Genomic DNA, 67,445 nt, shown 5'->3' on the forward strand with positions numbered 1-67,445 from the left:
GTGAATGAGTGGCTGTGTGAGTGCTGTGTGAATGAGTGGCTGTGTGAGTGAGTGGCTGTGTGAGTGCGGTGTGAGTGTGGTGCTGAGTGAGTGGCTGTGTGAGTGCGGTGTGAGTGTGGTGCTGAGTGAGTGAGTGGCTGAGTAAGTGCGGTGTGAGTGTGGTGCTGAGTGAGTGAGTGGCTGAGTGAGTGCGGTGTGAGTGTGATGCTGAGTGAGTGAGTGGCTGAGTGAGTGGCTGTGTGAGTGGCTGAGTGCCGTGTGAGTGTGGTGCTGAGTGAGTGGCTGTGTGAGTGAGTGGCTGAGTGAGTGGCTGTGTGAGTGAGTGGCTGAGTGAGTGGCTGTGTGAGTGGCTGAGTGAGTGGCTATGTGAGTGAGTGGCTGTGTGAGTGTGGTGTGAGTGTGGTGCTGAGTGAGTGGCTGTGTGAGTGCGGTGTGAGTGTGGTGCTGAGTGAGTGGCTGTGTGAGTGAGTGGCTGAGTGAGTGGCTGTGTGAGTGAGTGGCTGAGTGAGTGGCTGTGTGAGTGGCTGTGTGAGTGAGTGGCTGTGTGAGTGAGTGGCTGTGTGAGTGTGGTGTGAGTGTGGTGCTGAGTGAGTGGCTGTGTGAGTGCGGTGTGAGTGTGGTGCTGAGTGAGCGAGTGGCTGTGTGAGTGCGGTGTGAGTGTGGTGCTGAGTGAGTGAGTGGCTGAGTAAGTGCGGTGTGAGTGTGATGCTGAGTGAGTGAGTGGCTGAGTGAGTGGCTGAGTGAGTGCGGTGTGAGTGTGGTGCTGAGTGAGTGGCTGTGTGAGTGAGTGGCTGAGTGAGTGCGGTGTGAGTGTGGTGCTGAGTGAGTGAGTGGCTGAGTGAGTGAGTAGCTGTGTGAGTGAGTGGCTGAGTGAGTGGCTGTGTGAGTGGCTGAGTGAGTGCGGTGTGAGTGAGTGCGGTGCTCTGAGTGCGGTGTGAGTGTGGTGCTGAGTGAGTGAGTGGCTGAGTGAGTGCGGTGTGAGTGAGTATGGTGCTCTCTGAGTGCGGTGCTCTCCGTGTCTCCTGTGCGAGCCGCAGGGCGCTCGGCTGAAGGCCGCTGCCGTGGAGCTCGGCCTGAACCTCACGGCCATGAGGGCCCCCAGCGGCTTCCCGGCCCTGCTGCCCACTCCAGGTGAGGCGACGGCACTCGGTCACCACTCTGGTGGACAAACCATGTCGTGGTGGTGGTGGTAGTGGTGGTCGTGGTGGTGGTAGTGGACCGCTAGATGCACGTGGTAACGTGGTAATGTGGCCACGTGGTAACGGTCTGCATCTGTGAGTAACGCAATCCCCCCCCCCAGAGCCGACTCCTCCTCTGCTGCTGCTGCCGGCGGAAATGGCGGAGTTGGAGGCGCAGCTGGAGATGGGCGCCGTGGGGCTGGGCCTGGGTGCAGGGGGGCCGCTCCATGGCCTGGACGGCCAGGCCATGGAGCTGGGGCCCTCCCTGGGCCTGGACTCCGCGCTGGAGCTGGCGGGGGGAGACGCGGAGCATGAGGAGGTGCGGGGGTTCGACTCCACGCCGTGGGGCGGAGACGAGAAGGATGAGGAGGTGCGGGGGTTCGACTCCACGCCGTGGGGCGGAGACGAGAAGGAGGAGGATGAGGAGGTGCGGGGGTTCGACTCCACGCCGTGGGGCGGAGACGAGAAGGAGGAGGCGGCGGCGCTGCAAGAGGCGCTTGGGGAGAACCGGCAGGTAGGGCCGTGGGCTGACGCGCTGCGCCGTGATCCTGGCGGAGACCCGAGTTTGTGGCCACGACCGCCACCAACACAGCGGCGATTTGTCTGAACAATCGGTCCTGGGCCTCCCCAAGTTCGACTCAGCCTAAAATGCGTCATAAACATCGCCACCGGGGAGACAAAGGCGGCCGGGCGCGGTGGTGACCACCCACCCTCACGTGTGCTGTGCCAGCCTTCGTAGGTGTCACTCACTATTGGCACTTGCCCCAACAGTCTGTGAAGGCTACACGAGGGATCTTTGTCTTTGTGTGCACGACCATCGAGCATCGCTCCTAAAGTGACGTCATCCAATGCCACGTGGCACCGTTTTTGGCAGGAGAAGCGCCTTTCTGACATCATAATAGCACCACTACTTTGTGTTTTCTGAATTTAATCTCGATTAAAACGGAACTTTTCAGATTAATAAGGTTGTTTGCATTAATCTGAAAATTTTGTTTAATTAATCAAACATTTTAAACATAACCTGACTATTGTACAATACACACACACAATTCACCAACATCACAACAACAGCCGCCATTCGCTACTAAGTAGCAGTGACATCACCAAGGCGCTTGTGCCAGGCTAGGTACACTTTAAGTCCACGTGAAATGTGGAAGGCTCACTGCTGGAAAGAGGCCACGGGACAGACTCAGGTGTTATGGGTTGACTGACTAACATGATTGGCAAATGCACCACCTGTGCCCCCTACTGTGCCACCAAGCTGTATTTTATCCACCCCACGCTCCGCTCGTTGTTGTGAGTGTTGCTCCCCTGTCCTCCGTTGTTGCTGGAGAGCGACTGCATCCAACTGCCCAGTTGCAGCGTCCTTCAGAGCCTCCTCCAAAGAGGCCAATCTTGACACCGCTGGTACCAGTTATTGGCAAGTCCAAATCTTTTTGTACGGCATCTGTCCATCTCTTCTCTGTCCCGTTCCACTCACTCACCCAGTCACCCATTCACTCACCCACTCGAACATCAAACCATCTCTACTCTAGCATGTGCCGTGCTCGTTTAGGCTGGGCATGCGGGCCGCATGACCCGTCCAACACCACCCGCGCCTGCGGAGGAGCTCACCGATAATAGGGACTGTTTCAAGATCTTTAAAGTATCAAAAACACCCACACGGTATATCAAAGACCCCAGTGTAGGCAGTAACAAGTGGTGTAAGTGAGTAATAACGCCGATGTAGACCGGCATGGCACGCGAGGGGGTGGGTGGCCAGCACCACACCCGACTGCCTTTATCTCCCCCAGTGGTGAGATTTACACATCATAACAGGTACTCATATGAGGCTGGGTTGACCGTACATCAAACGCAAAATGTGACCCATGCACAAATACACGCTGCACAATACAATATAATTACAATTTAGAAATCTTAAATTGTTTTCTCCACGTAGACCAAAGTCGTGCTGGGAACCATCACAGCCTCTGCTTGGCTCAGAGCAGCTGGTCGCGTCTAAGTACGTGTGTCTGCATTGTCGCACATATTTAGCACGACTGGCTGTTCTGTACAGGCGCTTGCTGGCGGACTTGCGTCAGGCGGATGGAGGTTTATAATCCCAGGTGAGTGGAGTTTGTCCCTGGCCTGCAATAACGTTGAGTCCATTCACCAATCAAGTCCTCCTGCATCAATGAGTTCTAGGGTTGCTGGTGCTATGGTATGGTGTCACAGGCGACATTATCCACGGCGCGACCTCCCCACCACCACTGCCCATACATTGTGCTCTGAGGACTCCAGGGTGGTAACGCTGTCCTTGGCTGTGACTCCGTGGTGTGGCTCTCTGGTGTGGCTCAGCGTGGCTCTAACTCTGCGCTGTGGATCTGCGTGGCTCCCGTGCAGCTGAGCGCTGCGCTGGAGCGGAGGGACGCTGAGGCACGGAGGCTGCGTGCCAGGAACTCGCGACTCCGCCAGCTGGCAGAGAGCGCACGGACACTGAGCGCCACGCTGGAGGTGAGGTGCCACGGAGAGGTGCATTCACTTACTCACACTCGCTCACACTCACTCACACTCAACAACAACCGCCATTCACCACTAAGTAGCGGTGGTGTCACCACGGCACTTTTGCCAGGCTATGTGCACATTGAGGCCACGTGAAGTGTCGAATGCCCGCCGGCAGGAGGTCACGGAGCAGACCTAGGTGCCACGGGTCGACTGACTGAGACGACTGGTTGATACACCACCTGTGCCCCCTACTGTGCCAACTTGTCCTTTAGCCACCCGGCGCTCCGCTCGTTGTTGTGAGCGCCGCTCCTCCACCCTCCGTTGTTGTTGGAGGGCGACTATCTCCGACTGCCCAGTAGCGTCCTTCACAAGCCTCCTCCACAGAGGCCGATCTTGACACCGTTGGTACCGGTCATCGGCAAGTCCACTCAGCTCCACATCCTCTTGTACCACATCACGCCATCTCATCTCTAGCCCATGCCGCGCCTGTTTAGCCCCCTCTCTCCAGCCGAACAAATGCTCTTTAGGCATATAGGCATTCGGTGGCTATATGCCTAAAGAGCAATGAGACTTTGTTCAGATCGTTCAAGGATTTGTGAGCTCCTAACACAATCCAGCCCGGTTAAATCCAGGATGGATCGTTGGCAGGCCAGCTTAAATGTTTATAACCAGCGAAGATGTTCCATTAGGGGGATCCACGTTTCGCAAGCATAGAGAAGGAAGGGCATGACTGGCCGAGAAGATCTTAAGCGTCGTGTGGAGTAGCTTCCACACTGCGTTACGCAACCGATGAAAAGGCAATGCTGGTCGGCTGATTGGGAGTGAGACCTCTCCTGTCAAACCGGAGCCGTTCATGAGCACACTGCCCAGGTATGGAAAACTCTCTACTTTCTCCACAACTGCCCTATCACCAATTGGAAGTTGTGGGAGTGGAGTGTCCGATAGTACAAAATACCAAGGCAGGTGCTTGGTTTTGGTGGGGCTGATGGTAAGGCCCCACCTCTTAGTGGCATGCTCTAGGTTCAGCAGCAGCGCCTCCAACCCCTCCTCTGAGTGAGCAGTAATTGCCAGATCATTGGCATATGTAACATGGTTGACCAAAAGGGAGCCATCCCTTGACCACACCCGGGCATTGATCAGCCTCCCATTGTATCTGTACCAGATGGAAATTCCTCAGGTACAGACATCAACGGCTTCACGAACTACGTGGTCGAAATATATGTTAAATAATGTGGGAGCCAGAGGATATCCATGTCGCACACCAAGGTGAACAGGGAATGGCTCCGGCTCCCGGCCACGTAGTTTTACCCGGGCCCGCTCACCATCATGAAGGTCCTTAATAATCGTGAGCAGAGAATCAGGGACTCCGAAAGCACGAAGAGTAACTCAGAGCCTAGGCCTACTGATGGTATCATAGGCCTTGACCAGGTCAATAAAGCAGAGATGTATGTCTTGTTGGAATTCCCTACACCTCTGCGGTAGCAGACATACAGAAAATATGGCATATGTGCAGGACCGCCCTTTCCTGAAACCACATTGGGGCTCTGCAAGCCTCTCAGTGTGCCTGGCAAGGCAATGTTCAATAATCCTTGCCAGGACCTTTCCTGGCACACTGAGGAGTGAGATGCTCCTGTAGTTATTACCGTCTGTACTGTTGTTATGATGTCATGTAGTGCATTCTATGTACAAAAGCCACCTTTCCTCAGCAATTCGCTTGCAGATCATCTCTGCCCGGTGCCTTTTCTGGTCTCAGACTCTGGATCACCTTCAATAATTATTCAACATATGGCACCTCAGCTAGCCACTCACAGGGAGTGACTTCTTCCAGCCTCCTCTGTGGCTCTCCATCACCGATGTGACCCAGCAAAGAACACCAACAGACGAACAGTACAAGGACAATGCAAACTCCAACGCATTAATATTTCAGGATAAGCAGTTTATCTCTTGTCCGTCGGTGAAGAGGCGGCACTACCAACAATGGTTTTGCAGTTCTTTATAGATTGAGATGTTTCCAGCCAACTCGTGATGAGCGGTTACCATTCATGTGGACCGGAGTGCCCAGTTAAACCCCAGGGAGCAACACTGTGTGTCACACTCTGATCCACCGCACTCCGCAGTGCACTGCCCGCGCCTCTGATTAACGTGGTTTGTTATGTACTGTGAAAAAGAAGTTCAACAAAAATACATTGCCTCCCTATTGACCTCCCTCCCTCCCCACACAGAATCTGTCCCAGGAGTGGGCAGGGCTGGCTGAGTGTCCCCGGCAGCCGGAGCAAGGCCTGAGTGGCCAGGCCGTGAGTCGTGCCGAGGGCCGCATGAGGGACCTGCTGGAGGAGGCATCGCGCTGCGTCCTGCAGCTCGACCCCTCCTCCACCTCCCTCTTCCCTCCTTCCCCCTTCACCCTCTACCCCCCTCCTCCTCCTCCGCACTCCTCCTGCCTCACTCCTCCCAGGGAGCCCAAACGCCGCCGCCTCGAACGGGGGGGCGGCCCCGAGGTGGCGAGCGACCGCTCGTGCCGGCGGCTTCGCGGCAGCGACGCCCGCGCCACCGACCGCGACGCCGCCGACGTCGCCGTCGACGCCGCGGCGAGGCGCGCGGTTGGGGGTGGCCCCCCCCCCTCCCCTCTCTGCCCCCGCGCTGCACGGCCGCTTCGCGGGCTTTGTGACGACGTCGCCACCGCGAGCGATGCTCCGGGAGCCCGGGGAAGACGACGAGGGAGGGGGAGCGGGGGGGGCCGGGTTCCGCGCGAGCGTCCGCGAGCACGGCACGGCCAGGACGCTCGTCTTCCGGCGCGCCATCGCGCTCGTGGCCTGGGCCGCCGCTGAGGGCCGCTACCGCTTCCGCTGGCAGCCCACGTGAGCCACGCACTTGTGGTCATCACCGGTGTGGACATCGTGGACATCATCGTTGGTGTCAATACCCAGGAACTCACGAACCCGGACTAGGAACACATGAACCCGGAATAGGAGCTCATGAACCCAGACTAGGACCTCACGAACCTGGACTTGAACCTGGAGCAGGGTGCTTGGCCGTGGGGCTGCCCCTTAAGAGCATGGGTCCAGACCGCTTTAGAAGCTGCACTTTGGTCGCAGGCGTGTGGAGTGGTGACCAGGCTGGCTCCCGTAATGGGAATGTGGAAATCCTACCGCTGGCACGTCGCCCGCGCAGGATCAACCGCCCCTCCTCAAGCGGGGGTCCCTGACAAACGCTTGGCAAGAGACCTCGTCAATGACTGCCACATGACATCAGTAAACCTATTACCCCGATGCTACATATTAACTTATTGCCTAATTTATTTTCGTATTTATTTTCCGCCCCCCAAAGATCAAGTAACGTTTTGCCAAGGCAAATAGCATTTACACGTCTGTGTTGTGTGATGTCAGCCTTCGCACTCTCCCTAGTCATCTAGCCTCGCCTTAACACCACCCTGACCGTGTTGCACCGATGGTGCCGACAGGGACAGCCAGCAACTGTCCAGGGGTGCAATATCTCGTGGAGATGGCAGCGATAAAGGCGTCGAAGACGAAGACGACGAGACGAGTCCACTTCCCAGAACCGGCAGCCACGAGCTCGTGCTCTCAGCCGCTTTCATGCTACCCGGCGCGGCCTGGCTCTGCCCTGGCCGCGCCTCCCTTCTCGAACGCACGAGTGGGTTCCAGGGGCTTCCAGATGACCCTTACCCCAGTTCCTCTGCCCTGCCAACACACCCGCGTATATGCTCATCGGCGTGTGTACTGCTCTTCCACCGCAGTTGCCGTTGCTGAACAACAGTCGACGCTATTACAATACACTTGTATAAGCTATTGTAGAGCTAGAATCTTCATAGTCGTGATCATAATAACAATATATCTATGTACACCTGGCGTGTGAGTAAATGTGTGCACTTTAATTTATCGGTGCTTTTGTGCAAATTTTAATAAATTATTTGGTAATTTTTCGTTGGTTAACGCTGTGTTCATACTGCTGCTGTCATATATTGGGTGTCAGAGTCCAAGTGAGTGCAACAATTCCTCGAAATGACAAAATTATGGATTTCAAAAATTTCATTTGTAGGTGAACGGAATTTTAGATGGCAAGTACCATGAGAACAAAATGGAGCACGCGGTAGGCTGCATCGTCCATCCACTGCTGGACGTCTGTGAAAAATAACTTTGTAGTTGATCAGATTCCCTCTCCACTCTATCCCCACAGTGCAACAGTAACGCCTCCACATCACCTCTCGAGCCACTCGAGCGTGTTTTGGTGAGTTCCCTGGAAAGGTTAATTAGTTTAGTTTTAAATTAATGATGCAATCGTCTTAAGATGTATGTTGTTAATTGTCTCGATTTAAAGCTTTCGTGACTGCAGGGATTCATCTTCTTGGTTCTTTCGGTAAAGTCACGTAGAAGGGAAGTAATAAAATAATAAAAATAAAACATAATAGAATGAAATAATTCTCACGACGTTTCGGCTACAACGCAAGCAGCCGTCCTCACCTTTCCAGGGAACGTCGTGAGAATTATTTCATTCTATTATGTTTTATTTTTATGATTTTATTACTTCCCTTCTACGTGACTTTACCGAAAGAACCAAGAAGTTGTTAATTGTCCTTATTTTTGTATTGTTAAAAGTGATATATGTGTGCGTGTGGATGTTTAGGTGAGGAGTATAAGTCGGAATGACTGTCCGGGAGGAAAGCCATTTCCGATTTACGACATTCCCGTTTACGTCTGAAAAACGGAATGTGGAGTGAGTGGCGTAGAATGCGCGTGATGGTGGTGGTTGATGTTCGTGATGCCCTTTTATGCAAAATGTTCCTTGAGGAAAATGGTCAGAGGAGCGGCAAAGAGGACCGGATTGTCGCAGGATCGCTGCCTGGGATGCAGCAGCTGTGGAGGCAGCGGCGATGGTTCATGACGATTGATGATTGTTGATGACGGTTGATGACGATTGATGAGGATTGATGATGGTAGATGATGGTTGATGATGGTTTATGATGATTGATGATGATCGATGATGGTTGTTAATTATTGATGATGGTTGATGATGGTTGATGATGATGGTTGATGATGGTTGGTGATGGTTGATAATGGTTGATGATTCATGATGATGATGGTTGATAATTGATGATGGTTGATGATGGTATATGATGGTTTATGATGATTGATGATGATCGATGATGGTTGATAATTGATGATGGTTGATGATTGATGATGGTTGATGATGGTTGATGATGATGGTTGATGATGGTGTATGATGATTGATGATGATTGATGATCGATGATGGTTGATAATTGATGATGGTTGATGATGGTTGATGATGATTGATGATGATTGTTGATGATGGTTGATGATGGTTGGTGATGGTTGATGAACTCTCATTCGTAATGGACTCCCCCAACCCACCCCATTTATAATTGACTCATTCACTCGCTCACTCACTCATTCACTCGTTCACTCATTCACTCACTCATTCACTCATTCACTCACTCATTCACTCATCTCTCCCCCCCTCCCCCTGCCCCCCCCCCTCCACTCTCCCATCTCTCTCCTTAATGAACTAAGAGAACCTGCTGTCGATGTCGCGCTTTGTTTAGGTAAAGGTTGCGTGGTGCTACATTATTTGTGGCAGTGCCGATTGCACTCACTGTTGGTTCGTGGGTCTTTGGCAAGCCGTAAACTGTTGGCAGTTTCGAGGCATTGGTTGGGTCTCGTTCAATTTTAAGGTCGGTACCTCCAACTAGTAAATCTCTGATTTTGTGATCATATTCCCCACCTGACATCACGACTGTTGATCGACCTTTGTGAGCAGCAAGAATAATAATAATAATGAGAGTATATTTGTTTGAATTCCCTTGAGGCTTTTGCCTCACTGACAAAACGCACAACCGCAGCTGCCACTGCTCCTGTCGGGAGTCCTAATTCCAACTTCGGGAGTTTGAATTTTACATCGTGGAGGCCGAATTTCGACGCCATGGAATTGAGACTCCTGTAACCATAATTAGGGGTCCGGGTCGCGGCTCTCAGGTTAGGGCTATATAGTCAGGGCTGTCGGGTTGAGATGGCTATAGGTGCACTGTAGGTTTTACACAAGTCGCGTGATGCACTATTGTGGACACAAACGCACAACTCCAGCTGCTGCATCGGACAAAATAACTGAGCAGAGGAACAGCCTCCACATAGCCACCTCTCCACACAAAGATGCGAGTGGTTCTACGCATCCACGTCAGCCGCCCGACTTTCTGAGAGTGCAGCTCATCAGCGGCAGCACTGATACAACATAAGCAACAGGTTTACGGTTTAGGTTAGGGGTTAGGGTGAGGTGTTAATGTTAGGGTTAGGGGTGAAGGTTAGGGTTAGTTGTTAAGGTTAGGGTTAGGGTTAAGGGATAGTGTTAGGGATATGGATTAGAGTTTAGGGTGTAGGGTTGGGTTTAAAGATAGGTTCAGGGTTAAAGGTTAGTGTTAGGGTTTCGGGTTAGGGTTTAGGGTTTGGTTCGGGTGAGGTTAGGGATTGGGTTGTGTTGTGTTAGAATTAGGGTTTAGGGTTTGGTTAGGGTTTAGGGTTAGGTTGGGGTTAGGGTTGGGTTAGGGTTCGGGGTTAGGGTTGGGGGTTAGGGTTGGGTTAGGGGTTAGTGTTAGGGGTTAGGGTTAGCATTAAGGTTAGGGTAGTTAGGGGTTATGGTTTGGGTTGAGTTAGGGTTAATGTTTAGGGTTAGGGTTCGGTTAGGGTTAGGGGTTAGGGTTATGGTCAGGGTCTGGGTCAGGGGGTTAGGGTTAGGGGTTATGGTTAAGGGTTAGGGTTAAGGGTTAGAGTTAGGGGTTAAGCTTATGGTAAGGTGTTAGGGTTAGTGGTTAGGGCTTAGGGATAGGGTTAGGGCTCTATTATTCCGACTCACTACTCTCCGGCACATCTGACAAAAACATTACCAAGCTGCAGCGTGTACAAAATTATTTGGCAGGCATCATGACGGGTACTGGAAAATCCGACCAATGTCTGTCCAGTGCTCACCGAACTGCATTGGCTTCCTGTTGCCGAAGTCATACATACAAGGTTGCACTCATTACATTCAAAGCGCTTACCACAAATAAACCACAATACCTTGCTGACATCATCAAAGAGCTTAAACCATCACGCAAACTCCGGTCATCTTAGCAGCAGCTTTTGGGTAGTCATCGAATAAAGACAGTCTCAGCATTGCATGCTTTCAGATGCACTTCTGCAGCCGTCTGGAATGTTTTTTCTTCCGATATTAGGAAGTCACTGGAGCTACGGATTTTTTTAATCTAGATTGAAAATAAATTTTGTTTAGAACTGCTGTTTATGCTTCGTTTGTTGTCCTCCCCGCACCTCCTATGAGCATGATTGGCTATGTACGGTGTGAAAGAAGTTCAACACACACACCAACATGGACACTCATTATATAACCTAACCATCATGGACACTCGCCAATTAAACTAACCAACATTGACACTCGCTAATAACCAAACCAACATTGACACTCGCTAAATAACCTAAACATCAAAGACACTCGCTAAATAACCTAGCCATCTTGGACACTTGCTAAATAACCAAGCCAACATGGACACTCGCTAAATAACCTAACCAACATGAACACTCGCTAAATAACCAAGCCAACATGGACACTCGCTAAATAACCTAACCATCATGGACACTCGCTAAATAACCAAGCCAACATGGACATTCGCTAAATAACCTGACCATCATGGACACTCGCTCAATAACCTCACCATCATGGACACTCGCTAAATAACCTCACCATCATGGACACTCGCTAAATAACCTAACCAACATGGACACTCGCTAAATGACCTAACCAACATGGACACTCGCTAAATGACGTAACCAACATGGACACTCGCTAAATGACCTAACCAACATGGACACTCGCTAAATAACCAAGCCAACATGGACACTTGCTAAATAACCTAACCAACATGAACACTCGCTAAATAACCAAGCCAACATGGACACTCGCTAAATAACCTAACCATCATGGACACTCGCTAATTAATCAAGCCAACATGGACATTCGCTAAATAACCTGACCATCATGGACACTCACTCAATAACCTCACCATCATGGACACTCGCTAAATAACCTCACCATCATGGACACTCGCTAAATGACCTAACCAACATGGACACTCGCTAAATGACCTAACCAACATGGACACTCACTAAATAACCAAACCAATATGGACACTGGCTAAATAACTTAACCAACGTGGACACTCGCTAAATAACCTAACCAACATGGACACTTGCTAAATAACCTAACCAACATGAACACTCGCTAAATAACCAAGCCAACATGGACACTCGCTAAATAACCTGACCATCATGGACACTCGCTAAATAACCTCACCATCATGGACACTCGCTGAATAACCTAACCAACATGGACACTCGCTAAATGACCTAACCAACATGGACACTCACTGAATGACCTAACCAACATGGACACTCGCTAAATGACCTAACCATCATGGACACTCGCTAAATGACCTAACCAACATGGACACTCACTAAATAACCAAACCAATATGGACACTCGCTAAATAACTTAACCAACGTGGACACTCGCTAAATAACCTAACCAACATGGACACTCGCCAAATGACCTAACCAACATGGACACCCGCTAAATAACCTAACCAACATGGACACTCGCTAAATAACCTAACCAACATGGACACTCGTTAAATGGCCGAACCATCATGGACACTTGCAAAATAACTTAACCAAAATGGTGCTGTATCGCCACCGTGTGGTCACTTGGTACAACTGCAGTACCTTGGCGCGGTAACAGCAGCAGTGGCACTGTGCGGTGTCTTCACGACTTCATTGCAGCCAACCGCGCTTCGGACAAACGCCAGGACGCCGCAGCAGCAGCGACTCACAACTACGGGGGATGCGCGGGTAACGCCTGACAGCAGCAACTGCTGGCGTACTGTGTTGGCCTGTACTGCACATGTCCACCACATAGCAGACGTAACCACGAATTGAACGCTTGTGGTACTGCACTTATCCACAAGAGGGCACACGTAACACGTCAAACGCCGGTAAAAAACTAAACTATACGGCCGATTTGCACTGAAATTCTTTATTTCTTCACGGATTTTCAAGTTACAAACTACTGCATTGACATCCCAAGCTGTCCCATACGCTTACACCGTTGAATATTTGATGAACATCGGTGCTGAAATAGTGAAACGCACTGCATTCCAAAACAGTGTGCTTCAAACCAGTGGCGGCTCCTGCAAAATCTCTCAGGGGGGGCAAATGTCTGGATGATTGATAAGGATAAGGTCCACCCATGCAAAGGATAAATTAACAGCTTAAGCATGTAAAGGCAACTTCACTTCTTTAATATTAATGAAAAATAAAGTGACTCTTACAATACATCTTGTTTGTTTCTATACTCACTATTAATATAATCCACTCATGTTTCTTTTATTAAAGATTCCACTAGGTGGCAACAAATAATTTTGTTGGATGAAACGTGCTTACGTATGATGACATAAGCACGTTAGTGCGAGCCCTCCCGGAAGCCATAGAAAATGCATTGCAGCGCCCCCCGTTCGAAAAAAAACATCTTTGAATGTAAGTCTATGGGACCACTCGGGGCGATTCTCAGCCGGAGGGAAATCGCCCAAAAAGAGGCGGTACTCCACAGAACGTAGCATGACGCTGATTGGACTATATCCAGAGGCACAGTGACGGCTAGCGTGACTCTGTGGTTGCATGACATTGGTGGTGCGTCGCCCAATCGAACTAATGAAGAAACCGCCCCTGCTTCAAACAATCACACCTATCTTTGACTTCAATGCAAAATGCCGCCCCGGTTCCACAAGTCACACAAGCAAGTGGCATATGCCACTTCGACTCTACTCGACAGAGTCAAGCTATAAACGATTCAACTCATCTCGCTGAGATGCGTTTAAAGGCATATGGATTAGGGTTAGGGGTTAGGGTTTGGGTATGGGTGAGGGTTAGAGTTAGGGGCTGGGATTAGGGTTAGAGGTGAGGGTTAGGGGTTAGGGTGAGGAGTTAGGGTTATCGCTAGGATTAGGGTAGTTATGGTTAGGTTTGAGTTAGGGGCTAGGGTTAGTATTTTATTTATTTTTATATATAAAAGTCTCCGCGCGTGCTTGCGAGGGATTTGGCTCTCGAACGGTGGGGTTTATGTATACAAAAAATTGACAGGCAGCATGCCCTAAGCCCCACGGTGGGAATAGGCTATTCCGTTTTCCCATCCGTAAACTTTAAAATAGTTTAATTAACAAATTTGTGACATTTCTTATTCTAATTATTTACTTATTGCGCGACATCGACCGCACCAACTGACTACAATTGCCTCGGGGGGGCAGACCCTGCCAAGTGATGCGCGTTCGGTCGAGCTCATGGGGGACATTTTCTTTTACACCTTTAACATGCAATACATATACACATAACGCTGCGGATATTTCTTCACAGTGTCATGTCCTCTTCGCCCCCCCCCCCCCCCAACACGATGCATCCAGTTTATACTACAGAGTCCATACATAATAATATTATAGTGCTTAGATTGCATTATTGTTGCACGGGCGGGGGGATGGTGGGAGGGTAGCGTCCCAGCCCCCAGCCTGCCAACGTGCTGCCTCCCCTGGCTCGGCAATGTAGGCCAAGACGGGGGCTCTGCATGGGACTAGGCCTCACCACGGCTATGGTAAGTACACATTTCCTTGCTTCTTGCGCTAAGAGCTCAGGTTCATTGTTTATTATTAGTAAACAAATACGTTGCCAAATATTACAATAATTATGTTTGTGTGCAGATAACAACTCTGGTCCATTGTTTACTATTATGAAACTAATAAGTTGGCAAATATTACTATTGTAATGTTTGTGTGCAGAAAACTAATTTTTAATTATTAGCTTGCTAAATATTTCCTTTTAGTCTTTTTTATGACGCTGTGATGCTGTACTGTCAGTCTGTGCTGTGGACTGCTGCCTTCTGATTAATTAACGTCAGTGCACTGCCACTCTATTATCTACACTGTTAATTTGGCTTTTGCCCATTATGAGTGTATGGCAGTCTATAATCTCTTGCCTGCTTCTTTACCTCACTCAGTGTACTACCAGCCTTTCATGTCGACTGTATCCTGCTTTTTCAGCTGCTGCCTGTATTGGCTGCTTTTTATGTGCACTGTAGCAATGCTTCTGTCATTGAGTCGGCGTACTGCCAGTCTATAATCTATACTGTAGCCTGCTTCTCAACGTACCTGTGTGTACTGCTGCTATTTAATGTAAACTTATTTCAGCTTATTTCTTCTATGCATTTCTATTGTTTCCATTGCTCACGTCCCGCTATTTACTCATACGTAGTACTGCGATGCTGATAGCTGTGCCATCATCGGGGATTGCTGTGCACGTCGATGTGTGTGTTTGAGTCCATATGTGTGTGCGTGTACGTCCATGCATCTGTGTGTAAGTCTATGTGTGTCTATCTTTTTCGAACGGACAACGCCCGATGTGTGTGTGTACATCGATGTGTTTGTGTGTGTCAGTGCAAGTGTGCGTGTCAGCCCATGTGTGTGTATCAGTCGCTGTGTGTGTGTGTTAGTCGATGTGTGTGTGTTAGTCGATGTGTGTGCATCGCTCCATGTCAGTGTGTAAGTCAATGTGCGTTTGTGTGTCTATGTGTCAGTCAATGTGTGTGTCAGTCCATATATGTTGCGTGTTAGTCCACATGTGTGTAAGTCCATACGTGTGTGCATGTCACTCGATGTGTGTGTGTGTAAGTCAACATCTTCGCCGGTTAAAAACATTTAGGCTGGCCTGCCTACAATCCATCCTGGGTTTAACCAGGCTGGATTGTGTGAGCTCACAAATCCTCGAAATATTTGGACAAAGTCTCATCGGTGAGCTCCTCCGCCAGCCAAGGCTGCGCTGACTGGGTCATGTAGCCCGCATGCCCAGTCACTGCATGCCCAACAGCTTTTGTTCGGCCGAATCGTGGGGGCTAAATGGGCGCGGCACGGGCTGGAGAAGAGATGCAGTGACGTGTTTACAGGAGGATGTGGAGCTGAGTGGACTTGCTGATGACTGGTAGCAGCGGTGTCAAGATCGGCCTCTGAGAAGGAGGCTTGCGAAAGACGCTACTGGGCAGTTGGAGGCAGTCTCCCTCCAACAACAATGGAGGGCAAATTTTTAAAGCTACATTTTCCAAGAAAAAGTGAATTCCTCCCTTTGGTTTAGCATTAGTATGCTATATATTACGTTAAAAGTGGTAAATGTCACCATGAAAATTTCAAGTAAAAAAAAACAAATCGGCAGACTAACCTATGCCGTTTTTTGGAAAAATTAGCCCAATTTTCCTAGCTTTACTTTTTCATCAAAAACAGCATAATTAGGTTGTGTTTAGCCTTAGTATCCTATATATTACGTAAAAAGGTGGGAAATTTCACGGTGAAATTTTTAAGTATAAAAAAGAAAATCGGCCCGATTACCTATGCCAGTTTTAGCTAAAATAAGCCAAATTTTCACAGGTTTATTTTTCAAAAAAAAGTTAATTCCTCCATTGTATTTACCCTTAGTATGCTATGTCTTAGATTAAAAGTAGAACATTTTACGATTAAATGTTCACATCCCAAACAGAAGATCGGTATATGAACCTATGCCGTTTTGGGCCAAAATTTGCTACATTTTCACAGCTTCATTTTTTAACAAAAGTTCATTCCTCCATTGTATTTAGCTTTAATATGCTATGTATTAGATTAAAAGTGAAAAATTCCACGAAAGAAATGTTCACGCCCTAAACAGAAAATCGTCATACTAATCTATGCCATGTTTTGCAAAAAATTGACAACTTTTTACAGCTGTATTTTTAAACAGAAAGTACATTTCTGGGTTGTGTTTAGCCTGAGTAGCCTATATATTACGTTAAAAAGTGGGGAATTTCATGCATTACATTTTCGAGTATAAAAAAGTAAATCTGCATACCGTGCCGTTTTAGCCTAAATAATCCCAACTTTCAGTTTTATTTCTGGACGAAAGTTAATTCCTCTTGTATTTAGCCTTATTATATGTATTAGATTAAAAGTGGAAAATTTCATGCACGATGTGGGGTGGGGGGGGGAATTACTGAGGCAGCGTATATTATGCTTTATGCGAGCCCTGTGAACTTGTCCTTCCTGTCTATTGTGTTTATTAAAATAGCCCTACCAACGGTAATCCCTAATGAAGTATGCTGCTCTTTGTAGGCATGCATTTAAATAATATATTACGTGATTATTCGCTTCCACACAGCAATAAAACGGTAGCTATCCGAACGATTAAAGATATTTTGATTTCTTTCAATTTCGATAGATTCTCTAATTAGTCTTGGCCAATCGCAGCTTGTTTTGCACAAAACTTCAACATTATCAAAATCAATTGAGTGTCCTTGTTGGCACGCGTGTTCTGCTACTGCTGATAGTTGTATTTGGGAGAATTTAATATTTCTCTTTTAGTCTCGTGCTGATCATTCGTCCTGTTTGCCCAGCATCACATTTACCACACGTGCAGTTACTCCTGTACACACACTCTGTTGATAGCTTCGATAATACATGTTTTGTACCAGATATTAAATTCTGTATTTTATGCACCATGTGAAATCTGACTCGGATGTTTTGTTTTACCAAACATCTGGCGAGATTATCAGTTACTCCCACAATGTACGGTATTTTGATCGTTTTAATTACTTGCGCAGTTTCAATGCTCTTGTTATATGATTTGGTTTAGGTATTCAATGCCCTGTTGATGTGTACATCATTGTAACCGTTTATTTGCAGCGCTTCTTTATTCGGTCTTGAAAATGTATTTTAAAAATGCTAATGTATGTCATTATGCAAATAATGCATTTATACTAATTATGAAGGTGTAATTGCTTTAGGTTATGCGAGCGTATGTAGTTCTTATAATGTATGCAATTATGATCATTAGGCTTCGTTGTCTAGGGTTGTATTATCAATCGGGATAATACAATGATTCTCATAACAGATTTTTTACCCTTTTTTCTGGCAATAAAACTGACACCTTTATACGAGGAATCATGTTTACATTAACCACAATACCTGCAGTCAAAATGCAAACAAAAAACGCACTCTGATAATGTATGCACTGTCCTTGAAATTGATTGGTTCACACCAGATACAGCTTTTGTTAGAGCCCAGTCTCATATGGTGTTCGACCAGATGACCTCAAAAGGCGCACAACTCAAAGACAATGCATCATCAGAGTATTGAGGACACGGGGTAAGCATTTACATCATGAGACCTCCTTTGCCAGTAGCAAAATAATAGGTTTTTTGCCCTTTTTTCTGGCAACAAAACTGACTTTTTATAAGGTGTGGACCAATCAATTTCAAGGACAGTGCATACATTATCAGAGTGCGTTTTTTGTTTGCATTTTGACTGCAGGAATTGTGGTTAATGTAAACATGATTCCTTGTAAAAAGGTGTCAATTTTGTTGCCAGAAAAAAGGGTAAAAAAGCTATTATTATATTTTGCTACCGGCAAAGGAGGTCTCATAATGTACAATGATTCTCACTTTCACTTTTACTGATTATGTCTTAGTGTGTTTATGTCAGGTCTCAAAATTCAGATCTCTCCGCAGGATACAGTTCTTAGGAAGGCACCACTGAGACTCTTCTGTATTAAGCAACTTTAATATTAAAAAACTCTAATATGCGAACTGCAGGAGATGTCCTCATTGATCCATACATTTAACCTTCAATGATTACGTTTGTTAAACTGGGCAACACAACAATCGGCTAATTCCTCAGAGTAAAGCGAGCATACACAGCGATGGGAAAACGTCCTTAAAAATGAATGTGACAATATTCATACGAACAGCAATAAAGAAACATGTGCCTAAGGCAAAAGTAGACCTCAATGAATTCATTGGTAATGTCTTGGAACAATGGTGCGCGGCAGCTGTGCCTGCTTGTCTAACAAATGCTTATCAATTAAAGGCTTCTGTGATCAAAATAAATATTTTAACACAATAGTATCCCTGTGAGTCTAGATTCGTAAGATACATGTTTATAAATGTTTAGTTTCATCAATGAATTCATTGGTACAGTTATACAATTACAAAAATTATTACTGAAACACTTCTAAATGACCGTATCCACGTAACTCAATGGGCAGCAATGCTTGTCACGATCAGCTAATAGTTAACGCACCATCTTAGGATGGCCCTGACCGAAACACAAGAACTTTGGAGTAATCTTATGAGTCCCGATATGTGCATTATGTGTGTGTGGGTGTATTGTCTCCTTGCTGAACTCTTTGCGTTAAGCAGACGCCGAGGTGGGGCGTTCCTTGTACTGAAAATGCCTTGGTTGGCTGCTGGGCGATGAGTCGTGTGTGTGTTGGCGTGTCATACACACAATGCTCTCTCTATTGGCGGCAGCTGCAGGCCTCTCTGCTGCTTTATGAGCCGAGTCTGCACGACGCTCGTCCCTGACGGTGCCCGATTGCGATTGCAGCTCGTCCGCTAGTCGCTAGCGCCGACACTCTTTCTAGGTTGCACCGGTCACGCTCTCTCCCTTGCACCAGGCGCGGTTGGTCCTTGTAGACTTAACCTTTGCAGGAGTGTGCTCGGCTTCCGAGTCCCCACGCTCGTGGGTAGTCATTAGCCGCTACTGCTGCTGGTCCTACGCGATGCTTGCTTGGTCGATGCTTTCCTTTCTCCAGATTGATTGCTTCTCATTGCTCGTCACTCTTTCGCACTCTTTCTCTCTTGCTGCAGCTGCTGGTGGGAGCTGGCACTCAATGTAGAATACAACTTTTAGCGATACTTTGTCTTTCAGTGCCGAACTCACACTCGGTGACACATCGCTACTCTGCAAGCCTCGCCATCCACGGTCGATTGCGGGGCCCACTCCCGGAGCTTGCCGCAGCAAGACTCAATTACGTGTGCTGTATTCTTGCTTATCTCTGAAATTCTTCCATCTCGGCTCGCCTTCTCACAAAGGACCGGAATTTCTTTGATTTCGCTCTCAACCTGTGGGAGCAACTGTTTGTCCGGTGTACGTGTGTGTCTGTTGTAATTTATTGAAGTAATCTGTTAAGTCATATCAAGGCCTAGTTCCTGTCTCCTTCCTCAAGCCATCTGTGGAAACATACCTTTCAATTGCCCCTAAGTGTTTTCTAGTTTTTCAACTTTCTACAAAAAATAATCTGGGAAGGGGGGGGGGTTCTATTTGTCCGGTTGCGTCCCCCCCTCTTCCCTCATGGTTGGAGGTGTTACATTTTCTTGTCTCTCACAAAGAGGGGCGCCGTCTCTTGAAGTGTGACCTCCTGTTACCATGTTTTCCATTCACTCTTATGGGTTGTAAATATAGGCCTTTAACCAAAAATTAATATTAAGAATAATTCTGCCAATATATTTTTTTTTATATAATAATCGATTGGGGTGAGCATAGGGCATGAAAGGGTGAGGCACACCCCACCTCTCTCACCCAGCTGCCTTGCCACATTAAAGGAACTGGAGGGAGGTCATAAAGAGCCATTAAATAATAAACTCCAGGGCAAAGGGAGGTTAATGACGATCTGGTATATCTCCAGATTGTCAAAGGACCATATGACACGACCTCCGTGGACGTTTTGGACAGTTCACAAAATATCTCCAGACTCACTGGTACGGACGCAGAGCACAGGGCAAACGGACATTACAACTGGCGTTTTCTTTAACGGTAAAAGTTCGAAACTTAGCGACAAGAATACATCGACATTATAAACTGCCAATACACTCTCAGTCTACATTAGTGGCTTTTATTATTACTTATATTACTCCTAGTGACACGGACGGAGAACAAAGCTTAATAAAACCCTCAGAATACCTGTGTTAACAACTATGATACATCACGAATCTTGGTAAATATAAACCAATAATCATGAAGTATTATACCTAGGGTAAGTCCAAATAGATACAAGGCAAAATAGGTCAAACACACACGATCGAGATAATATGTATTCCATAGGACGAGAGACTCCTAACCGCCTTTGTCTCCCAACAATTTGACACAACACATGGTAGCAATAAATACGTATGAAGGGAGGGTGCCTCCCCTTGAGATAGCAAACACCACGAAGGCAGAGAGGGTGGAACCGGGGGCAACCGGGGGCAACCAGGCGGCTGCGGCCACGGGAGGAGAACGAAACAGAGGGCATCGGTTTTTTTCTCTCACAAGCGACGCGCAGAGAGGGGAGAATTTCACATATAAGCAAGGACACAGATCATGCAACAGGGTCTTGCTGCGGCAAGCTCCGGGAGTGGGCCCCACAATCGACCAAGGATGGCGAGGCTTGCAGAGTAGCGATGTGGCACTGAGTACGAGTTTGGCGCTGACAGACAAAGCATCGCTAAAAGTTGTATTCTACATTGAGTGCCAGCTCCCACCAGCAGCTGCAGCAAGAGAGAGAAAGAGTGACGAGCAACGACAAGCAATCAACCTGGAGAAAAGGTGGAAAAGCGTCAAGCATCGACCAAGCGAGCATCGCACAGGACCAGCAGCAGCAGCTCACGACTACCCACGAGCGTGCGGACTCGGAAGTCGAGCACACTCCTCCAAAGGTCAAGTCTACATAAATTAGCATCATTTTAGAAAATTACATTTTTTTTCATTTTTTCTATTTTCATTAATTTTTCAAGACCAAATATATACAAGAGTTGAGAGAAAGAGAAACACGTAGGCTTTCCCGACCAATGTTATTCATAATCAACGTTTTTGGGTTTAGATCGCGTTATTTATAAATGTGTCGAAACATTATTTTCCACCCCTTATCTTAATATTTATCCCTTTTTGCGGTGTTGATTCTGTGACTCAAGGTATGTTTTGAAGTGTTTACAGTACTTCTGTCGTGGTTTGGAATTTCTTCATGGTGCTTGATATCTCAAGGGGAGGCGCCCTCCCTGCATGTGTAATTTATTGCTACCACGTGCTTCTGGAAGACAAAGGTGGTTGGGCGGCTCTGATTCTATGGAATGCATATTATCTTGGTCGTGTGTGATTGACCTGTTTTGCATTGTATTTCTTCTGGATGACCCTCGGTCTAATACTTCATAATTATTATTTGGTTTATGTTTAACCAAGATATGTGATCTACCTAGTTGTTACCACAGGTATTCCAAGGGTTTATCAAATTTTGTTCTCTGTGTCGCCAGAAATCCGTGCTTCTTATTCTAGATTTATATTTTGATATCCCGAGGTTGGAGACATAGCTAAGTTTTGACTTAAGCTTTCGTGATTTGCGGAACTCATGTACTTTTGTTCTTTCGGTAAAGTCACGTAGATAGAAACAATATGTGAATAAGGATAAAATAAAATAAGTAATAATAAAAGCCACTAATCTAGACTGCAGTCTATAATGTCGATTTGTTCTTGTTAAAAAACGCCACTTGTAATGTCCGATTGTCCCTGCCCTGCGTCCGTGTTGTATGGCGGTCTTTGAAGCCCAGTAGAGATTTCCCCAGAATCTCATTAGCAGCCCCCTCACCTTGCAACGGGGTTTATTTTTTTACATTTTACAGCTTATCTCGAGCTGCCTTCTTGTGTGGCTTGTGAGAGGCGAGGTGGGAGGTGAGGGTGTGCCTCAGCCTTTTTCGTGCCCCATGCTACACCCCAATTGACTATTATAAAAAAAATGGCCGAATTATTAAAATCAATTTAGGGAAAGTACGCGTCACGCGCAGAGGTCGGTGTGCGCGCACGCAGCGTACAGCGGGAGCAAATAAGGACACGGGGCGCCGATTGGCTGGGCGTCGTTGTTGTTGTTGTCGAGATGTGGGGCCGCGCTGTCTGAGGATGGTAGCAGGTGGCAGGGAGTAATTAAGGACGCAGGGCGCCGATTGGCCGAGAGGGTGTTGTTGTCGCGGAGTGGCGCCGCATTGTCGGGAAAAACATGCCAGGTGCCAGCGTGGGCTGGAGGCGAGTGGCGTCGCGGGGGATGCCCCAGATTCATTGGGGATTAATTGGCTCGAGGATAAAAAGAGGGGGTTTTGGAGGAGACAGGAGTTCGAGCCTGGGAGGAGACAGAGGATGGAAGAGTTGGAGCAGCAGAGCTAATAGCAGTGTAGGGTAGCAGTGGAGAAGTGTAGGGTAGCAGTGGAGCAGTGTAGGGTAGCAGTGGAGCAGTGTAGAGTAGCAGTGGAGAAGTGTAGGGTAGCAGTGGAGCAGTGTAGGGTAGCAGTGGAGAAGTGTAGGGTAGCAGTGGAGAAGTGTAGGGTAGCAGTGTAGGGTAGCGGTGGAGAAGTGTAGAGTAGCAGTGTAGAGTAGCAGTGGAGAAGTGTAGAGTAGCAGTGTAGGGTAGCAGTGGAGAAGTGTAGGGTAGCAGTGGAGAGGTGTAGGGTAGCAGTGGAGAAGTGTAGGGTAGCAGTGGAGAAGTGTAGGGTAGCAGTGAAGTGTAGGGTAGCAGTGGAACAGTGTAGAATAGCATAGCAGTGGAGCAGTGTAGGGTAGCAGTGGAGCAGTGTAGGGTAGCAGTGGAGCAGTGTAGAGTAGCAGTGGAGAAGTTTAGGGTAGCAGTGGAGAAGTGTAGAGTAGCAGTGGAGAAGTGTAGGGTAGCAGTGGAGCAGTGTAGGGTAGCAGTGGAGAAGTGTAGGGTAGCAGTGGAGAAGTGTAGGGTAGCAGTGTAGGGTAGCGGTGGAGAAGTGTAGAGTAGCAGTGTAGAGTAGCAGTGGAGAAGTGTAGAGTAGCAGTGTAGGGTAGCAGTGGAGAAGTGTAGGGTAGCAGTGGAGAGGTGTAGGGTAGCAGTGGAGAAGTGTAGGGTAGCAGTGGAGAAGTGTAGGGTAGCAGTGAAGTGTAGGGTAGCAGTGGAACAGTGTAGAATAGCATAGCAGTGGAGCAGTGTAGGGTAGCAGTGGAGCAGTGTAGGGTAGCAGTGGAGAAGTGTAGAGTAGCAGTGGTGAAGTGTAGGGTAGCAGTGGAGAAGTGTAGGGTAGCAGTGAGACGAGGAAGCCAGTAGGAAGCGGCTGGAGTGTGGGAAGAGAAGCTGATGTAGTTACGACAGAGTGGGACGGTGGAGCTGATAAAGGAGCAGCCGAACTGTGGCGGAGAGAGTGGAGAGGAGAGGAGAGTCGACGGAGAAGTGATGGGGAGCGAGTGAGGCCCGCGGAACGCGGCGAGCGAGCGGAGAGCGCAGAGGAGAACCGTGGATCGGTGTTAGCTGGAGGAACGTTGATCGAAATATGCAAAATTAAGTGAAGAGGAAAGACAAGAAGCTGTCGTGTCGAGCACTACATATACACAACACTAGGGACACAAAGGCGGCCGGGCGTGGTGCCGTCCCACCCTTAATAGGTGCTCACTAACAGCACTTGCCCCCAGTCTGTTAAGGCTATACGGGGGATCTTTATATTTGTGTTAGCTGCTCACTAACAGCACTTGCCCCAACATTATTTCCAGGCCATATGGGGGATCTTTGTCTTTGTGTGTTCGGAGCAAGTTTGAGTGGCGTGTAGTCGTGGGAGTTGAACGGGCGCCTGCTGCTACTGACAGTCGTTGACTGCGGTGGGACAGACGCTGATAGACACACAGACAAGACAGGCGGACAGACACAGATGAGAGGAACACAGAGACAGATACAGAGACGACAGACAGGCAAAGAGAGACACACGGAGGCGAACAGAGACACAGATGTTGAATCGAACACACTTAACTCGCTCTATTTAAAGAGATTCCTCGATCTTTGCCCATCCCCAGAAGTCCTAATTTCTATTCATTTCTTTGTGGTGTGTACTGGTAAGCAATGTGGGATATCGATGTACACAGATATGAAACAGATCAGTAGCCAAGACATCTTTCATACTCATTGGTTCTTTCGGTAAAGTCACGTAGGTACAAATAAATAAATCACGTTTCGATCGCAACACAAGCGTTCTTCCTCAGGCGAAAAAATCCAGACATTGTCGCGGCAGAAGAAACAGTCACGTGAGCTATGGCACGTGACATAGATAAGGTGCCCCCCCCCCCCCACCGTTTGCCAGGGGGTGGCGGTGGCATCCACATTGTAAATGGGCGCCAGGGTGCTGGACGTGCCCGTGCCAGCCCGTGCCACCATCGCCCTGCGCGTCCTCACTCTCCACAGAAGTGCCACCCTCCCCGCCCCCCCTCCCCCCCCCCCCGTGGGTCGCCCCGCTCAGCCGAGCATTGTTTTAATGCGGTGGGCTCACGTGAAATTGATTTCTGTAAGACGAAGGTACTGTGAAAACCCACTCGCTATACTCTTACAACACGTTCCTTCGGAGTGGGCAGGTAGAAACTTGGTTGGACGGCGCATTCGTGCGATCCGTGTCACACGGCGCAAGCTGCGTGGGGCGGCGCGTCACATGGTGCTGAGCCCTCCCGAAGCGCTCTATGAAATACAAATCGAGGGCGTGGCTATGCACGACAGACAAATAATCCCTGGTGGGCAGTGTGGAACTGTTGTTCCTACCTGTATAAGTGCACAATTTCATATATCTGCTGCACTTGCCGTCGTTTTCATGCAGGGGGCGCTGCACAAACGACGGAGGCACAGGGACAGACGTTCGATTACGTTGGAATCGATCACAGACGGCGGTCTTCTCGCACGGCCAGCTGTGTTGCCTTATCTCGATCCCGCAATCCCAAACGGGTGAAAGTCTGCATGGAACCGAACCCCCAGCAAGGCCATCTACTTAATGACGAGAGAAAATTCACACTAAATGTTTTTTTTTATGAAGTCTTTCAGATGTAAAATGATATAAGCTTTTAATTAAGAAATAAAATTATCTAATTCGAAACATAATACTATTCAAACTTCAAAACGGAGCATCGGGTGCTTGCGTGAATGCGTCGTTTGTGTGCAATTATTTTCGTGACTTTCCTGGCCCAAGGCGGTAAATGGTTGTTCGGAGGCGCCAAAGGCGGTCCGGCTTGCTTCAACCCATGGTTGTGAACATCCAGACGTTAATCGGCAAGGAGCATTTCTAGTCCTCGTTCGACAAAATCTACGTCAACAAATGATCATTCGTGTTGTAGAGAATGTACCTCCTACACGTAACTTTTGAGTGGTATGCCTTGTAACTGATGAATGATCCGAGTGTGCTCCCCATTTCAAAGACAATGAGTTGCTCCAGAGGCAGACGCTTCCTGGAAACACAAAAATACAACAGGTCTCACCCGAGTTATCTGTACAGGTTACTTCCAAAACACACACTTTGTCCTAACATCACTTATTAAATATTTGACCCTTATAGACAAAAAAGTATTAATTCTAAATTGACAGGCATATGAACAAAATTGAATTACTGCACTGAAATATACTGCATCAGAATTTTCGATTTAAAGCTTTCATGACTGCAGGGATTCATCTTCTTGGTTCTTTCGGTAAAGTCACGTAGAAGGGAAGTAATAAAATAATAAAAATAAAACATAATAAAATGAAATAATTCTCACGACGTTTCGGCCACAACGCAAGCACCCGTCCTCAGGTGAAGAATGAGACACTACCAAGCTAGGAGCTTACATATAAGCTGGGTTGGGGGTGGAAGAAGAGCGCCTTAACAAAAAGAATGTGCATATCAAGAGGAATTTAGCATATTCATGGGAAATGCGCAGGGGGCGGGGGGGCTTCAAAGTCATACCATGCCCACGCACTATGGTGAGAATTATTTCATTTTATTATGTTTTATTTTTATTATTTTATTACTTCCCTTCTACGTGACTTTACCGAAAGAACCAAGAAGATATACTGCATCAGGTTACATCGTATTAACAAGCTATACTTTTTGGTTCTTTCGGTGAAGTCACGTAGATAGAAATCAAATAAATCCAGTTTCGAACACGACACAAGCGTCCATCATCAGACAATCGTGTTGTCTACAAGGTTCCAATCAGATGTGGACGCTTCATCTGTTAATGTCAAGAGTGAGTAAAAGCGATCGGTATTACCTTGTTGTCGCGGCATCTCTTTAGAAAGGTGAGAGACTCGATCATGTGAGCCTTCTTGTCTCAGTCTGTTAAAAGCTCTAACAGATGTGTGGAAACGCTCCCCGTAGAGGCAGTTCAATCTTGATTTGAAGCTTTCGTTACTGCAGGAATCCACTCCTAATTTACGAAGCTATTTAAAAAACCATACGCACCGTCTGCTTAACAGTGTATGTACAACATATTATTGCGTCATTCAAAACGAGTAGGCCATTGCATGCTGGCGTCTGGGTCAAAATGTAGCAAATTCTAAACAATACCTACAAACTCCACAACTGACATGACACATCAACCATCGCCCCCTACTGACAGGCTCTTGTCCACATGCAGGCCGATGCAGGGCCACCACCTTGTGCCACACAGGGGCAGCTGCTACTTGGGGATTCTCTTCGAGTGTTCGAGATGAGATACAAAACTCCGAATTGCCGAGGCGATTAAGCAAGCACCATATAAATGCAATTATGATAACATAGTGAATGCTTGGGAGCTTTTTGGCTCTCGCTTCTGGTTAGAGATCTAACCAACCCACAGGTCCACAAAGACTGGCTGCTCTTACTCTGCAGGTTGAACCTATGAATTGAGTGTTCAACTTCACATTCTTGTCATTAAAGGCCTGTGACAAAGGTGCATCTATTGGAGCGACATCGTCTCAAGCTTACGCATCTACCGGGTCTCCATTTGACTTTGTCTTGTCTCGGAGGAAGTCCACCCACACCTCCACTTCCACAAACTGCTGGGAGTTGCCTTGCTCTGCCTCACAGTCAGAATTCTCCTCCTGCTTCACGTTGCCTTCATTGATGTGAAGGTCCCATTTTGGAGTTGAATCCTCATCTTCACATTTTACCATCACTTCTTCGCGCTTCACCATCACTTCTTCACATTTCACCGTCACCTCTTCATATTCCACCTCGATACCTTTACAAGTGTCCAAGCTGGGATATTCTTCCGGTTCTTGTTTGATGAGGGATGGGCTCATTGCGGCACTTTGAGTTTCACAAGCTGTTTTCAGACTCCACTCCTTATGGATCTTCTGATGCTTGTGTGTTTTCTGGTGGACATGAAAATTTGATGAAAGTGTAAACGCCTTCCCGCACGGAGTGCATTTGAAGGGTTTCTCTCCCGTGTGTGTTCTATGGTGTGCTACAAGAGGAGATGAATGTGCAAACGCCTTCCCACACACACTGCACTTGAAGGGTTTCTCTCCCGTGTGTGTTCTCTGGTGTGCTGCAAAAGGAGATGCATGTGCAAACGCCTTCCCACACACACTGCACATGAAGGGTTTCTCTCCCGTGTGCGTTCTCTGATGTGCTATAAGAGAAGATGAATGTGCAAACGCCTTCCCACATACACTGCACATAAAGGGTTTCTCTCCCGTGTGTGTTCTCTGGTGGGCTACAAGATGAGATGAATGTGCAAACGCCTTCACACACACACTGCACTTGAAGGGTTTCTCTCCCGTGTGTGTTCTCTGGTGTATTACAAGAGTAGATGAATGTGCAAATGGCTTCCCACACACACTGCACTCGAAGGGTTTCTCTCCTGTGTGAGTTCTCTGGTGTATTAAAAGATTGTATGAATCTGAAAACGCCTTATCGCACAGAGTGCATTTGAAGGGTTTCTCTCCCGTGTGTGTTCTCTGGTGTTTTTTAAGAACAGTTGACTTTGAAAATGCCTTCCCACACACACTGCACTCGAAGGGTTTCTCTCCCATGTGTGTTCTCTGGTGGGCCTGAAGGACTGATGGCCATGCAAATGCCTTGTCACACACAGTGCACTTGAAAGGTTTCTCTCCTGTGTGTGTTCTCTGGTGGGCCTGAAGAGCGGATGGCAATGCAAATGCCTTGTCACACACAGTGCACTTGAAAGGTTTCTCTCCTGTGTGTTTTCTCTGGTGGGCCTGAAGAGCTGATGGCCATGCAAATGCCTTGTCACACACAGTGCACTTGAAAGGTTTCTCTCCTGTGTGAGTTTTCTGGTGCTGTGTCAAGTTCCCAGGATGATCCGTGCTGTTTGCACGCTGGTCCCAATGTTGCCCTTTTGCACCGAGCTGCGCCAAGTGCATTTGCTCCATCAGATCAATTCTGCAGAGGAAGCAACAGCTGCAGACAGAAACAAATGATATCCACACCATCGACACGTCAGTATCGAGGCACAGAGGAATGCATATATAGTCACACGTAACTTACATGTCTATACTTGTTAACATATTTATGATGTAATGAAAAAGTTTCCTAAATTCATCACACGGGCTATGATTGCACACAATGAGAGGGCAAATGGTCATCAACATGCCTGGAAGCCCTAGTATCTTCAAAATGAATGTTAACCCAAAACTCCGAGCACACAATTTCAGCTGTCCGGCTTCAAAAGGAATATTTATGAAAGCTAAATTCAGCTGAAATAGCAAAGGGCATTGAACATAATACTATTTGTGTTATGCAGAAATGCATAAATTAATGTTCAATCGCAACTTCGAGGTGTGAAGCCAGGCTCAGATGTCCTTGACTGCTGGGATGAACAGTTCCGACTTCAGCTGCGTGTGTGCTGTGGTAAACTTCCTGACTCCATTCTTACAAAGAGTTCCAGAGGAAAACAAAAATAAACTACTGGTTAGATTTCTAGATTTGACGCTTTCGTGACTGCAAGGAATCATCTTCTTAGGTTTTTTCGGTAAAGTCTTTACCGAAAAAACCTAAGAAGATGGTTAGATTTCACCTCCGTGCTCAATAGAGTTGATAGACTTTACTGCAAATACAAACTTTACACTGTCACAAACTCAAGAGGTGGAGCCAGGATTTTCAGGTAGGGGGGGGCAACCCCTCCAGCAAAGAAAAATGAAAGGAGTTGTTAATAAGTAGGGAGTTGTTAGTAAGGTGTTGTTAGCAAGGACTTGTCCCTTGCTTTTATTCCACGCGTGTGATTGGCATCGCGCTCGCTGACGGTGTTTGCCTTCAGGGAAGTCGTGTACTGTATACGCAACTGCGCACAATTCTGTGAGTCGCTTGTAACGGCCGTTACTTATTGTCAATTATGGACTCGGACTGTTGTCCTATCATCTCAGAGTCCCTGGCACGTAATAATATGCCACACGGTGGCAGTGGGGGTCGCGACTATTTTCAGCTCGCCACGCCATTCCCTTCCCGAGTTGCCAAAATCGACATTACATAAAAGTGGGTTAAGGTTAAATTTCCTTCAATGAAAAACATCCGATTTAGTTAAATTCATTTGTTTCGGCTTTTTTTCTTTCGATTTAAAGCTTTCGTGACTGCAGGGATTCATCTTCTTGGTTCTTTCGGTAAAGTCACGTAGAAGGGAAGTAATAAAATAATAAAAATAAAACATAATAAAACAATTCTCACGACGTTTCGGCCACAACGCAAGCAGCCGTCCTCAGGCGAAGAATGAAGCACCTCCAAGCTTGGAGCGTATATTTAAGCTGGGTTAGAGGGGGGGAGGTGGGAAGAAGAGCGCCTAAACAAAATAATTTGCATATCAAGAGGAATTCAGCATATGGAAAATGTGTAGGAGGTGGGCGGGGGGGGGGGTTCCAAATCAATACTATGCCCGTGCATTATGCAGGATTAGCAGCATCAAAGGGGGGGGGGAGGGGGGGTAGCATTAACAAAGGAAAGGAATGTTAATAGTATGTAGCTGCAGTTACTAAACAACCTAGTAAAAAAAAAAACTAAAGTAAAAACTGCATAACAAACTAAAGTATAAACTACATAGCATCATCAGTATACTTACTATACTCTACAATCAGCTGAGTTACTAACAGTAAGTAATACATAAAAAATTCTACGTTGTAAAAAATTATATAATATGCTTCCATCTAAACTTTATTCTCTTACATCACACGCGTCTATACCGTACTATATACTGCCATAGGCAAATCCAACATTAAATTACATACTGTATTGCTATAAACCACCCTATACCTTATACATTTTAATATAACACTATGTATTTTTCTACCCACCCTAATGTGTATCGAAATGGTTTATTACGTCCTTCCAGTGATTGCTAAGCCAGAATCCATCTTCTCGGTTAAAATTGTCTCTGTGTTTGTATATGTGGATCGCCTCATGAACGAATCTCTCATGATAGCCAGATGGCTTGCTGTTGTTGTATTCTATTTTGTCTATGATGACAGTGGCATTAGACAAAATAGAATACAACAACAAAATTCAAGAACTACTCAACGATGGCAGCTATACAAAAATAAAAAGAGACCCCACCAACAGCCTCGTCTCCAAAACCAACAACATCATTTCTGCTTCAACCGCATTAATTGACAAGACCAAACAGTTCTCGTTGAAACCTTCTGCAGCCAGGCCACCAAGATTGTATGGCTTGCCAAAGATACATAAAGAAGATACACCTCTTCGTCCCATTGTCTCTACTATCAACTCCCCCACTTACAAACTGGCTCGTTTTTTGTCCGAAATCCTACGGCCTTTCACTGGAAAAACCACCTGCAGTACTAAACTCTACTGACCTGGTATCGACAATCAAGGGGATTGCCCTGTCCCCAGACGACCTGCTTGTCAGTTTTGATGTGGTTTCCTTGTTCACCAAGGTGCCTGTGCCTGACACCATCGCAATCATTGAAGACTTGGTTCATCAAGGACTGAATGCTGGGGTACCCCCCCTGGTGAGACACTGCTTAACCAATACATACTTCACCTGGAATGGAACCTTCTACAAGCAAATTGAGGGCACCCCAATGGGCTCCCCCCTATCTCCGGTTGTAGCCAACATCTTCATGGAGAAATTTGAGACGGACGCCATCCAGACTGCCACTCTACGCCCGACCTTATGGAAGAGGTACGTAGACGACACTTTTGTCATCTGGCCACATGGCCGGCCTGCTCTAGACCAATTTCTCGACCACATCAATTCCATACACCCAGCCATCAGATTCACCATGGAAGTCGAAAATGATGGCAAGCTACCCTTTTTGGATGTCCTAATCAAAAGGAGACCTGATGGTTCAATGAGCCACTCTGTCTACAGGAAAGCCACCCACACGGATGCTTATCTAAAACCGGATTCCCACCACCATCCATCCCAGAAGAATTCCCTCATCAAGACTCTATATCATAGAGCCCAATGCATCTCCGACCATGAACACATTTCCAGTGAACTCAAACACGTACGCCAAGCTCTTAAGGCTAATGGTTACTCGGACTACACAATCCGCAAAGCCATCACTCCAACCATCAAGAAGGATCCTGTTGAGGAGCCTTTCAAGACCATCACCTTACCCTACATTGCTGGGGTCACAAAAAAGATCTCCAAAATCCTGATTAAACACAAGATCCAGGTCCGATTCAACACAGTACATAAAATCCGTGATCTGGTACCGTCTGTAAAAGATGTGGTTCCAGACATACAGTACCCTGGTGTCTACAAACTAAGTTGCCTCTGTGGTAGCAGTTACATTGGGGAAACCAAACGACATGTCTCAGACCGCATCCGTGAACATAAAGCTGACCTGAAACACGGTAGGACAAACACCTCAGCCGTGGCAGATCACTGTTACAACTCAGTGGGCTCACATGACATTGACTTCTCCAAGACAGAGGTTCTCTGCAAGCCATCTGGCTATCATGAGAGATTCGTTCATGAGGCGATCCACATATACAAACACAGAGACAATTTTAACCGAGAAGATGGATTCTGGCTTAGCAATCACTGGAAGGACGTAATAAACCATTTCGATACACATTAGGGTGGGTAGAAAAATACATAGTGTTATATTAAAATGTATAAGGTATAGGGTGGTTTATAGCAATACAGTATGTAATTTAATGTTGGATTTGCCTATGGCAGTATATAGTACGGTATAGACGCGTGTGATGTAAGAGAATAAAGTTTAGATGGAAGCATATTATATAATTTTTTACAACGTAGAATTTTTTATGTATTACTTACTGTTAGTAACTCAGCTGATTGTAGAGTATAGTAAGTATACTGATGATGCTATGTAGTTTATACTTTAGTTTGTTATGCAGTTTTTACTTTAGTTTTTTTTTTTACTAGGTTGTTTAGTAACTGCAGCTACATACTATTAACATTCCTTTCCTTTGTTAATGCTACCCCCCTCCCCCCCCCCTTTGATGCTGCTAATCCTGCATAATGCACGGGCATAGTATTGATTTGGAACCCCCCCCCCCGCCCACCTCCTACACATTTTCCATATGCTGAATTCCTCTTGATATGCAAATTATTTTGTTTAGGCGCTCTTCTTCCCACCTCCCCCCCTCTAACCCAGCTTAAATATACGCTCCAAGCTTGGAGGTGCTTCATTCTTCGCCTGAGGAAGGCTGCTTGCGTTGTGGCCGAAACGTCGTGAGAATTGTTTTATTATGTTTTATTTTTATTATTTTATTACTTCCCTTCTACGTGACTTTACCGAAAGAACCAATAAGATTTTTTTTCTTTCTTGCATCAAATTTATCAGGGTTTTTCAGTGAAATAAGGGAATATGAAATGCATCCAAGACAAGAATACGAGTCCCGGGCGAAATGAGGGATTTCGATAGGATCGTTGGGGGGACACGTGCCACCCCACCCCCACTGTCACGCACTGGCATGGTTCACAGGTGGTGGTGTGTCCAGACCCACGCCTGGCCACCTTCACCTGCTCACTATTAATGCTTCCTCACTCCATCACGGAATTCATTGAGGATCAATCAACACAGCCCTGGCAATGTTGATTTGGAGTTTGCGTGTCTCTCTCTCCCCCCGTGGTCGCGTGAATTGCCCTCCGGATCCCCGGTTTCCCCTCCACAAGTACAGTGAGAGAAAAAATTAACCCGTAAAAACAAAGCTTTTCACTATAAATCCTTTATATGCGTGGCATCGGGGCGGCTAGAGTCCTCTCGTCCTCTGGCTTGAGATGGCTGCCACCTATGGGTCAGATGATTGTGCCAGCATTAACCATTTGGTAAATAAATATTTTAAAAAAATTCCCTAAACAGTGTAAAATTTTGGAAAAAAAATTTCACGAAAATTCATTGTCACGCACAACGAGTCTGTGCAAAATGTCAGCTCGATTGGATCACGGGAAGTGGGTTAAAAAACGACCGAAAGATTTGCACGATCCTAAGCAAGCAAGCAAGCGAACTTAATATAAAGGATTTAAAAAGTATTTGATCCCCTGCTGATTTTGTACGTTTGCCCACTGACAAAGAAATTATCAGTCTATAATTTTAATGGTAGGTTTATTTGAACAGTGAGAGACAGAGTAACAACAAAAATCCAGAAAAACGCATGTCAAAAATGTTGTAAATTGATTTGCATTTTAATTAGGGAAATACGTATTTGACCCCTCTGCAAAACATGACTTAGTACTTGGTGGCAAAACCCTTGTTGGCAATCACAGCGGTCAGACGTTTCTTGTAGTTGGCCACCAGGTTTGCACACATCTCAGGAGGGATTTTGTCCCACTCCTCTTTGCAGATCTTCTCCAAGTCATTAAGGTGTCGAGGCTGACGTTTGGCAACTCGAACCTTCAGCTCCCTCCACGGATTTTCTATGGGATTAAGGTCTGGAGACTGGCTAGGCCACTCCAGGACCTTAATGTGCTTCTTCTTGAGCCACTCCTTTGTTGCCTTGGCCGTGTGTTTTGGGTCATTGTCATGCTGGAATACCCATCCACGGAAGGAGGTTCTCACCCAAGATTTGACGGCACATGGCCCCGTCCATCGTCCCTTTGATGCGGTGAAGTTGTCCTGTCCCCTTAGCAGAAAAACACCCCCAAAGCATAATGTTTCCACCTCCATGTTTGACGGTGGGAATGGTGTTCTTGGGGTCATAGGCAGCATACCTCCTCCTTCAAACACGGCGAGTTGAGTTGATGCCAAAGAGCTCAATTTTGGTCTCATCTGACCACAACCCGTTCACCCAGTTGTCCTCTGAATCATTGAGATGTTCATTGGCAAACTTCAGACGGGCATGTATATGTGCTTTCTTGAGCAGGGGGACCTTGCGGGTGCTGCAGGATTTCAGTCCTTCACGGCGTAGTGTGTTACCAACTGTTTTCTTGGTGACCATGGTCCCAGCTGCCTTGAAATCATTGACAAGATCCTCCCGTGGTAGTTCTGGGCTGATTCCTCACCGTTCTCATGATCGTTGCAACTCCACGAGGTGAGATCTTGCATGGAGCCCCAGGCCGAGGGAGATTGACAGTTCTTTTGTGTTTCTTCCATTTGCAAATAATCGCACCAACTGTTGTCACCTTATTGCCAAGCTGCTAGGCGATGGTCTTTTAGCCCATTCCAGCCTTGTGTAGGTTTACAATCTTGTCCCTGACATCCTTGGAGAGCTCTTTGGTCTTGGCCATGGTGGAGAGTTTGGAATCTGATTGATTGCTTCTGTGAACAGGTGTCTTTTATACAGGTAACAAGCTGAGATTAGGAGCACTCCCTTTAGGAGTGTGCTCCTAATATCAGTTCGTTACCTGTATAAAAGACACCTGGGAGCCAGAAATATTTCTGATTGAGAGAAGGACAAATAATTATTTCCCTCATTAAAATGCAAATCATTTGATAACATTTTTGACATGCGTTTTTCTGGATTTTGTTGTTGTTATTCTGTCTCTCACTGTTCAAATAAACCTACCATTAAAATTATAGACTGATCATTTCGTTGTCGGTGGACAAACGTACAAAATCAGCAGGGGATCAAATACTTTTTCCCTTCACTGTAGAGAGTGAACACCGCCACGCTGTTGACAAAGCCTCACCTTGTTGTTGTTGTTGGCAGGTCGCGTCTGAAGACAAGAGCGGTATAGCAGCTCAAGCGGGATTGGCCTGGTATAAAATAACTGTGAATATTTAAAATAAAACAAAGTTACAAAGTGGCAAGCCGTGTGAAGACAAATTAAACTTAAGCGAGAGAATTGAAACAAACGCGATCAGGCGAGGGCAGGAGGCAAGGCCCTGTGTGGCTAGGCCCCGCGTTGTAAGATCCAACCTGGACATCGCTTCCATGCTCGCTGCTACTCAATTGACACCCCTACGAGAGAGCGAGGCTCTACCTTGGTAAACAACGACAACAACAACCACCACAACCGCCACCAACACCACCAACAGCACCACAACAACCACGATGAGAATTTCTCACCTCGGATTTCAGTGCACGGGCGGAGCGGCAGCTTCCTGTTACGTCGTGACGTCACGCGGCAGCAGGTGACATGACGTCACTTGCGGGGTACGATAACGCTCCCCTCCCACAATGAGCGGCTCCGTACGTGAATATATTATGTTAATGATGGCGGCCCACATGTCAGTGTTTTTGTTTTATTTGGTATAGAGCCCTGTGAGCCATTCGGCTCTTGAATCGGGTGCAACCGCAACAAACAAGACAACATCTTGAAGTGACAATGCGCAAACAGAAAAATCCAGGATAAAACTGTAAAGTCTCCCAGAAAAACAGCACCGTACACACAACGCTGTGCAAAAATCCCGTGGGTGCAGAACCTGTCAGAATAAACTCGCGACGGCTTTCACAAATGTATTATGTTAATGAGCCACCAGTCACCGGGCGGAGGTGACGTCACGCTCAAGAGAGCGGTGGTCGGGTGAATATATTGGTGACATGACGTCACTAGCGAGGTACACATCCCCTGGCGTTTGACGCAGATGAGGTCATGCTGAGCGGTGACGTCAGAGAGCGGGGTCAGAGTTCAAGTTTGTTGACAGAAGGGGAGCGGCAGTGTCGTGATGAGCGCTGCGCTCCGCACCGACCAGCCGAGTTCCATTCCCGCTCGTGGCCAACACCGCCAGTGACGACTTTCTGAACCGGTCCTGAGCCTCCCCTACGTCAACTCAGCCTCAAACGAGTACCCGGTGCGGTGTGTAAACATCGCCACTGGGGAGACAAAGGTGGCCGGGCGTGGTGCTGGCCACCCACCCCCTCGTGTGCCGTCTCACCCTTAATAGGTGCTTGCTAACAGCACTTGCCCCAACATGTGCAGGCTACACGGGGGATCTTTGTCTTTGTGTGTTGGGAGCAAGTTTGAGTGGCGTGCAGTCGTGGGAGTTGAACGGGCGCCTGCTGCTGACAGTCGTTGACTCCGGTGGGACAGACGCTGATAGACACACACACAGACAAGACAGGCGGACAGACGGACAAGAGTAACAGAGAGAGACAGAGACGACATAGACACAGACAGAGAGACACACATGCGACCAGAGACACAGACGGACAGAGACATGTTGAATCGAACTCACTTCACTCGCTCCATTGAGATTCCTCGATCTTTGCCCATCCCCGGAAGTCGTTCTAGTTTCTATTTATTTCATTGTGTGTGGCGTGTACGTGTAAGCAATGTGGGATATCGATGTACACGGATATGAACAAGTTCAGTGGACAAGTAAAAATAATCGTGACGTTCCGATCACGACACGAGCGGTCGTCCTCACAGGCGAAAACATCCCGACATTGTCGCGGCAGCAGTCACGTGAGCCACGGCACGTGACATAGATAAGGTGACCCCCCCCGGTCAGCTGAGCATTGTTTTAATGTGGTGGGGCTCACGCGAATTTGATTTCTGCAAGACGAAGGTACTGTGAAAACCCACTGGCTATACGCTTTTATAAGCGCACAACTTTATCTGTGATGAACGCTGCACTTTCCGTCGTTTACATGCAGGGAGCGCTGCAAACCTACGCACCCCCTGCATGAACGACGGAGGCGCAGGGACAGACGTTCGATCACGTTGGAATCGATCTGCAGACGGCGGTCTTCTCGCACAGCCAGCTCAGCTGTGTTGCCTTATCTCGATCCCGCGATCCCAACCAGGTGAAAGTCCGCATCAAATCGAATCCCCGGCAAGGCCATCTACTTCACGACGAGAGAAAATTCACACGAAATATCGTTTTCAATTAAGTCTGACATATGTAAAATTACATAATTTTAATGAAGAAATACAATTATCTAATTCAAAGCATAATACAATTCAAAGATGTTTCATTTGAAAACTTAACGGAGCATCAGGAGCTTGCGTGAATGCGTCGTTTTGTGTGCAATCACTTGTGACTTTCCTGGCCGAAGGCCCTAAATGGTTGTGAGGGACGCCGCAGGCGGTCCGGCTTGCTTCCACCCATGGTTGTGAACATCCAGACGTTAAATCGGCAAGGACCATTTCCTGTCCTAGTTCAACAAAATCTACGTCAACACGTAATACGAAATTATAATTCGTGTTGTAGAGAATGTACCTCCTATACGTGTAACTTTTCAGTGGTATGCCTTGTAACTGATGAATGATCAGAGTGTGCTCCCTATTTCAAAGACAATGAGTTGCTCCAGAGGCAGACGTTTCCTGAAAACACAAAAGTACTCTTTGACCTATATCACAAAAACGGGTCTCACCCGAGTTATCTATACCGGTTACTTCCAAAACACACTTTGTCCTAACATTACTTATTCAATGTTTGACAAAATGTTACATGTATGCACACAATCAGACAAGTATTCATTCTAAATTATTGAGTCATTTTAACATTTAATTACATCGTATAATGAAGAAGCTATTTTAAGAAAAAATACGAACCGTCTGTATGTACAACATACTATTGCGCCATTCAAAACGAGTAGACCATTGCATGCTGGCGTCTCGGTCAAAATTTAGCAAATTCTAAACATTACCTACAAACTCCACAACTGACATGGCACATCAACCATCGCCCCCTACTGACAGGCTCTTATCCACATGCAGGCCGGTGCAGGGCCACCACCTTGTGCCACACAGGCGCAGCTGCTACTTTGGGATTTCTCTTGGGAGTGTTTGAAACGAGATACGATACAAAACTCCGAATTGCCGAGGCGATTAAGCAAGCACCATATAAATGCAATTGATAACAGTGAATGCTTGGGAGCTTTTCGGCTCTCGCTCCTGGTGAGAGATCTACGCAACCCACAGGTCCACAAAGACTGGCCGCTCTTACCCTGCAGGTTGAACCTAGGAATTGAGTGTTCAACTTCACATTCTTGTCATTAAAGGCCTGTGACAAAGGTGCATCTATTGGAGCGACATCGTCTCTAGCTTACACATCTACCGGGTCTCCTTTTGACTTTGTCTTGTCTCGGAGGAAGTCCACCCACACCTCCACTTCCACAAACTGCTGGGAGTTGCCTCGCTCTGCCTCACAGTCAGAATTCTCCTCCTGCTTCACGTTGCCTCCATCGATGTGAAGGTCCCATTTTGGAGTTGAATCTTCATCTTCACATTTTAGCTTCACTTCTTCGCTCTTCACCATCACTTGTTCACATTTCACCGTCACCTCTTCATATTTCACCTCGATACCTTTAAAAGTGTCCGAGCTGGGATTTTCTTCCGGTTCTTGTTTAATGAGGGATGGGCTCATTGTGGCACTTTCACAAGCTGATTTCTGACTCCACTCCTTGTGGATCTTCTGATGCTTGTGTGTTCGCTGGTGGACATGAAAATGTGATGAATATGCAAATGCATTCCCAAATGCATTCCCACACACACTGCACTTGAAGGGTTTCTCTCCTGTGTGTGTTGTCTGGTGTGTTTTAAGAGAAAATAACCATGCAAATGCCTTCCCACACACACTGCACTTGAAGGGTTTCTCTCCCGTGTGAGTTCTCTGGTGTTTTTTAATAGCAGATGACTGTGAAAATGCCTTGTCACACACAGTGCAATTGAAGGGTTTCTCTCCTGTGTGTGTTCTCTGGTGTGTTTCAAGAGTAGATGACTGTGAAAATGCCTTGTCACACACAGTGCACCTGAAGGGTTTCTCGCCCGTGTGTGTTCTCCGGTGTGCTACAAGATGAGATAAATTTGCAAACGCCTTCCCACACACCCTGCACTTGAAGGGTTTCTCTCCCGTGTGTGTTCTCTGGTGATTTTCAAAAGCAGATGACTGTGAAAATGCCTTGTCACACACAGTGCACTTGAAGGGTTTCTCTCCCGTGTGTGTTCTCTGGTGTACTTGAAGATGTGTTGACTGTGCAAACGCCTTCCCACACACACTGCACCTGAAGGGTTTCTCTCCCGTGTGTGTTCTCCGGTGTGTTACAAGATAAGATAACTTTGTAAATGCCTTCACACACACCCTGCACTTGAAGGGTTTCTCTCCTGTGTGTGTTCTCTGGTGTGTTTTAAGAGCAAATGACCGTGCAAATGCCTTGTCACACACAGTGCACTTGAAGGGTTTCTCTCCTGTGTGTGTTCTCTGGTGTTTTTTAAGAGCAGATGAATGTGCAAATGCCTTGTCACACACAGTGCACTTAAAGGGTTTCTCTCCCGTGTGTGTTCTCTGGTGTTTTTCAAGATCAGATGACTGTGAAAATGCCTTCCCACACACAGTGCATTTGAAGGGTTTCTCTACAGTGTGTGTTCTCTGGTGTTTTTCAAGATCAGATGACCGTGCAAACGCCTTCCCACACACACTGCAGTTGAAGGGTTTCTCTCCTGTGTGTGTTCTCTGGTGTGTTTTAAGAGCAAATGACCGTGCAAATGCCTTCCCACAAACACTGCACTTGAAGGGTTTCTCTCCCGTGTGTGTTCTCTGGTGTCTTTCAAGATCAGATGACTGTGAAAATGCCTTCCCACACACAGTGCACTTGAAGGGTTTCTCTCCCGTGTGTGTTCTCTGGTGTTTTTTAAGAACATATGACCGTGCAAATGCCTTGTCACACACAGTGCACTTGAAGGGTTTCTCTCCCGTGTGTGTTCTCTGGTGTGTTTCAAGAGCAGATGACTGTGCAAATGCCTTGTCACACACAGTGCACTTGAAGGGTTTCTCTCCTGTGTGAGTTCTCTTGTGTCGTGTCAAATTTCCAGGATGATCCGTGCTGTTTGCACGCTGGTCGCATTGTTGCCTTTTTGCACCGAGCCGCGCCGAGTGCATTTGCTCCATCAGACCAATTCTGCAGAGGAAGCGACAGCTGCAGACAGGAAAAAAGAATATCCACACCATCTACACGTCAGCATCGATACACAGAGGAATGCATATATACACAGTAACACGACTTGCACATCTATACTTATTCATATACTAGCAGGAAGTACCCGGCGTAAGCCCGGGTCTTAAAAATATTTCAAAACTACTCTTAAAAATGTAACAGCAGTGCGTACTGACTGTGGTGGTACCTGCTATGATTAGAGCAGTGTATACCGACTGTGGTGGTATATGATATCACGACAGTAGTATATGCCGATTCTATATCAGTATTTATCGACTGTATAGCACAAAGTACTCACCTGACAGAGTGGCGTGGTGAGGTCTAGCCCCGTGCAGAGCCTCCGGCCTCGTCTAGATTGTCCAGCCGGCCAAGGTGGTACCTTGGCAGGCTGGGACTGGGCTGCTATCCCTGCCCCCCCCCCCCCCACGGCCACGATCTCCCCGGCCACTCTGCAGTAATATCTACGGCCTATAGTGGTAGCATCTAGCAACTGTATAATAGTAATAACTACACGCATTGGGGTGGGGGGGACATCACAGTGAAGAACTTACGTGAGCGTTAAGTGTATTTTTATAGCATTTTTAAAGCAAAAGGAAATGTCCCCCTCACTCCCACCGAAGGTGTGTGACTTGGCATGGGCCGTTCCCCCCAGCAAAGGCGTGTGAGTTGGTACGGTCATGCAGGCGTCAAATAATTAAATAAAATGGAAGACCACAAAAATCGCACTAAATCATTAATTAAACTAATTTCAAGTTGACGGGTGTAAAAAAGAAATAGCGCTTGCTGACCGGAGGGCATACGGCGTGGTGCCTGGCTATTTTTTTTACACAAACCTCACCGTTGGAGAGCCAAGCGAGCGACCACAAACAAACCCACAATTTTTGATTTTTATATATATAGAAGAGAAGATAGAAGAAGAAGTTAGATTCATGACATAGTGAAAAAGTGCCCCAAATTCCTCACACGGGCTGTTATGGCACACAATGAGATATCAAAGGGTCATGAACATGCCTGGAAGCCCTAGTATCTTCAAAGTGAATATTAACCCAAAACTCCGAGCACACAATTTCGGCTGTCTGGCTTCAAAAGGAATATTTATGAAAGCTAAATTCAGCTGAAATAGCAAAGGGCATTGAAAATAATACTATTTGTGTTATGCAGAAATGCATAAATTAATGTTCAATCGCAACTTCGAGGTGTGAAGCCAGGCTCAGATGTCCTTGACTGCTGGGATGAACAGTTCCGACTTCAGCTGCGTATGTGCTGTGGTAAACTTCCTGACTCCATTCTTACAAAGAGTTCCAGAGGAAAACAAAAATAAACTACCGGTTTGATTTCACCTCCGTGCTCAATAGAGTTGATAGACTTTACTGCAAATACAAACTTTACACTGTCACAAACTCAAGAGGTGGAGCCAGGATTTTCAGGGAGGGGGGGGGCAACCCCTCCAGCAAGGAAAAATGATAGGAGTTGTTAATAAGTTAGGAGTTGTTAGTAAGGTGTTGTTAGCAAGGACGTGTCCCTTGCTTTTATTCCACGCGTGTGATTGGCATCGCGCTCGCTGACGATGTTTGCCTTCAGGGAAGTCGTGTACTGTATACGCAACTGCGCACAATTCTGTGAGTCGCTTGTAACGGCCGTTACTTATTGTCAATTATGGACTCGGACTGTTGTCCTATCATCTCAGAGTCCCTGGCACGTAATAATATGCCACACGGTGGCAGTGGGGGTCGCGACTATTTTCAGCTCGCCACGCCATTCCCTTCCCGAGTTGCCAAAATCGACATTACATAAAAGTGGGTTAAGGTTAAATTTCCTTCAATGAAAAACATCCGATTTAGTTAAATTCATTTGTTTCGGCTTTTTTTCTTTCTTGCATCAAATTTATCAGGGTTTTTCAGTGAAATAAGGGAATATGAAATGCATCCAAGACAAGAATACGAGTCCCGGGCGAAATGAGGGATTTCGATAGGATCGTTGGGGGGACACGTGCCACCCCACCCCCACTGTCACGCACTGGCATGGTTCACAGGTGGTGGTGTGTCCAGACCCACGCCTGGCCACCTTCACCTGCTCACTATTAATACTTCCTCACTCCATCACGGAATTCATTGAGGATCAATCAACACAGCCCTGGCAATGTTGATTTGGAGTTTGCGTGTCTCTCTCTCCCCCCGTGGTCGCGTGAATTTCCCTCCGGATCCCCGGTTTCCCCTCCACAAGTACAGTGAGAGAAAAAAGTATTTGATCCCCTGCTGATTTTGTACGTTTGCCCACTGACAAAGAAATTATCAGTCTATAATTTTAATGGTAGGTGTATTTGAACAGTGAGAGACAGAGTAACAACAAAAATCCAGAAAAACGCATGTCAAAAATGTTGTAAATTGATTTGCATTTTAATTAGGGAAATAAGTATTTGACCCCTCTGCAAAACATGACTTAGTACTTGGTGGCAAACCCCTTGTTGGCAATCACAGAGGTCAGACGTTTCTTGTAGTTGGCCACCAGGTTTGCACACATCTCAGGAGGGATTTTGTCCCACTTCTCTTTGCAGATCTTCTCCAAGTCATTAAGGTTTCGAGGCTGACGTTTGGCAACTCGAACCTTCAGCTCCCTCCACGGATTTTCTATGGGATTAAGGTCTGGAGACTGGCTAGGCCACTCCAGGACCTTAATGTGCTTCTTCTTGAGCCACTCCTTTGTTGCCTTGGCCGTGTGTTTTGCGTCATTGTCATGCTGGAATACCCATCCACGACCCATTTTCAATGCCCTGGCTGAGGGAAGGAGGTTCTCCCCAAGATTTGACGGTACATGGCCCCGTCCATCGTCCCTTTGATGCGGTGAAGTTATCCTGTCCCCTTAGCAGAAAAACACCCCCAAAGCATAATGTTTCCACCTCCATGTTTGACGGTGGGAATGGTGTTCTTGGGGTCATAGGCAGCAATCCTCCTCCTTCAAACACGGCGAGTTGAGTTGATGCCAAAGAGCTCAATTTTGGTCTCATCTGACCACAACCCTTTCACCCAGTTGTCCTCTGAATCATTGAGATGTTCATTGGCAAACTTCAGACGGGCATGTATATGTGCTTTCTTGAGCAGGGGGACCTTGCGGGTGCTGCAGGATTTCAGTCCTTCACGGCGTAGTGTGTTACCAACTGTTTTCTTGGTGACCATGGTCCCAGCTGCCTTGCAATCATTGACAAGACCCTCCCGTGTAGTTCTGGGCTGATTCCTCACCGTTCTCATGATCGTTGCAACTCCACGAGGTGAGATCTTGCATGGAGCCCCAGGCCGAGGGAGATTGACAGTGTTTCTTCCATTTGCAAATAATCGCACCAACTGTTGTCACCTTATCTAGGCGATGGTCTTGTAGCCCATTCCAGCCTTGTGTAGGTTTACAATCTTGTCCCTGACATCCTTGGAGAGCTCTTTGGTCTTGGCCATGGTGGTGTCTTTTATACAGGTAACAAGCTGAGATTAGGAGCACTCCCTTTAAGAGTGTGCTCCTAATATCAGTTCGTTACCTGTATAAAAGACACCTGGGAGCTAGAAATATTTCTGATTGAGAGGGGGTCAAATAATTATTTCCCTCATTAAAATGCAAATCATTTTATAACATTTTTGACATGCGTTTTTCTGGATTTTGTTGTTGTTATTCTGTCTCTCACTGTTCAAATAAACCTACCATTAAAATTATAGACTGGTCATTTCGTTGTCGGTGGACAAACGTACAAAATCAGCAGGGGATCAAATACTTTTTTCCTTCACTGTAGAGAGTGAACACCGCCACGCTGTTGACAAAGCCTCACCTTGTTGTTGTTGTTGGCAGGTCGCGTCTGAAGACAAGAGCGGTATAGCAGCTCAAGCGGGATTGGTCTGGTATAAAAATAAAATAACTGTGAATATTTAAAATAAAACAAAGTTACAAAGTGGCAAGCCGTCCAACCCATGTGAGACTAGGCTCTAAGGAAAGCTGTCTCGGGTGTGGACCAATCAACTTCAAGGACAGTGCACATTATCAGAGTTATGCTTTTTGTTTGCATTATGACTGCAGGTATTCTGATCTATGCAAACATGACTCCTTGTAAAAAGGTGTCAGTTTTGTTGCCAGATAGAAGGGTAAAAAACCAATTATCAAATTAAACTTAAGCGAGAGAAGTAATAAAATAATAAAAATAAAACATATGCACATTCTTTTGTTAAGGCGCTCCTCCTCGCTACACCTATATAAGCTCCTAGCTTGATAATGTCTCATTCTTCGCCTGAGGACGGCTGCTTGCGTTGTGGCCGAAACGTCGTGAGAATTGTTTTATTATGTTTTATTTATTATTTTTATTATTTTATTACTTCCCTTCTACGTGACTTTACCGAAAGAACCAAGAAGATGAATCCCTGCAGTCACGAAAGCTTTAAATCGAAATTTAAGCGAGAGAATTGAAACAAACGCGATCAGGCGAGGGCAGGAGGCAAGGCCCTGTGTGGCTAGGCCCCGCGTTGTAAGATCCAACCTGGACATCGCTTCCATGCTCGCTGCTACTCAATTGACACCCCTACGAGAGAGCGAGGCTCTACCTTGGTAAACAACGACAACAACAACCACCACAACCGCCACCAACACCACAACAACCACGATGAGAATTTCTCACCTCGGATTTCAGTGCACGGGCGGAGCGGCAGCTTCCTGTTACGTCGTGACGTCACGCGGCAGCAGGTGACATGACGTCACTTGCGGGGTACGATAACGCACCCATCCCACAATGAGCGGCTCCGTACGTGAATATATTATGTTAATGATGGCGGCCCACATGTCAGTGTTTGTTTTATTTGGTATAGAGCCCTGTGAGCCATTCGGCTCTTGAATCGTGTGCAACCGCAACAAACAAGACAACATCTTGAAGTGACAATGCGCAAACAGAAAAATCCAGGATAAAACTGTAAAGTCTCCCAGAAAAACAGCACCGTACACACAACGCTGTGCAAAAATCCCGTGGGTGCAGAACCAGTCAGAATAAACTTGCGACGGCTTTCCCAAATGTATTATGTTAATGAGCCACCAGTCACCGGGCGGAGGTGACGTCACGCTCAGAAGAGCGGTGGTCGGGTGAATATATTGGTGACATGACGTCACTAGCGAGGCAGACCGCACCCCTGGCGTTTGACGGCGATGAGGTCACGCTGAGCGGTGACGTCAGAGAGCGGGGTCAGAGTTCAAGTTTGTTGACAGAATGGGAGCGGCAGTGTCGTGGTGAGCGCTGCGCTCCGCACCGACCAGCCGAGTTCCATTCCCGCTCGTGGCCAACACCGCCAGTGACGACTTTCCGAACCGGTCCTGAGCCTCCCCTACGTCGACTCAGCCTCAAACGAGTAACCGGTGCGGTGTGTCAACATCGCTAGCACTGGGGAGACAAAGGCGGCCGGGCGTGGTGCTGGCCACCCACCGCCCTCGTGTGCCGTCTCACCCTTAATAGGTGCTTGCTAACAGCACTTGCCCCAACATGTGCAGGCTACACGGGGGATCTTGTCTTTGTGTGTTGGGAGCAAGTTTGAGTGGCGTGCAGTCGTGGGAGTTGAACGGGCGCCTGCTGCTACTGACAGTCGTTGACTCTGGTGGGACAGACGCTGATAGACACACACACACACAGACAAGACAGGCGGACAGACAAGAGGAACAGAGAGAGACAGAGACGACATAGACACAGGCAGAGAGACACACATGCGACCAGAGACACAGACGGACAGAGACATGTTGAATCGAACTCACTTCACTCGCTCCATTGAAAGAGATTCCTCGATCTTTGCCCATCCCCGGAAGTCGTTCTAGTTTCTATTTATTTCATTGTGTGTGGCGTGTACGTGTAAGCAATGTGGGATATCGATGTACACGGATATGAACAAGTTCAGTGGACAAGTAAAAATAATCGTGACGTTCCGATCACGACACGAGCGGTCGTCCTCACAGGCGAAAACATCCCGACATTGTCGCGGCAGCAGTCACGTGAGCCACGGCACGTGACATAGATAAGGTGACCCCCCCCCTCCCCCCCAGTCAGCTGAGCATTGTTTTAATGTGGTGGGGCTCACGCGAATTTGATTTCTGCAAGACGAAGGTACTGTGAAAACCCACTGGCTATACGCTTTTATAAGCGCACAACTTTATCTGTGATGAACACTGCACTTTCCGTCGTTTACATGCAGGGAGCGCTGCAAACCTACGCACCCCCTGCATGAACGACGGAGGCGCAGGGACAGACGTTAGATCACGTTGGAATCGATCTGCAGACGGCGGTCTTCTCGCACAGCCAGCTCAGCTGTGTTGCCTTATCTCGATCCCGCGATCCCAACCAGGTGAAAGTCCGCATCAAATCGAATCCCCGGCAAGTCCATCTACTTCACGACGAGAGAAAATTCACACGAAATATCGTTTTCAATTAAGTCTGACATATGTAAAATTACATAATTTTAATAAAAAAATACAATTATCTAATTCAAAGCATAATACAATTCAAAGATGTTTCATTTGAAAACTTAACAACGGAGCATCAGGAGCTTGCGTGAATGCGTCGTTTTGTGTGCAATCACTTTTGTGACTTTCCTGGCCGAAGGCCCTAAATGGTTGTGAGGGACGCCGCAGGCGGTCCGGCTTGCTTCCACCCATGGTTGTGAACATCCAGACGTTAAATCGGCAAGGACAATTTCCTGTCCTAGTTCAACAAAATCTACGTCAACACGTAATACGAAATTATAATTCGTGTTGTAGAGAATGTACCTCCTATACGTGTAACTTTTCAGTGGTATGCCTTGTAACTGATGAATGATCAGAGTGTGCTCCCTATTTCAAAGACAATGAGTTGCTCCAGAGGCAGATGTTTCCTGAAAACACAAAAGTACTCTTTGACCTATATCACAAAAACGGGTCTCACCCGAGTTATCTATACCGGTTACTTCCAAAACACACTTTGTCCTAACATTACTTATTCAATGTTTGACAAAATGTTACATGTATGCACACAATCAGACAAGTATTCATTCTAAATTATTGAGTCATTTTAACATTTAATTACATCGTATAATGAAGAAGCTATTTAAAAAAGAAAATACGCACCGTCTGTATGTACAACATACTATTGCGCCATTCAAAACGAGTAGACCATTGCATGCTGGCGTCTCGGTCAAAATTTAGCAAATTCTAAACATTACCTACAAACTCCACAACTGACATGGCACATCAACCATCGCCCCCTACTGACAGGCTCTTATCCACATGCAGGCCGGTGCAGGGCCACCACCTTGTGCCACACAGGCGCAGCTGCTACTTTGGGATTTCTCTTGGGAGTGTTTGAAACGAGATACGATACAAAACTCTGGATTGCCGAGGTGATTAAGCAAGCACCATATAAATGCAATTGATAACAGTGAATGCTTGGGAGCTTTTCGGCTCTCGCTCCTGGTGAGAGATCTACGCAATCCACAGGTCCACAAAGACTGGCCGCTCTTACCCTGCAGGTTGAACCTAGGAATTTAGTGTTCAACTTCACATTCTTGTCATTAAAGGCCTGTGACAAAGGTGCATCTATTGGAGCGACATCGTCTCTAGCTTACACATCTACCGGGTCTCCTTTTGACTTTGTCTTGTCTCGGAGGAAGTCCACCCACACCTCCACTTCCACAAACTGCTGGGAGTTGCCTCGCTCTGCCTCACAGTCAGAATTCTCCTCCTGCTTCACGTTGCCTCCATCGATGTGAAGGTCCCATTTTGGAGTTGAATCTTCATCTTCACATTTTAGCTTCACTTCTTCGCTCTTCACTATCACTTGTTCACATTTCACCGTCACCTCTTCATATTTCACCTCGATACCTTTAAAAGTGTCCGAGCTGGGATTTTCTTCCGGTTCTTGTTTAATGAGGGATGGGCTCATTGTGGCACTTTGACTTTCACAAGCTGATTTCTGACTCCACTCCTTGTGGATCTTCTGATGCTTGTGTGTTCGCTGGTGGACATGAAAATGTGATGAATATGCAAATGCATTCCCACACACACTGCACTTGAAGGGTTTCTCTCCTGTGTGTGTTGTCTGGTGTGTTTTAAGAGAAAATAACCATGCAAATGCCTTCCCACACACACTGCACCTGAAGGGTTTCTCGCCCGTGTGTGTTCTCCGGTGTGCTACAAGATGAGATAAATTTGCAAACGCCTTCCCACACACCCTGCACTTGAAGGGTTTCTCTCCCGTGTGTGTTCTCTGGTGTACTTGAAGATGTGTTGACTGTGCAAACGCCTTCCCACACACACTGCACCTGAAGGGTTTCTCTCCCGTGTGTGTTCTCCGGTGTGTTACAAGAGTAGATGACTGTGAAAATGCCTTGTCACACACAGTGCACCTAAAGGGTTTCTCGCCCGTGTGTGTTCTCCGGTGTGCTACAAGATGAGATAAATTTGCAAACGCCTTCCCACACACCCTGCACTTGAAGGGTTTCTCTCCCGTGTGTGTTCTCTGGTGTCTTTCAAGATCAGATGACTGTGAAAATGCCTTCCCACACACAGTGCACTTGAAGGGTTTCTCTCCCGTGTGTGTTCTCTGGTGTTTTTTAAGAACATATGACCATGCAAATGCCTTGTCACACACAGTGCACTTGAAGGGTTTTTCTCCCGTGTGAGTTCTCTTGTGTCGTGTCAAATTTCCAGGATGATCCGTGCTGTTTGCACGCTGGTCGCATTGTTGCCTTTTTGCACCGAGCCGCGCCGAGTGCATTTTCTCCATCAGACCAATTCTGCAGAGGAAGCGACAGCTGCAGACAGGAAAAAAGAATATCCACACCATCTACACGTCAGCATCGATGCACAGAGGAATGCATATATACACAGTAACACGACTTGCACATCTATACTTATTCATATACTAGCAGGAAGTACCCGGCGTAAGCCCGGGTCTTAAAAATATTTCAAAACTACTCTTAAAAATGTAACAGCAGTGCGTACTGACTGTGGTGGTACCTGCTATGATTAGAGCAGTGTATACCGACTGTGGTGGTATATGATATCACGACAGTAGTATATGCCGATTCTATATCAGTATTTATCGACTGTATAGCACAAAGTACTCACCTGACAGAGTGGCGTGGTGAGGTCTAGCCCCGTGCAGAGCCTCCGGCCTCGTCTAGATTGTCCAGCCGGCCAAGGTGGTACCTTGGCAGGCTGGGACTGGGCTGCTATCCCTGCCCCCCCCCCCCCCCCACGGCCACGATCTCCCCGGCCACTCTGCAGTAATATCTACGGCCTATAGTGGTAGCATCTAGCAACTGTATAATAGTGTAATGCGGGCGTAAACGACCTCCCGGAAGTGACGTCATGGGGGGAGGAGTTACGTCACGTGGGGGAGAGGGTAAGGGTCTATAAGGGGGGTAACCGGAAGCAGTCGGGAGTGATCGGGGATTGGGAAAAGTGAGAGGCCACGCAGGGCGAAGGGTGAGAGAGAGTGGCGAGGTCGCCACACACCCGAGCCACGAGGATCGGCACCGTCGGCCAACGGTGACCGACCCCGGGGCAGGAGGAGCAGCGAGGAGGCTGCAGAGAGCAGCGGGTCTGCAAGGGAGGAGTCGGCAGCAGGGGTCTGCACGACGTGACAGCGGCGGGGCTGCTAGGAGGAAGTTTGGGCTACGTGAGCGACAGCAGCCTGGGGCTGCAGAGTGGGGGCTGCGTGAGCGACAGCAGCCTGGGGCTGCAGAGTGGAGAGTTATAGGGGAGTACCGTGAGGAAAAGAGATCGAACCCAAATAAAGGACACAGGACAGAGAGAAGCGTCCGAGTCTTTTATTACACTGGTGTCAAAGTGGAACGGTATGGCTAAACAACTGAGAAAAAAGAATATTCCGTCTCCGGCATCGGCTTCATCTTCCGACGATGATGACCTTCCTCCTGCGGTGGACCCGACTCCGGCAGAGGAGGAGATCCGTGCTGGGACGAGTGCGGGTCCAGGGGTCCAAGATGTCGCCGCGTCGGCGGACAAGTCTGCACCAAAGGACGCGGATTTGAGATGGAGTCAGATGGCGGAGCAACTTGAAACTCTCAAGAACGTGCTTGCACAGTTGTGTGCGCTCGTTACGCCGAGGACGGCGTCGGAAGGCGATGTTGGTGGTCCGCAGGAGCCCGGGTTGTCTTCAATGTCGCCGCCATCAGCCACGTGGCATGAAGACGCCATCTTGGGCGTGGCGCACGACGAAAGGCGGGAAGCCGCCATTTTGGGCCCTCCGCGAAGGAAGGCCGCCATCTTGTCGACGCCACGCTGCGACGCCATGTTGAACATGCCACCGGAAGAGTCAGCGGCTGCAGGGAACGCGCCAAGGCGTCGCAGTCGTCACCTAACGACTGTCAAGGAATTCTCCATCGGGGGCGATTGGAGTGCGTTCGCCTGCAGATTTTTGGCAGCGGTGCGCTCGGCGAGGTGGACTGACGCCGAGGCATTAGAAGTTCTTCCGACTCTCCTTGATGATGAGTCCGTTAGATTCTTTCACTCTATAAAAGCCGCGAAGAAGAAAACATTGCGTGGTGTGTTCGACGAAATGGCAGATGCTTACGAGCCGCCGGATGATGCTCATCGCCGGTTTGTGCAACGACAACGCGCACCCGAGGAGTCTCCGGTGGCGTATAGGGGCGCGGTACTGGAGCTGGCAATGGCCGCATACCCGGAGATGGAGCCTGACCTGTTGGAACCTCTCATCCTGGGGAAGATGTTGGAGTTGTCCCGAGATCTCGGCATTCCCATGCCGGTGTGCGGTCACGAGAAGCTCACATCCCGGGCTGCGGCTAAATGTCTGGACGCCCAGTTCAACCTGCGCCGGTGGAAGCAGGTTACGGCGTGGACGGGTGGGCCCATCGTCGAAGGGGGAGCCGTGGGTTGGGACCCCAAGAAAGCTGTTTATGTGCCGGACGACAGGAGCCCCCAGGAGCTGTCGGCTGCCGCTGCTCCGTGGCCGGAGCCGCGGGCTGCGCCGCCGACACGGCCGCGTCGGGACGGGGCGCCCGCAGCAAGGCGCAACAACATCGACTGCTTCCGCTGCGGGCGTAAGGGCCATTATGCCAGGGACTGCTGGGCCCGCGTCCCGGGTCCGCCCCAGCAGGAGGCCTCGACAGCGGCCACTCCAAGGAAGGATTCGCCAGCACAGACGAGCCGGCCGTGACGCGGCAGGGGAAATCAGACCCAGCTCGGGGTGCGCCTACCACGGCTGCGGAACCTTTGAGGCCCGCAGCCCTTCCTACCCCGCCGCGGACACGATCGCGGGACGCCTCTGATGCTGCGCCTTCGAAAATAGGGGACCGGGACGTTGCCAGGCCTCCAATAGCGACAGACGAACTTCAGCCTGTCGCTCCTAAAACCCTGCCACGTTCCCGCTCGGCGGGAGGGCCACCGACCGTCCGGGACGGCCCGGCGACCCGCACCCGCTCGAAATCCCTCACTTGTTCTTTCCGTATATTATCGTGTGTTCTGTGTCCTTTTTCGTATTCGGTCGTGTTCGCTCGCATTGCTTATTGGAGTTGTGTTCAGCCGAGGTCGGCTGGATTTTCTCTACGGGGGAGGGTGGTGTAATGCGGGCGTAAACGACCTCCCGGAAGTGACGTCATGGGGGGAGGAGTTACGTCACGTGGGGGAGAGGGTAAGGGTCTATAAGGGGGGTAACCGGAAGCAGTCGGGAGTGATCGGGGACTGGGAATAGTGAGAGGCCACGCAGGGCGAAGGGTGAGAGAGAGTGGCGAGGTCGCCACACACCCGAGCCACGAGGATCGGCACCATCGGCCAACGGTGACCGACCCCGGGGCAGGAGGAGCAGCGAGGAGACTGCAGAGAGCAGCGGGTCTGCAAGGGAGGAGTCGGCAGCAGGGGTCTGCACGACGTGACAGCGGCGGGGCTGCTAGGAGGAAGTTTGGGCTACGTGAGCGACAGCAGCCTGGGGCTGCAGAGTGGGGGCTGCGTGAGCGACAGCAGCCTGGGGCTGCAGAGTGGAGAGTTATAGGGGAGTACCGTGAGGAAAAGAGATCGAACCCAAATAAAAGACACAGGACAGAGAGAAGCGTCCGAGTCTTTTATTACAATAGTAATAACTACACGCATTGGGGTGGGGGGACATCACAGTGAAGAACTTACGTGAGCGTTAAGTGTATTTTTATAGCATTTTTAAAGCAAAAGGAAATGTCCCCCTCACTCCCACCGAAGGCGTGCGACTTGGCATGGGCTGTTCCCCCCAGCAAAGGCGTGTGAGTTGGTACGGTCGTGCAGGCGTCAAATAATTAAATAAAATGGAAGACCACAAAATCGCACTAAATCATTAATTAAACTAATTTCAAGTTGACGGGTGTAAAAAAGAAATAGCGCTTGCTGACCGGAGGGCATACGGCGTGGTGCCTGGCTATTTTTTTTACACAAACCTCACCGTTTGAGAGCCAAGCGAGCGACCACAAACAAACCCACAATTTTTGACTTTTATATATATAGATGATAGATGAAGATGATGATGATAGATGAAGATGATGATGATCGATTTATGATATAGTGAAAAAGTGCCCCAAATTCCTCACACGGGCTGTTATGGCACACAATGAGATATCAAAGGGTCATAAACATGCCTGGAAGCCCTAGTATCTTCAAAGTGAATATTAACCCAAAACTCCGAGCACACAATTTCGGATGTCTGGCTTCAAAAGGAATATTTATGAAAGCTAAATTCAGCTGAAATAGCAAAGGGCATTGAAAATAATACTATTTGTGTTATGCAGAAATGCATAAATTAATGTTCAATCGCAACTTCGAGGTGTGAAGCCAGGCTCAGATGTCCTTGACTGCTGGGATGAACAGTTCCGACTTCAGCTGCGTATGTGCTGTGGTAAACTTCCTGACTCCATTCTTACAAAAAGTTCCAGAGGAAAACAAAAATAAACTACCGGTTTGATTTCACCTCCGTGCTCAATAGAGTTGATAGACTTTACTGCAAATACAAACTTTACACTGTCACAAACTCAAGAGGTGGAGCCAGGATTTTCAGGGAGGGGGGGGGGCAACCCCTCCAGCAAAGAAAAATGATAGGAGTTGTTAATAAGTAAGGAGTTGTTAGTAAGGTGTTGTTAGCAAGGACGTGTCCCTTGTTTTTATTCCACGCGTGTGATTGGCATCGCGCTCGCTGACGATGTTTGCCTTCAGGGAAGTCGTGTACTGTATACGCAACTGCGCACAATTCTGTGAGTCGCTTGTAACGGCCGTTACTTATTGTCAATTATGGACTCGGACTGTTGTCCTATCATCTCAGAGTCCCTGGCACGTAATAATATGCCACACGGTGGCAGTGGGGGTTGCGACTATTTTCAGCTCGCCACGCCATTCCCTTCCCGAGTTGCCAAAATCGACATTACATAAAAGTGGGTTAAGGTTAAATTTCCTTCAATGAAAAACATCCGATTTAGTTAAATTCATTTGTTTCGGCTTTTTTTCTTTCTTGCATCAAATTTATCAGGGTTTTTCAGTGAAATAAGGGAATATGAAATGCATCCAAGACAAGAATACGAGTCCCGGGCGAAATGAGGGATTTCGATAGGATCGTTGGGGGGACACGTGCCACCCCACCCCCACTGTCACGCACTGGCATGGTTCACAGGTGGTGGTGTGTCCAGACCCACGCCTGGCCACCTTCACCTGCTCACTATTAATACTTCCTCACTCCATCACGGAATTCATTGAGGATCAATCAACACAGCCCTGGCAATGTTGATTTGGAGTTTGCGTGTCTCTCTCTCCCCCCGTGGTCGCGTGAATTTCCCTCCGGATCCCCGGTTTCCCCTCCACAAGTACAGTGAGAGAAAAAAGTATTTGATCCCCTGCTGATTTTGTACGTTTGCCCACTGACAAAGAAATTATCAGTCTATAATTTTAATGGTAGGTGTATTTGAACAGTGAGAGACAGAGTAACAACAAAAATCCAGAAAAACGCATGTCAAAAATGTTGTAAATTGATTTGCATTTTAATTAGGGAAATAAGTATTTGACCCCTCTGCAAAACATGACTTAGTACTTGGTGGCAAAACCCTTGTTGGCAATCACAGAGGTCAGACGTTTCTTGTAGTTGGCCACCAGGTTTGCACACATCTCAGGAGGGATTTTGTCCCACTTCTCTTTGCAGATCTTCTCCAAGTCATTAAGGTTTCGAGGCTGACGTTTGGCAACTCGAACCTTCAGCTCCCTCCACGGATTTTCTATGGGATTAAGGTCTGGAGACTGGCTAGGCCACTCCAGGACCTTAATGTGCTTCTTCTTGAGCCACTCCTTTGTTGCCTTGGCCGTGTGTTTTGCGTCATTGTCATGCTGGAATACCCATCCACGACCCATTTTCAATGCCCTGGCTGAGGGAAGGAGGTTCTCCCCAAGATTTGACGGTACATGGCCCCGTCCATCGTCCCTTTGATGCGGTGAAGTTATCCTGTCCCCTTAGCAGAAAAACAACCCCAAAGCATAATGTTTCCACCTCCATGTTTGACGGTGGGAATGGTGTTCTTGGGGTCATAGGCAGCAATCCTCCTCCTTCAAACACGGCGAGTTGAGTTGATGCCAAAGAGCTCAATTTTGGTCTCATCTGACCACAACCCTTTCACCCAGTTGTCCTCTGAATCATTGAGATGTTCATTGGCAAACTTCAGACGGGCATGTATATGTGCTTTCTTGAGCAGGGGGACCTTGCGGGTGCTGCAGGATTTCAGTCCTTCACGGCGTAGTGTGTTACCAACTGTTTTCTTGGTGACCATGGTCCCAGCTGCCTTGCAATCATTGACAAGACCCTCCCGTGTAGTTCTGGGCTGATTCCTCACCGTTCTCATGATCGTTGCAACTCCACGAGGTGAGATCTTGCATGGAGCCCCAGGCCGAGGGAGATTGACAGTGTTTCTTCCATTTGCAAATAATCGCACCAACTGTTGTCACCTTATCTAGGCGATGGTCTTGTAGCCCATTCCAGCCTTGTGTAGGTTTACAATCTTGTCCCTGACATCCTTGGAGAGCTCTTTGGTCTTGGCCATGGTGGTGTCTTTTATACAGGTAACAAGCTGAGATTAGGAGCACTCCCTTTAAGAGTGTGCTCCTAATATCAGTTCGTTACCTGTATAAAAGACACCTGGGAGCTAGAAATATTTCTGATTGAGAGGGGGTCAAATAATTATTTCCCTCATTAAAATGCAAATCATTTTATAACATTTTTGACATGCGTTTTTCTGGATTTTGTTGTTGTTATTCTGTCTCTCACTGTTCAAATAAACCTACCATTAAAATTATAGACTGGTCATTTCGTTGTCGGTGGACAAACGTACAAAATCAGCAGGGGATCAAATACTTTTTTCCTTCACTGTAGAGAGTGAACACCGCCACGCTGTTGACAAAGCCTCACCTTGTTGTTGTTGTTGGCAGGTCGCGTCTGAAGACAAGAGCGGTATAGCAGCTCAAGCGGGATTGGTCTGGTATAAAAATAAAATAACTGTGAATATTTAAAATAAAACAAAGTTACAAAGTGGCAAGCCGTCCAACCCATGTGAGACTAGGCTCTAAGGAAAGCTGTCTCGGGTGTGGACCAATCAACTTCAAGGACAGTGCACATTATCAGAGTTATGCTTTTTGTTTGCATTATGACTGCAGGTATTGTGATCTATGCAAACATGACTCCTTGTAAAAAGGTGTCAGTTTTGTTGCCAGATAGAAGGGTAAAAAACCAATTATCAAATTAAACTTAAGCGAGAGAAGTAATAAAATAATAAAAATAAAACATATGCACATTCTTTTGTTAAGGCGCTCCTCCTCGCTACACCTATATAAGCTCCTAGCTTGATAATGTCTCATTCTTCGCCTGAGGACGGCTGCTTGCGTTGTGGCCGAAACGTCGTGAGAATTGTTTTATTATGTTTTATTTATTATTTTTATTATTTTATTACTTCCCTTCTACGTGACTTTACCGAAAGAACCAAGAAGATGAATCCCTGCAGTCACGAAAGCTTTAAATCGAAATTTAAGCGAGAGAATTGAAACAAACGCGATCAGGCGAGGGCAGGAGGCAAGGCCCTGTGTGGCTAGGCCCCGCGTTGTAAGATCCAACCTGGACATCGCTTCCATGCTCGCTGCTACTCAATTGACACCCCTACGAGAGAGCGAGGCTCTACCTTGGTAAACAACGACAACAACAACCACCACAACCGCCACCAACACCACCACCAGCACCACAACAACCACGATGAGAATTTCTCACCTCGGATTTCAGTGCACGGGCGGAGCGGCAGCTTCCTGTTACGTCGTGACGTCACGCGGCAGCAGGTGACATGACGTCACTTGCGGGGTACGATAACGCTCCCATCCCACAATGAGCGGCTCCGTACGTGAATATATTATGTTAATGATGGCGGCCCACATGTCAGTGTTTGTTTTATTTGGTATAGAGCCCTGTGAGCCATTCGGCTCTTGAATCGTGTGCAACCGCAACAAACAAGACAACATCTTGAAGTGACAATGCGCAAACAGAAAAATCCAGGATAAAACTGTAAAGTCTCCCAGAAAAACAGCACCGTACACACAACGCTGTGCAAAAATCCCGTGGGTGCAGAACCAGTCAGAATAAACTTGCGACGGCTTTCCCAAATGTATTATGTTAATGAGCCACCAGTCACCGGGCGGAGGTGACGTCACGCTCAGAAGAGCGGTGGTCGGGTGAATATATTGGTGACATGACGTCACTAGCGAGGCAGACCGCACCCCTGGCGTTTGACGGCGATGAGGTCACGCTGAGCGGTGACGTCAGAGAGCGGGGTCAGAGTTCAAGTTTGTTGACAGAATGGGAGCGGCAGTGTCGTGGTGAGCGCTGCGCTCCGCACCGACCAGCCGAGTTCCATTCCCGCTCGTGGCCAACACCGCCAGTGACGACTTTCCGAACCGGTCCTGAGCCTCCCCTACGTCGACTCAGCCTCAAACGAGTACCCGGTGCGGTGTGTCAACATCGCTAGCACTGGGGAGACAAAGGCGGCCGGGCGTGGTGCTGGCCACCCACCCCCTCGTGTGCCGTGACGACCTCCATCGGTGCTGCTCGCTGTGAGCAGCACTTTGTAGATGTCGTGGCTTGGCTCTCCAGCACACCGCTGGCGACATTTCACGATGACATTTTCACGTCTATAAAAAATCAGCATACTAACCTATGCCGTTTTTGGCAAAATTGTCCCAATTGTGTTTAGCCTGAGTAGCCTATATATTACGTAAAAAAGTGGGGAATTTGATACGTTAAATTTTCGAATATAAAAAAGTTAATCAGCATACTGTGCCGATTTTAGCCCAAATAAGCCCAACTTTCACAGCGTTATTTTTGGACAATAGTTCATTCCTCTATTGTATTTAGCCTTAGTATGCTATGTATTAGATTAAAAGTGGGACATTTCACGATGAAATGTTCACGTCCCGTTTTTGGCTAATATTGGCCAAATTTTCCAGCTTTATTTTTCAACAAAAATGCAATCCTCGTGTGTTTAGCCTTAGTATCCTATATATCGCGTTAAAAAGTGCGACATTTCACCATGAAATGTTTAAGTGAAAAAAGAAAATCGGCATACTATGCCGTTTTTGTCTAAAATTGGCCAAACTGTCACAACTTTGTTTTTCGGCAAAAGTTAATTATTTCATTGTATTTAGCCTTAGTATGCTATGTATTAGATTAAAAGTGGAAAATTTCATGATGCAATGTTCACGTCCCAAACAGAAAATCGGCATACTAAGCTACGCCGTTTTTGGCTAAAATTGGACACATTTTTACAGCTATATTTTTAAACCAAAAGTACATTCCTCGGTTGTGTTTATCCTGAGTAGCCTATATATTGCATAAGATTAAGAGTGGGAAATTTCACAATGAAATTTTCAGGTCCCAAAAAGAAATCGGCAAAAAAAAATTCGCAAAAATTTTACAAATTTCACAGCCTCATTTTTCAACAAAAAGTTAATTACTTCACTGTATTTACCCTTAGTATGCTATGTATTAGATTAAAAGTGGGACATTTCACGATGCAATTTTCGCGTCCCATAAAGAAATCGGCACACTCACGTATGCCATTTTTGGCCAAAATTGGGCAAATTTTCATAGCTAAACTTTTTAAAGAAAAAAGTTATTTCTCTTTTTTGATTAGCATTAGAATGCTGTATTATTTTTTTTATAAAGGTTTGATATTTCATGATGACATTTTCACGTCCTAAAAATTAAATTGGCATAACATTTTTTGGCTAAAAACAAATATGCATACTAACCTATACAGCTTTTGGACATAATTGGGTTAGAGTTAGGCTTAGCAATTAGGGTTAGGGTTTAAGGTTAGGGGTTAGGTTTAGGGTTAGGGATAGGGTTAGGGCTCGATTATTCCAACTCACTACCCTCCGGGACATCTGACAAAAACATTACCAAGCTGAAGCGTGTACAAAATTATTTGGCAGGTGTCATGACGGGTACTGCAAAATCCGACCATGTCTGTCCAGTGCTCACCGAACTGCATTGGCTTCCTGTTGCCGAACTCATACAGTATAAGGTTGCACTCATTACATGCAAAGCGCTGGCCACAAGTGAACCCCAATACCTTGCTGGTATCATCAAAGAGCATCAACCATCACGCAAACTCCGGTCATCCTCGCAGCAGCTTTTGGCTAGTCATCGAACAAAGACGGTCGCTGCATTGCACGCTTTCAGATGCACTTCTGCAGCCGTCTGGAATGTTCTTCCCTCCGATATTAGGAAGTCACTTTGAGCTACGCATTTTTAAAATCTAAGTTGAAAATATTTTTTCTTTAGAACTGCTTTTCGTGCTTAGTTTGGTGTCCCTCCCCGGCACCTCCGATAACCATGGTTGGCTATGTAGGGTGTGAAAGAAGTTCAACATACACACCAACATGGACACTCGCTAAATATACTAACCAACATGGACACTCACTAAAATAACTTAACCAACATGGACACTCGCTAAATAACCTAACCAACATGGACACTCGCTAAATAACCTAACCATCATGGACACTCGTTAAATAACCTAACCAACATGGACACTCGCTAAACAACTTAACCAGCATGGTGCTGTAGCGCCACCGTGTGGTCACGTGGTACCACTGCAGTGCCTGGCGCGATGACAGCAGCAGTGGCGCTGTGCGGCGTCTTCACGGCTTCATCGCCGCCAACCCGCTTGGGACTAACGCCAGGACGCCGCAGCAGCAGCAGCGACTCACAACTGCGGGAACGCGCGGGATGACGCCTGACAGCGGCAACTGCTGGCGAACTGTGTTGGCCTGTACTGCACATGTCCACCAAGATGGCAGACGTAACCACGAATTGAATACTAGCCAAGTTTGGTGGCGATTGCTTTCACGGTGTGGATTTGTATTTGGAACATACTTTCATTTTCATACATGGAAGTGTCGGAGATTGAATAAAAAAATACACGTTACATGGAGTTACTATTTTTTTAATATGAAGAACACAGGTGCTGAGAGAAATTAGAAAGGGGAAGAGATAATTAAGGAAGTGGCACTGTAGAGGGCGCACCGAGCAGTAGAGGCCAGGTGGTGAACGAGAGTCGTGACAGGCGGCTAGAGGATGATTGATGGGAAGGCGCGTGCGGAGCGAGGCGTCACGTGGGGGGAGGTTGAGGGCGGGGCGGGGCGGGGCGGGGCGGGGCGGGGCGGGGCGGGGCGGGGCGGGGCGGGGCGGGGCGGGGCGGGGCGGGGCGGGGCGGGGCGGGGCGGGGCGGGGCGGGGCGGGGCGGGGCGGGGCGGGGCGGGGCGGGGCTTCTCCACGCAGGGCGCCATCTCGGCTGGGCACCGCGTGGAGGACGCGTGGTTCTTGTGGCGTCGTTGAATTCGTCTTCAACTACCGATCACAGCTGCTCCATGTGGCTTAGCAGCTCCTCAAGGTGGATCACCAGCTCGACCATATGGCTTAGCAGCTCGTCAAGGTGGATTCCCAGCTCCTCAAGGTGAGTTGCCAGCTCATTCAGTGGAATTTTTTTGTCAAACACAGTTACGAGGCCTGTCTTGTGTTTAGAGTTAGTAATAGCCTAGACTCGTAGACCGTCGCTTTTTTAAGTGTAACATTAAAGCTATTTAAGTGCAAAATCCTCACATTGTTTTTCATTGTAATGAGGCGAGGAGGAGGCTGTAACACGTCCCCAAGAGGGATGAAGTTTAACATCGTGCGTCAACACGTGTTTAGATTGCGGCCTGCGTGGTGATTATCGGCAGCCTGTATGTAATTCAGGCGAGTCCGCGCTCGTTGAATCTTGAGTTTTTGCGAGGTTTTTTCAAATATACTTCCCTACGATCGATTTCGTTTATTTTGTGTAATCTGACAGTGATTGTCAACCCCCACCCCCCGCAATCATTTCCCTAAATATATTTCAGAACAAACGTTAAGGTGCAAAGTTGACAATTTGTCAATACAAAAGAGGGTTGGGTTTGGGTTTGTTTAGGGTTAGCGGTTAAGGGTTAGGGTCAGGGGGGTTAGGGTTTAGGGATAGGGTTAGTATGATATATGTAGATTAAAAGTGGGACATTTCACGATGAAATGTTCAAGTAAATATTCAAATTGGCATACTAACCTATGCCGTTTTTAGCCAAAATAAGCCAAATTTCCACAGCTGTATTTTTCAACAAATTCAGTTGGGTCAGCCTTAGTATGCCATATGTTTAATTAAAAGTCAGAAATTTCACTATGCAATTTTCACGTCCATAAAAAATAAGCATGCTAACCTATGTCGTTTTAGTCAAAATTAGCTAAATTTGTACATCTTTATTTTTCAACAAAACGTTCATTCCTCTTTTGTATTTAGCCGTAGTATGCTATATATTACACTAGCGGAAGTACCCGGTATTGCCCGGGTGAAAAAAATATTCCTTTACAACCTTACATTTATATACACAGATACGAAGGTATTGTCACAGCCCGGTGGGCCGTTTGTACATTTCTCCACCAACAAATATATGAGGCTTGCACAAGCCCAAAAATTTGTAGAAAGTGTGGGGTAAATAGTTTATGTAAAAGGTTTCTGAAAATTGTGGACCCCCCATCCTGCTCAAAAAAAATCTTTACCCCTCGTAGGTATATATACCTACACACCACTCACTAATCACCACTCACAACAGCCACTCACCCTCACCACTCACTCTCACCACTCACCCTCACAACAACCACTCACCCTCACCGCTAACCACTCACCCTCACCACTCACCCTCACCACTCGCCCTCACCACTCACCTTCACCAATCACCACTCACCCTCACTGCTCACCCTCACCGCTCACCACTCACCCTCACCCCTCACCACTCACCCACACCACTCACGCTCACCCTCACCACTCACCCCTCACTAATCACCACTCACAACCGCCACTCGCCCTCACCACTCACCCTCACCACTCACCCTCCCCACTCACTACTCACCACTCATCCTCACCAATCACACCTTCACCAATCACCACTCACCCTCACCACTCACTCTCACCACTCACGCTCACTACTCACCCTCACCACTCACCCTCACCACTCACGCTCACCACTCACTACTCACCCTCACCACTGACCCTCACCACTCACCAGTCACGCTCACCACTCACCACTCACGCTCACCACTCACCCTCAACACTCACCCTCACCACCACCACTAACCCTATTCCCGTTTTAAAAACTTGCTTACGTGTCGCCAAGTACTGTATGCTTAACATTTCAAACAGACACACACATTCACTAATTTAGCTTTTCACATTTAACATACAAAACATCAGCTTGTACTACTGTCATCATAGCAGATACCACCACCACAGTGATGGTGAGTGGTGAGGGTGAGTGGTGAGCGGTGAGGGTGAGTGGTGAGGGTGAGTGATGAGGGTGAGTGGTGAGGGTGAGTGGTGAGGGAGAGGGGTGAGGGTGAGGAAGAGTGGTGAGTAGTGAGGATGATTGGGGAGGGTGAGTGGTGAGGGTGAATGGTGAGGGTGAGGGTGAGTGGTGAGGGTGAGTGGTGAGCGTGAGTGGTGAGGGAGAGGGGTGAGTGGTGTGGGTGAGTGGTGAGGGTGAGTGGTGAGGGTGAGTGGTGAGGGTGAGTGGTGAGGGTGAGTGGTGTGTAGTGAGGATGATTGGCGAGGATGATTGGCGAGGGTGAGTGGTGAGCGTGAGTGGTGAGGGAGAGGGGTGAGTGGTGAGGGAGAGGGGTGAGTGGTGAGGGTGAGTGGTGGTGAGGGTGAGTGTTGAGGGTGAGTGGTGGTGGTGAGGATGATTGGTGAGGGTGAGTGGTGAGCGCGAGTGTTGAGAGAGTGGTGAGGGAGAGTAGTGAGGGTGAGTGGTGAGGGTGAGTGAGTGATGGTGAGGGTGCGTGCTGAGGGAGAGGGGTGAGTGGTGAGGGTGAGTGGTGAGAGTGAGTGGTGGTGGTGAGAGTGAGTAGTGAGAGTGAGTGGTGAGTGGTGAGGGTGAGTGGTGAGGGTGAGTGGTGAGTGAGTGGTGAGGGTGAGTGGTGAGGGTGAGTGGTGAGGGTGAGTGGTGAGTGAGTGGTGAGGGTGAGTGGTGAGGGTCAGAGTGAGTGGTGGTGGTGAGGGTGAGTAGTGAGAGTGGTGAGGGTGAGTGGTGAGTGGTGGTGGTGAGGGTGAGTGGTGAGGGTGAGTGGTGAGAGTGAGTGGTGGTGGTGGGGGTGAGTAGTGAGAGTGGTGAGGGTGAGTGGTGAGGGTGAGTGGTGGTGGTGAGGGTGAGTGGTGGTGAGGGAGAGTGGTGGTGGTGAGGGTGAGTGTTGAGTGTGAGTGGTGAGGGTGAGTGGTGGTGGTGAGGATGATTGGTGAGGGTGAGTGTTGAGGGAGAGGGGTGAGTGGTGAGGGAGAGTGGTGAGGGAGAGTGGTGAGGGTGTATATATTTTTTTGGCTATGATGACAGCAGTACACGCTGACGTTTTGTATGTTAAATGTGAAAGCTAAATGTGTGAATGTGTGTGTCTGTTGGAAATGTTAAGCAAACTTGGCGACACGCAGTTTGTTAAAAAGGGAATAGGGTGATTCTAAAGTAATCTACAACCCTCGATTCATTCGCAACGATTCCAAAGAATCGCTTCTTGGCGCGCTTGGGTTACAATTTGAATTACAGAGTTTTATTTTGATTGGTATGTTATGTTTAAAAGTTTTCAGAAGTTTTAAAATATATTTTTGCCCTTGGCAACGCCAGATATTTCCCGTTCGTTGCAGTTTATATCGACTCTATAACCAACTTATAGTTAACGGGAATCAGCCGATTCTACAACCTTCGATTCCTTTGTGCGATTCAGAGAATCAATTCTTGGCTCGGTCGGGTTTAAAATTTTAATTACACAGTTGTATTTTCATTGGTATGTTATGTTTTAAAGTTTTCAGAAGATTTTAAATGTATTTTTCCCCCGGGCAACGCTGGGTATATCGAGTTTATAGCACAAAGTCTTCGCCTGACACGTGTGGGGTGTCGAGGCCTAGTACCGTGCAGAGCCTCCGGCCTCGCCTAGATTGCCCACCCCCCCCCCTCGCGCTGGAATAATACTGTCTAAGCGCTATAATTTTATTAGCTACCGACCCTATAATAGTAATTGCGCACATTGGGGTGGGCAGTGTCTCATTTTTCACCTAAAGACGGCTGCTTGCGTTGTAGCCGAAACGTCGTGAGAATTATTTTATTATGTTTATTTTTATTATTTTATTACTACCCTTCTACGTGACTTTACCGAAAGAACCAAGAAGATAACAAATATTGTTTCAAAATATTTTAAAAAATATGATAGAATATAGTATTTGTCATTAGTTTGACATAAGTATAGCAAGTTTGCAGTCGATACCACATTGGGTAGTGGGTTAAAATTGAGTTACAAGATTTGAGGATACAACGACGATAACAACAACAGATAGAGTGAGTTAAAAGAAAACGTGTAAAAACGAAACTATCCGGCCGATTTGCACTGCAATGCTTTATTTCTTTACGGATTTTCAAATGACAAACTACTGCATTGACATCCCAAGCTGTCCCATACATTTAGACCATTGAATATTTGGTGAACATCGGTGCTGAAATAGTGAAACGCACTGCATTCTCAAACAGTGCCCTTCAAATCGGCAACAATCACACCCATCATCGACTTCAATGCAAAATGCCGCCACGGTTCCACAAGTCACACAAGCAAGTGGCGTGTGCCCTTCGACTCTACTCAACAGAGTCGCGCCATATACAATTCAACTCATCTCGCTGAGACGCGTTTAAAGGCATATTTGAGGCATCTCACTTGCAACCCTAAAAAGTCCTAAATCCAAAGCAGGAGTCTCAATTCCAAATCTCGGAGTTCCGATTCTTCATGCGGGAATGTGAACACGAAGGAAGTGGTTGTGGGGCTCCCGGAAATGGAATAGGGACTCCCAAAATAATCCATATACAGTACCCTGTTAGCCTAGTTAGGGTTATGGTAAACGGTTAGGGGTCAATGAGAAGTGAATTCCTCCATTGAATTTTGTCTTACAATGCTGTATATACAATAAAAACTGGGCAATTTAACATGTATATTTTTTGCGTGAAAAAATCGACATAGTCAAATACACTAAACGCATGTGGAGGGAAAAGGCCACACGACCATGGGGAGAACATGCAAACTACAAACATACAGCAGGTGTGAGGGACGGGGTTCAACTTACGACTTCCTGTATACCAGGCAAGGTAGTTACATTCTTGCCACTGTGAATTCCTCCATTGACGTTAGTTTCACTACGTGATGGATGAAACAAAAACTGTAAAATTAAAGGTACTACGTGTTTTTTTGCAAAAAAATAGCCACATTTTTGACTTGTAATTTTTAAATTAGAAGCTCATTCCTCCAATGCATTTAGTCATACTATGCTATATATGAAAAGAAATTTGGTGATTATACAAATATATTTTTTCTCGAGAAAAAAATCGACAATTTAATTAGGGATAGGTTTAGCTTTAGGGGTTATGAAGGTGCAAAGTTGACCATTGTTCAATGCAATTTCCCATTGGATAAAGTCTTAATTGTTGCAAAACATTTCTTAAAAGCCCTTATTTTGCTTGTCAATAGCACTGCAACCAAAAGACACAGAGAGCCAGTTGTAGTTCCTGATGCAGAATATGTAGGCTACAAATTGTCCAGAGGTTTGACAAAAAACATTTCCAAAGCATTTGCAATTTCTGCGCCCCAGAATTGTACGAAAAACATACTTAAACATGCGTTGTGTCGACTGAGGCACGCACACACACCGTTGTAGGAGGCATTGCGTTTATGAAACAATTCAATGTACACCGGCTTCTGTTGCTAAATGTGGCTAACTTGTTGTAGGCTGCTCACTATGTTGCGTGTCTGTTCCCTCTCTTGATCCCCGAACGAGCCCCGAATCCCCCTCGCGCTCCCCCTTCATCCCTTTGCCCCGGCCCCGCCCCTTGCTGTATCAAGGACGGCACCCCCGCTTCCGGCCACGTGTCCTTAACTCCTCCAATCGGATTCCAAGCTCGTTCATGTGGATTACCAGCTCGTTCATGTGCATTACCAGCTCGTTCATGTGCATTACCAGCTCGTTCATGTGGATTACCAGCTTGACCATGTGAATTACCAGCTCGTTCATATGGATTACCAGCTCATTCATGTGGATTACCAGCTCGTTCATGTGGATTACCAGCTCGTCCATGTGGATTACCAGCTCGTTCATGTGAATTACCAGCTCATGTTGTGGATTACCAGCTCGTTCATGTGGATTACCAGCTCGTCCATGTGGATTACCAGCTCGTTCATGTGGATTACCAGCTCGACCATGTGGATTACCAGCTCGTTCATGTGGATTACCAGCTCGACCATGTGGATTACCAGCTCGACCATGTGGATTACCAGCTCGTGTTGTGGATTACCAGCTCGACCATGTGGATCACCAGCTCGACCATGTGGATTACCAGCTCGTCAAGGTGGATTCCCAGCTCCTCAAGGTGAGTTACCAGCTCATTCGGTGGAATGTTTTGTCAACACAAAGTGACGAGGCCTGTCTTGTGTTTAGAGTTAGTCATAGCTAGACTCGTAGACCTTTGCTTTTTTAAGCGAAACATTTAAGCTATTTTAAGCGCAAAATCCTCAGATTGTTTTTCATTGTAGTGAGGCGAGGAAGAGGCTGTAACACATCCCCAACAGGGATGAAGTTTAACATCCTGCATCAACACGTGTTTAGATTGCAGCCTGCGTGGTGATTATCGGCAGCCTATGCGTAATTTAGACCATGCCCGTTGAATATAGATTTTTTGCGAGGGTTTAAAAAAATATACTTCCCTACGATCGTTTTGTTCATTTTGTGTAATCTGACAGTGATTGTCAACCTTAACTCCCCCCTCCAAATTTTTTTCCTCCCGAAATGTATTTCAGAATAAATGTTGTTAAGGTTCATTGTTGACAATTTGTCAATACAATTTCCCTTAGGAAAAGTCAAACCTGAAGCAAAATATTATTAAAAAGCCTTTATTTTGCTTGTCAATAACACTGCAACCAAGAGACAGCATCAGTTTTTACATTTCCTGACTGCACCATTTGTAGGCTACAAATTGTCCGGAGGGTTTGATGAAAAATATTTCCACCGTGAAATTAGTGGCCAAAAGCATTTTCAATTTCTACATCCAAGAATTGTACTAAAAACATAGGTAAACATAGGATAGCACGAGGGGAGATTTATTTATATTCCAAAATCCCTTCAATAAAGTATAGCAACTGAATTTTAACAGTAATTGTGGCATGCAAGGCAGATATTCAATTAAATCAAAGCTATAGGGCTGAGGTGGTTATATGAGCATTACAGATTAGGGTC

General features: G+C 47.2%; 4 protein-coding genes across 5 annotated transcripts in view; 1 reads left to right on the forward strand and 3 right to left on the reverse strand.

Annotated features, from left to right (window-relative positions):
• LOC144733167 (uncharacterized) overlaps nucleotides 1-7,609 on the forward strand; it is a 10,422-nt gene extending 2,813 nt beyond the window's left edge. Inside the window, exons 2-5 of the mRNA XM_078614950.1 lie at nucleotides 1,038-1,131; nucleotides 1,301-1,692; nucleotides 3,561-3,671; nucleotides 5,885-7,609. Of these exons, the coding sequence (XP_078471076.1) occupies nucleotides 1,038-1,131; nucleotides 1,301-1,692; nucleotides 3,561-3,671; nucleotides 5,885-6,487 (1,200 nt within the window). The 3' untranslated portion in view covers nucleotides 6,488-7,609. The remainder of the gene's footprint in view (nucleotides 1-1,037; nucleotides 1,132-1,300; nucleotides 1,693-3,560; nucleotides 3,672-5,884) is intronic.
• A 10,724-nt stretch (nucleotides 7,610-18,333) lies between these two features.
• On the reverse strand, nucleotides 18,334-35,837 carry LOC144733175 (uncharacterized). Its single transcript, XM_078614967.1, has 4 exons — nucleotides 35,773-35,837; nucleotides 35,393-35,459; nucleotides 26,606-28,740; nucleotides 18,334-25,804 (listed from the first exon to the last, which is right to left on the reverse strand). The coding sequence occupies exon 3, from the start codon at nucleotides 28,710-28,712 to the stop codon at nucleotides 27,297-27,299; it is 1,416 nt and encodes a 471-aa protein (XP_078471093.1). The 5' UTR covers nucleotides 28,713-28,740; nucleotides 35,393-35,459; nucleotides 35,773-35,837; the 3' UTR covers nucleotides 18,334-25,804; nucleotides 26,606-27,296.
• A 1,714-nt stretch (nucleotides 35,838-37,551) lies between these two features.
• LOC144733174 (uncharacterized) lies at nucleotides 37,552-45,300 on the reverse strand. The gene is made up of 3 exons (XM_078614965.1): nucleotides 45,230-45,300; nucleotides 44,393-44,459; nucleotides 37,552-40,566 (listed from the first exon to the last, which is right to left on the reverse strand). Exon 3 carries the CDS (start codon nucleotides 40,536-40,538, stop codon nucleotides 38,697-38,699), a length of 1,842 nt encoding a protein of 613 aa, XP_078471091.1. The 5' UTR covers nucleotides 40,539-40,566; nucleotides 44,393-44,459; nucleotides 45,230-45,300; the 3' UTR covers nucleotides 37,552-38,696.
• A 1,711-nt stretch (nucleotides 45,301-47,011) lies between these two features.
• LOC144733176 (uncharacterized) lies at nucleotides 47,012-56,938 on the reverse strand. 2 transcript variants are annotated; one of them, XM_078614968.1, is made up of 3 exons: nucleotides 56,846-56,930; nucleotides 55,997-56,063; nucleotides 47,012-49,370 (listed from the first exon to the last, which is right to left on the reverse strand). In XM_078614968.1, exon 3 carries the CDS (start codon nucleotides 49,340-49,342, stop codon nucleotides 48,179-48,181), a length of 1,164 nt encoding a protein of 387 aa, XP_078471094.1. In that variant the 5' UTR covers nucleotides 49,343-49,370; nucleotides 55,997-56,063; nucleotides 56,846-56,930; the 3' UTR covers nucleotides 47,012-48,178. The 2 variants fall into 2 exon arrangements, with proteins under 2 accessions (XP_078471094.1, XP_078471095.1); XM_078614969.1 differs by lacking the exon at nucleotides 55,997-56,063 and having other exon boundaries at nucleotides 56,846-56,938.
• Nucleotides 56,939-67,445: the final 10,507 nt, after the last annotated feature.

Source organism: Lampetra planeri, chromosome 45 (genome assembly GCF_965212315.1).
Source record: "Lampetra planeri chromosome 45, kcLamPlan1.2.h2, whole genome shotgun sequence".
Lineage (NCBI taxonomy): Eukaryota > Metazoa > Chordata > Hyperoartia > Petromyzontiformes > Petromyzontidae > Lampetra > Lampetra planeri.

Coding starts and splice junctions, on each gene's coding strand:
- LOC144733176 (XM_078614969.1), bottom strand. CDS start 49,342: ATGGAGAAAATGCACTCGGCGCGGCTCGGTGCAAAAAGGCAACAATGC.
- LOC144733174 (XM_078614965.1), bottom strand. CDS start 40,538: ATGGAGCAAATGCACTCGGCGCGGCTCGGTGCAAAAAGGCAACAATGC.
- LOC144733175 (XM_078614967.1), bottom strand. CDS start 28,712: ATGGAGCAAATGCACTTGGCGCAGCTCGGTGCAAAAGGGCAACATTGG.